Source organism: Perna viridis, chromosome 11, assembly GCF_037379345.1.
Source record: "Perna viridis isolate PV_CMFRI_1.1 ecotype Kerala chromosome 11, ASM3737934v1, whole genome shotgun sequence".
In the NCBI taxonomy this organism is placed as follows: domain Eukaryota; kingdom Metazoa; phylum Mollusca; class Bivalvia; order Mytilida; family Mytilidae; genus Perna; species Perna viridis.
The window spans coordinates 33,995,493-34,067,581 of NC_142455.1; the positions used below are offsets into that span (position 1 = coordinate 33,995,493).

Here is a 72,089-nt window from a genome sequence, read left to right on the forward strand (position 1 = left end):
CAAATTAAGTCATCCCATTGAAATGAATTGTTCACCGACGCCGAAGATGACTGTGCAAAAAGATTATACGACTGTAAATGTTATTAGAGAATTTAGTCATAAGATATTTGTCATTCATCAATTTCATAAGATATAAATAACTCACTTCCTTAGTAACAAGGAATTTGTACAATTTGGGTTGTCTGGCCTTCAATACTTCACAAAATAAAATGAGATGCATAACAAGAGCATGTACAGTACGAATCATAAATTCTCTTTTCCCTTATTATATATTCAAAAGACTGATAGCATGTCTGGACCTATATTATTGAACAGTTGTTTATTTGTCAACATGTAAACACCATTTGCATTAATAATCATATGGCTGATAGCACAGACATACATGTATGTACATGCACAATCTAAATTTGTTGACCTTGAGATGAACATTGTATGCACTACACTAGTGTTTTCCTCAAAATGTGTCCAGCCATCTTTACTCAAGTGTTATGATGTATATGTTTATTTGCCAATTACTTGAAAAAAAGTAAATTTATTCTAAAAAAATAAAATTGGGTTTTGCAACCTGAGGCATATACATTGACTTTAAACATTCAACAAGAAATTCTCCTGTATGCAACAAAGATTATAAATTTTAATTTTTTGAGAGACATCATACATCATGTGTATAACTAAAGGCATTTATATTGACAGGAAGCCTTTTCGACCCACAAAGTAAATGTTACAAGAAGAAGGAAAAATATCAATTTTTCAGTTGTAATATCTTCTGAATATTAATAGTTCAAATGCTCTAGATTATATGTAATAAAGATTAATAATAATGAATTAAATATCAACTTTTGAGGTCCTACCAAAGTAAATCAAACATCACCTTGATGCACTTCCTAGGCTTAAAAGTGCAATGTTGTTCTAAAAAGAAAATTAGTTAAGTGGAAAAGGCCAAGTAGTTCTGGTGCTACATTTAGAAAATGTCATAAACATTGCTCAGTGATGCAGAGGATTTTAAAAGGATTAGAAGTCCTAGCTTAAGTTGGATTGCATCTATACAGGGCCAATATGAAACAGAGGGTCAATATGTCATTATAACTTCCGATCATATGACACTGCCATTATTATTTTGAACTTTGTCACCAGGATTAAAAGCTGCAGAAACTCAAACAAATCTTATATTTTAGACAAAAAAGATATTGAAGACTGATTAATGCAAATAAACCTACATGTTCTTAGTAAAACCCGAAAACAACTGTTCTACATATCATCCAGTAAAGACATGCACATGACATAATATACAGAAGTGGAAAGTGTGATGTCTGAATTTTATTTATATAAATACAAGTGTGGACACAGACAGGTATTCCCCGAAGGGCAAATATGAACGCAGACTCAGGTACTGCCCAAAGAGTAAATTTGATCATATATACATTTTGTCGTGATTGTGTTTGCATTGTCCAGAAAACTCCCCAGTTTATTGATATCAATAATTGAATGATGCATATGTTCATACATTTCTTTTTACACATATGCATGTTACTAAATGAATATAAATAAATGTGGAACAAATTCCACAACGGCTTGTCTTAACTATCTGCTATTCATGGCTTAATAATGCACGAAATGAAGGGTGTACCAGAAAAAGAGCTATCTTTCTCAACTTTATTGTTAAACGTTTAGTCAGATTGATAACTCAATCAGATGAATAAAATTTCATCAAAGTAATTGGGGTACCCCAACAAACTGAAAATATGTATCGCTCAATATTACAGCTTTATTATATATAGCATTAGACACTATCGTGTGAAAAGGTGGGCCAGAACACGCTAAAATGTATACTATAGGCTACAAATAAATTTGATAGTGTACTATGTAACACTTCCATACGATATATACGTAGCACTGCAAGGTATTAAAAACGTCATGCACAAAAATGATTGAAGATGGAAGACGGTTAAACTAGTCCAAATACTGAATTAGTACGACCATATTTTTTAAGTGAAATATACGTCATGACATATTCACGTCACTTGACACTGACGGCACGAGGATGAAGATATGGTTGTGGATTTCATAAAGCTAAAGAAGATGAGATAGACCAAAGACATTATTACCATAGAATACTACCTGACACGTTTAAATAAGTGGAATCTACGAGGCTCATTCCAGCTCAGTAGCAGCAACAAATATAGCGGAATTTACAACCTCTTTTTGGAATTTGCGTACAGTACCCACGCCACAGTACCCGAAGACATATTACTCTACTTGCAGTTAATAGTGTACCGTGGCGTACCGTGGGGTATATACAGTATACTTTGTTAATTGGTAAAGAAGACTAACAGTGTTAATAATTTCCTTCTTTAAGAAGGTAATAAATATTGTATCGGGTGATAATGTGATATGTCATTAACTTGTATACTTTAAGTGAGTTCCGAGTATGGTGTGTTTTATGTAATGCGATGTAGGTCTTGGGTGTAATACAGTGCATGCGATCTAGCGATAAAGGATTAACGATATTTATATATAGTGGAGTCCGAGTTTATCATTTGCTTTTGTTACTTTGTATGTATAATTTTAGTTTATGGCAAGCCAAAGTGGACAAAAATCAGTATTTTGTAATATTAGGAACTAATATTTTAATATTACAAAATCATTTTTTTAATATTAGAAAATATTTTTTAATATTAGAAACTCATTTGTTAATATTAAAAACTCATTTTCTAATATTACAATTCCTGATTTAGTAATTTTACAAACTATCACACATTTAGTAATATTGCAAATTATATATAATATAAAATTACCGTTATAACCTTTGCCCCCTTGATTACTCTTTTAATAATTGACTTTTAACTAGAAGGTACATTTGAAAATCCAAATACTGTTTACCTTTCCTAAATTCATATTCATAGTTTATCAAAGAGTAATCAAGGGAACCAAGGTTATAGCGGTAATCAAAAGAAAGTAATCCAGGAACAAAGACCAGACATGGAAAACAGACATACACAACAAAGAACATAAAGTAACTAAAATCATACATACAAAGTAACAAAAGTAAATGAGCAACTCGGACTCCACTAAAAACTGGGAGCATGGACCAGGTGCACCGGTAGGGTAAGCGTCCTCTGCTTTTCTAGCAACACCCGCCGACTGCTCATAAAAAGTTAAGTCCGGGGTAGACAAACGAGGAAAGGTAAACTATGACCCTTTGAATAAATCAGTTTTCATGGTGCTGATGGATACATCATAACGATTCAGGAGTTCATGATGACGACCATAAAACTTCTGTAGTGATGACTTCAATCTTGTAGCAACATAACTCTGTAGCCTTTTTGTTAGAGTTCTAGCGCGATACAAAAAGTCTGCGTAGTTTCGGCAAGCTCTGGTATAAAGTATGAGTTGTGATATGAACACTCCTTACGCAGGATCCTAAGGGATGTTGCCACAGATGAAAGGAAAGTTGACGATTCTGAATGAAAAGTCATCACGTTTGTCGTATTGTTTGGGCAATATTTTTCCTTTACCATCGATTTCTAAGTGTAGGTCAAGTGATGAGGCTGACTTCACAGGGTCTGTAGTATCCTTTATCTCAAGTTCTTTTGGGTAGATGCGATGTATCAAATCCCCGAAATTAGGATTAATTCTGCTTGTTGTTTGTGTACGGACTTCTAAAGGGTTGTTAAAACTACTTTCTCATGTCTAAATCTGATTCAAGTAAAATCTTCTAAAACTTTACACTCAACACCATTATATGTTATATTTCCAATTAACCAATTAACATTTGTGTAGTTCATGCAATATTTAATTTAACTAGAAATTTATCTGATGTTTCTGTGGTCAGTAACATGAATATAGATAAGAACGTACTTTTGAAGTAAAATGTAAACGAAGGTTTTATTTTGATCAGATTGTGGCATCGAGCATGCTCAAATAGTAAAACTCTGATTGGTAGAAATTCGAAAGCCAGTTTGAAAATGATTGTTATTTAATGGTTGCTTCCACATTTACAGTTGTTTTAGTCTTCCAATTTAATGATTTTGAGATATCTGCAGATTTACTGTATTGCTATCATAATATACCTGTTTTGTACTGTTAGTTGTAGGTATGACCAATACAATTTTGCCTAGAGTTTTTTTCCAGAATTTTCTTCTAACAGGGACATACTGATTAGACTTAGAAAGTCATTCATGTGCTTTTTGTAAAGTTATCCTGTTTATTTAGTCTTAGACTGTCCATTTGTTTGTTTTTCCATATCTTTCGGTGTTACCGTTATTCAGTGTTTCCTTTTATAGTTCAAGTTTTGAATCTTGCTTTATTACTTAGCAACAATGTTCCATGATTGTATTGTTAAAAAAAAAAAAAAGTTTCAACGTGAATTTATGAATGCCTTTTTAAAATTAACATCGTTGGGAATTTTTCAGACCTATATATATATATATAGGTCTGAAAAATTCCCAACGATGTTAGAACTGTCAAATTTGCGCGACCGAGTGGTCTAGGGCGCTGGACTTTGTGAAGGCGGTGTTGCCATAGATGTCACAGCGGTACGAGTTCGAGTCCCGCGGAGGGAACGACCAAAAATTTGCATCGCAAATTTGACAGTTCTAACATCGTTGGAAATTTTTCCGACCTTTCTATACGTTTACATATCTTCCCTGTATCAATTTGATCCGATGGAGCAGTGTAGCGACGTTGTATATAAATATATATATATATGTGATTACATATTTTGTATGATCTGAATCTTATCTTCCTTTCCTCGTATTTAAACAAACTTCAAGGATCTTAGAATCATTTTCTAGATCTGTTTTACTCCATGTGTGGTTCTTGTTAACTTTATTGATTTGGGGTTATAAGCTATTATGCAGGAAATATACATGTATAATCCAGTCCAAAATCAAACTTTACTATTTTAAGTTTATAATTGTGAATTTGAATTACGAAATCGAATATTTCAATTCTAATGAAAAAAATACAGAAATATTCTTATATTCCATTAGTTTCTGTTCACTAGTATGCTTAGTTATTACAACATTACTTGTACATGTTATAACATTATCATTATACTGTGATATTTATTGTACATGTATACCAAACTCTTCATGGGCCCTAGTATATGGATAATTAAGAGAAAAAATGTTTCTTTGTACGTACCATTGTTTACTTGTATATTTCATTTCATGGCACATTAACTTTGATGTCCTCTACTAATAAGTCGCTTTAAAATAAATGTTGGCACGCACCATCTGGATGAATGAATCTTTTTTTTGTTACTGTTAGATTTTATTTTTGCATGGCCCGTTATTGAAATGACAAAATATTATGTGGTATTAAATCCACTATCGCTTACTGTTGTCAAAAATGCATTCTTCCAAACGTATTTGTCATACACTCTGATAATTACTGCACCGTGTATAGAGAACATAATCAAACATAGTCTTATTCCTTGACATCGTTTTACGCACTGTAGAGTTGTCGGCATTCTTTGTAATCTCTCGTTCACTGATGTCATTGGTGTTTCACAATCTCTTTTATTCATTTTTAATAAAGAAATATATTTTTTGACATGTTTTATGTTTTAAGACAATGAAATACTTGTTAATTTTGTATTGGCTTCGCATTTATTTCGCCAATTTGGTTGTTAATGGTTCTAAATCGCTTTCAATGTATGTTCACTGTGAAAGTCGATTTCGGATTTGTGCAACAAAATCTCCGGGCATACCCATTCCGATATTCTGTTTATTCTGACTTACACTGAATTTGGGATGCGACAGCTTCATTATTTGACATTTACTAACAGATTTCCTGTTTATATATGTAACAGATGTCAAAAAACATTTAGAACTTGCGTGAACCGACCCATATTTGTAGACAGTTCAAATCCATATTAATTTTCAACTGCTTTATTCGTGAGTCATAACTTTTAGCAGAATGTAATTGTTTAAATTGATTAATGTTCATTAGTTTTTCATTGACATTTAAAAATCACACAAACCAGTACGAAATAGCAACATTGTTCATTGGTATATAACAAATAATTATTTTGTTTATAGAGTAGGAACTGCTACATTATTTATTTTCTTTACACCCATAAACAATTTATATACTAAAAGATATAAAAAGTTTCAAGTATTTCAACAAGTGATCAACAGCACAGCTTAAGTAAACAGTTAAAATATTCTTTTAACGTAGCTCAAACCACCAGAACAATCACTGTATTTATCCTTTGCATAAGTAAATATATCCGCTAAAACAACAGGATTGATTGTCAGTGAATGACCATCACATTCCGCTGTAAAATTGAAATTTCCGGTATGAACCAACCTGAAAAAATAGAAAAAGATAACTGATTTGGCGAGACACAAAAAATGCACCATCCTATAACCTTTATATAAATAGTCAATACTGAGATCATAAAAAATCTTTCAATAAGTGTTAACCCACCTTCAAGTAATAAAGTTAATAAAATACGTAAACAACATTTTGAAGTAAAAAAGCACGCATTAACTAATCATGTAATAGAAATAGAAAATGCTCTACAAGGTAATTGTATAATGCAAAACTAACGAACAATATTATATTTAAGAGTTATACACAGTGACGTGTAACACACCAATATCTCTCAATGGAAACAGTGACAAAAACCCTCGGTTATATATTTGCTTTCTTTATGTCGTATAATGAATAGTCGTTAATGTTGATATCAGGTAGATATAAAGTGTAAACTAAAATGTTATACGAGGTTATCTGTTATCAACTATATCGTTGAACTAGTGAATAACTTTAACTGTAAAAACATTGTTCAAACAATGCACACACATCATTTCTTCGGTTTAAAAAATCATATTTTTATAAGAAAAAAATCTCGTTGTTTTTGTCAGCCGTGTATTATAAAAAATAATTTTCAATTGGTTTTGACGATTTCTGTAGAAAAAAAAATTATATTTCTATAACTAGAAATCTCGTTGTTTTTGTCAGCCGTGTATTATAAACAATAATTTTCAATTGGTTTTGACGATATCTGTAGAAAAAAATATATAATTTCCAGTGAATTAACAAAATTGGTGTCCGCAATAATCTGCACAAAGTGTGCAGTTAAGAAACCTTTCATTCAAACTCTCGCAAGGTAGATATAAAATAAAGTTACTAAGAAGTTGTTTCAATAACATACCCTACCGATGCACCTGGTCCATGTTTCCAGTTTTTAAGGGAGCCCGAGTTGCTCATTTGCTTTTGTTACTTTGTATGTATGATTTTAGTTACTATATGTTCTTTGTTGTGTGTCTGTTTTCCATGTCTGGTCTTTGTCCCTGGATTACATTCGTTTGATTACCGCTATAACATTGGTTCCCTAGATTACTCTTTCAAGGAGTGAAATATTGATTTCAAGGTCCGTGAAGTGATATAAACACCCTTACCCATTAGAAATGAATATGACATCTGGTTTTAAATTTAATTTTCCATCGGAACAGAATGCTTGCTCCAGTAAACACGTTACTGATTGTATTATCTCTGTCAGCCCATTGCTATCGAATACACTTCTGTCAAGTTCCAACTGTAATCCTTTAAAAAGAAGAATACGCATAGGAACATTTTGCTGCATATAATTATGAAAAACGTTATTTATAAAGAGTGAACATATATGCCAGAAAAAGAGGTATAAAGTAATAATAGTGAGGGTTGTCATCGCACCAAAGTACTTTAACCTTGCTTCATTTCTTGGGCCAATCCAAAGTCAGTAATATCTGGTATCTTTATGTTTTCAATGTCAGTTTACTTTATGTGAATGGAGTATATAGAGGCAACTTTTACGCCGTACCTATGTATAATATTGTTTTTGGGCCAGTTACAGCCTGGTCAGTGGAGTTTCCTCGTTAATTTTTGAAGACATATGGGTGGCCTTGAGCTGAAATTTTTCATCCCCGGTGGGAGTATTGTCTCATTGACATATTCACCATATCCATTCTTCTTATATACCAACATTATCCCATTAAAGAAAAAAACATTAACCGTAACATTCAGTAACAAAGCGTACATTACAAACCAATCATTTAAACTCTGAGATGTAGGGATTGTATACGTAAACCATATTAATTAGAGCATTATTATTCTTAACATGTAGGCAGTAAAAACCCATTCATTTTTCATACAACTGGAACGAACACGTAAAACATATTTATAGAAAATATTAAGGGCTAACATATCAATTCATGCAGAAAATATAGTGAACATTTCTATGCTCATATATTGTCTAATATTACACTTTATTTGATGATGATTATGATTTTATGAATTTATGACATAACACAGTAGAAAAAGTACGGGTATTTTGAAACAGAACAGCAGAAACAACAAAAAAGCACACCATAAAATTAATTCAATAATACATCCTATTCCCTCCATGAATACCTCAACATAAACCATATAGACAATTGAGATATCCGTAGTTTTTAAAGCTTATTGTTGAATAAGTGGTGTGTAAACTAAATTGTTATACGATGTTATCTGTTACCAACTATATCGTTGAACTAGTGAATGACTTTAACTGTAATAAGATTATTCAAACAATGCACAAACATCATTTCTTCGGTTTGAAAAATCATATTTCTATAGGAAAAAAATCTCGTTGTTTTTGTCAGCTGTGTATTATAAAAAATAATTTTCAATTGGTTTTGACGATTTCTGTAGAAAAAAAAATCATATTTCTATAACGAAAAATCTCGTTGTTTTTGTCAGTTAAGAAACCTTTCATTGAAACTGTCGAGAACAGAAGCTTCATTGGGTTCGTCAAATGTTGAACTTGGTTAACAGGAAATTTTTAATCCAAACCCCTTGATGTTAAAATGGTGCATTGTAATATATGCTTTCCATGAAGAGAAAATAATGTAAATGAGAATGTTTGGGATGCGAGAGTTTCATTATTTGACATTTGTTCACAGATTTCCTGTTTATATCTGTAACAGATGTCAAAAAGCATTTAGAACTTGCGTGAACCGACCCATATTTGTAGACAGTTCAAATCCATACTAATTTTCAACTGCTTTATTCGAGAGTCATAACTTTTAGCAGAATGCAATTGTTTACATTGATTAGTGTTCAGTAGTTTTTCATTGACATTTAAAAATCACACAAACCAGTACCAAATAGCAACATTGTTCATTAGTATATAACAAATAATTATTTCTATGCTCATATATTGTCTAATATTACACTTTATTTTATGATAATTATGATTTTATGAATTTTGTAATACTGTTTTAGTTACCTACCTTGAAACAAGGACTTCAACGCGGACCTTCCATTACGCCACATACAACGGTAACCTCCATTGGTATTTTGACAGAAAGATCCACTTGGACATGTACTCCACATACACTCGTCAATATCATGCTCACATTGTCTTCCCACCCAACCACCAGGACAGTGACAGTAAAAGCCATATTGTATATTTACACATGTACCGTTGTGATGACAAGGCGAAGAAGTGCACCAGTCAATCTCCGTACCGCACGTGTCGTCTGTGAAACCGATGTCACAGACGCAGCTGAAGTTATCTGCTTTATTGATACAAGTACCCTTGTTTATGCACGGGGAACTATAACAATAATTAAATGATTCGCACCTCGCACCAGTATAGCTATAGTTACATATACATGTATATTCGGTGTCCCTATTAACGCATGTTCCGTTGTGAAGACAAGGGGTAGTATGACAGTAGTTAAAGTCAGAACAATTCTTTCCAACCCATTCTTCTGTACAATAACAAGAATAATCGTATTTGTTATTTATACACGTTGCATTATTTTGACAAGGCGCGAAGTCACAAAAGTCTTCATACTGACACATGTCTCCTCTCCATCCGGCTTTACATTGACAATTGTAACCCAAATCATGTTCCACACAAGTCCCGGAATTCATACAAGGCGAGCTGTTACATGGATGAAAATGACATTTATAACCATCTTCTTCGTTGCTACAATTTTCCAATGGTTTACAAGGTTGAATGTAACAAAAATCGTGTTTTGTACAATATTCTCCAGTCCAACCTGAAGCGCAGTCACAGTATGGCCCAAAACCCGAATCAATACAATGCCCATTGTTTTTACAGTGTATAGATGAGCAATTGAAACAGTTATAGCCATTGACTCTGTTAACACATTTAAATCCTTTGCTGCATGGGTTGACATTGCACTCGTCAATATCTATTGAGCATACTTTACCTTCCCAGAATTCATTACAGGAACACTCGAACGAACCATTTGTATTTGTACAAGTTCCATTATTTAAGCAAAGGTCGAGTTCGCATTCGTCGATATCCTGTTCACAACTTGTGCCATTAAACCCCGTTTCACAGAGACATTTGTATCCTGGTAAAGTATCATAACAAGTGCCATTGTTATTGCAAGGGTTACTTTCACATGAATCAAGTTTGCTTTCACAATGAAATCCAGCCCAGTCATTTGTACATAAACAGCTGTAACCTCCAAGGTAGTTAATACATGTCCCATGATTTTCACAAGGGTGAAATATACATTCGTCCACATCTTTGTCGCAGTGGTTTCCTTTCCAGTTGGTTGGACACTTGCATTCGTATGAATTATCGTGACTTAGACAGGTGGCATTGTTTTTGCACGGAAAGTTGTCACAAAAATCAATGCGCCTCTCACAAACATCACCTGACCATCCAGATTCACACAAACAGGTAAAATTGCCTAATGTATTATTGCATGCCCCATGTTTACCACAAGGGTTGAACTGGCATTCATCTATATCAATGTCACACAACGAACCTGCCCAACCCTGCTTACAATAACACTTAAATGAACCTGGTATATTTTGACATAGACCTTGACTTTGGCATGGTGCGGATTCACACTCATTTAAATCTTTCTCGCATCTGTTGCCTGTCCAGCCGTCGTGACACGCGCAGACAAAACCCCCATATATGTTAATGCATCGCCCCGCATGCATGCACAAATCTGTTGTACGTGAACCGTTCAATTTCAAACCAACTTTACATTCATCCACATCATTTTCACAAGTTGGACCAGTCCATGCACCTGGGCATGAACAAATTGTCTGTTCATTATTATAGAACACTTTTCCGCCATTTTTACATGGATTCGGTATAACAGACTTAGCTACATCTTGCTGAATTTCACATACGTCACCTATCCATTCCAGGGGACAATAACATATAAACTTATCGTAATTAGCGAAACAACGACCTGCGTTTTTACATGGATTTTCATAACACGGATCATGATATTCACATTCATCTCCTAACCATCCCGCATTGCAAATGCATTTTGGCTTTCCTTCGATACTAGTGCAATGTCCGTTATGATGGCAAGACGCGTCGCAGCTGTTTTTTACGTGTGTTGCATTCGCGTTTATGTATTTTACGGTTTGTTCACATGTTGATCCTGTCCATCTGCCTGCACAGTGGCATATAAAGTTACCGACAGTGTCTTCGCACGTGCCGTTGTTTTTACATGGATTAGATCTGCATTGATTTGTTAATTCGCACAAACTGCCCGACCATTTATCAGTGCAAATACAGGAAAACGAGGTCTGATTATTTGTGCATGTCCCACCATGTTGACAGGGGTTCATAGAACATTTATTTGTCTCGCATCTTGTACCTCTGAATCCTGGCGGACAAGAACATCGATAGTAGGGTGATTCTGTGTTCATTGTACATGTGCCATGAGCACAGGGACTATTTGAGCATTGACTTCTCTCGCATCTGGAACCTCTGTACCCATTCGAACATGAGCACTTGTAGTAAGGAGATGTACTTGACATAGAACAATTACCTGAGTGTTGACATGGTTTTGTAAAACACGGGCTAGTCTGACATGTTGATCCTGTATATCCTTTACTGCACCTGCAGTAGTAACTACTACCATTGTTAACGCATACTCCATCGTTTTTACAAGGCATACTTCGGCAAAGGTCGTTAACGTTACATGGTTTACCTGTCCAACCCGTCGGACATGAGCATACGTATGTACTCAAACTATTTGTACAATTAGCTCCGTGCTGACATGGGTTAGGCGTACAATTATCCTGTCTATCACATCGTACCCCAGTCCATCCAGATTTACAGGTACATTTGTATGAATTACCAATTACAGAACATGTTGCACCATTATGACAGGGTGAACTCGAGCAATAATTCCACTTTTCGCAATGTCTACCAGTGTAAGCAGTAGCACAATAACAAGTGTAATCATTGCTTCCTTTATTTACACATTTACCAAAATGCTGACAAGGAGAACTAGAACATGGTATTTGTGTCTTACATCTACTTCCGGTCCATGGTTTGGTACAGGTACAGCTGTATCCCTGAGCTTTGCTAGTACATCGTCCATGGCTTCCACATGGATTACCGAGACAGTGGTTTTCAATAGTTGTGGTAATTTGAGTTGTAGCTTCAGGGGTAGTTTTGATGCTTTTTATCTCACATCTTTGACCGGAGAATCCATGTTGGCATTGACATCTGATAGAAGTTTGTGATAGTGTTTGACACCTTCCGCCGTTTTGACATGGATGACTCTCACAGGTCTCCATAATATCACATCGGAAACCATATGAACCCAGCGGACAGACACAGCGATAGCTACCCGGAGTATTTACACATTTACCCGAATTACATATTGTCCTCAATGCATTGCATTCGTTCATGTCCGTCGTACAAGATGTACCTGTCCATCCTGAAAATATACCCGAATTTATAAGTAAAACATTAAAATCACACTTCTACAAAATGGAACAAATGGACTTCATATTCATTCAAGACATGGGTACATCTTATTTTCTATACATTTCTTTTCCAGAAGTGCCAGAAGTTTCGTAGAGTTGGAGGCATGTATGTTGTCATACATTTTGACGTAGCGTTCGGTGTTGGTGTCATTTTTTGTATCGTCGAAATTGGCAAATTTAACGTCTTTTAAGTATTGCGACGTACATCGTTCTATAATTGTTACATGTAAAAAAAGTGTTCTTATTTATTTTTTTACATAAAATAACACACACGACATGTTTTATTATTTAATTATCCGATTCGATGTTAATTTTTCGTACGTTTTGGTCAATTGAAATGATCAGATTACATCCTGATATGGTAAATAGTGTGGCATCAACCATTTAAAAATGATTTGAAGGAAATTTCATCCTATGAGAAAAATGTTAGGAATTATGAAAACAAATTTTGGGATGCGCTAATAAAAAGTAAAACACCCTCACTAAAACAGACACAAACAAACCTACAAGCAAAAAAGTCAATAGCACCGCACCCCACCCGTCCCCCCCCCGGAAATCATATTGGGAAAGCGTATAAAGTGAATCTTTCCTATTTGGTTTTATACCTCTAATGTAGACGTATGTTGATATTTCCGAATACATCATTGTACTCGTTTAGGAATTTCATAAGGTATGTTGCTTAACATAAAACATTGCTTAACATTTTGAGAAAACAAAACCTTGGCAAATCCCCCTGTTTAGGAAAATGTGGGAGCAAAAAGCAAAAAAACAAAAAACAAAAAACAAAAAAAACCAAAAAAATTGCGTATAATGTAATGTCGCAGGCGTCGTCCACGTGGTGCCCTGGGGACACTTCGTTTCCGTGCGATAACTTAACTTGACGAATTATTTTATGATTTTAAGAAAATTCCTATTTAATTTGGACTTTGTTGCCCCTGCCACTTTAGAAAAAAGGGGCCAAAAGGATAACAATACATATTTTATTAAAACCCATGTAGATTTGTTACTTTTTCGATTTCAAATATTTTATTTTTAATGTGTTCTTTATTTAATTCGGCTAAACAAATGTACAGCAGATTTTACATAATGTATGTCTTTTGGACCATTTCAAGTTATAGGGTCACGCCTAAAAACATTTTCATAACTTTTTTCTTTTGTTCAATTTCAAAATTTTTTATTTCATTGGATTCTTCATTTGTTTCCTCATTAATAATCCTACCTGGATTTTTCAGATTTTGGATATCTCTTACGGTTCTCTAGTTATAAGGGGTCAAAAAGACCACTCAAGAATACATCATTTTTTTTGGTTTTGGTTTTGGTCCGATTTGAAAAAAAAATTAAAAAAAAATATTTTGCAATATTTGTAAAGCTTGTTATATCTTATAGCTAAAATAATTGTCAAGAGGTATAGTTAGATGATCATGAAATATCTTGATATTACAATATTTCACTAGCGAAAGTGCAAGCGCGTGTCTACACATTTCAAAATGCTTTGATGCAGGCACGCTGATCCCGATTTAACCAGCACAACATTGCATACGAACATACAAGAGTGCGCGCAAATGTGAGTGTATGTTGGGGGGGGGGGGTCTTTTTCCTTTTTTTTCAACATTTCTTTCATTATTTCATCACGATCGCTAAAATTTTAATTTTCTTTTATTCATTACGTCCTAAGTCCTAATAATTTTATCTAGTATCGTAACGTTTTGTATCGCGCTAGAACTCTAACAAATAGGCTTTTGGAACAGGGTTATGTTGCTGCAGGATTGGGGTCGTCGCTGCGGGGGTTTTGTGGTCGTCGTCGTGGGCTCGTGGATTGTTGTGGTGTGTCCATCGGCACCATGAGGGCTGGTTTATTCAACGGGTCATAGTTTTCCTTTCCTCGTTTGTCTACCCCGGACTTGACTTTTTATGAGCAACTCGTCAGGTGTTTCTAGAAAAGCGGAGGGCGCTTGCCCTACCGGTGCACCTGGTCCATGCTCCCAGTTTTTAGTGGAGTCCGAGTTGCTCATTTACTGTTGTTACTTTGTATGTATGATTTTAGTTACTTTATGTTCTTTGTTGTGTGTGTCTGTTTTCCGTGTCTGGTCTTTGTCCCTGGATTGCATTCTTTTGATTACCGCTGTGGCCTTGGTTCCCTTGGTTGCTCTTTCAATACTTTGTTATTGTTTTTAAAGAAAAAATGAAATTATAAAACCAAAGAGGAGGATAAATACATGTTTAAGTATATGAAAAAGTCGACTAAATACCATTTGCCTTTTTGAACAATTCGATCGAATTGCGCATGGTGTACGCGTGAACAAATAAAATATACACATTTTAGATATTGTGACATTTTGATTAGACACAGACAAGATGCTTGCTTAGATACATGTTCAACCAAGTACAATTATTTTTAGAATATACTATCTGCAGCATATATACATGTATAGTTCAAAATTTCATAGTTATTAGTTCACTCAAAGCTAACGAAAAAAGCTTTTGATCAAGACCGGGTAGCACAGCACGCAACGTGTAGAAAATGTCGGGAAAAAGACAACGTGACATCACAACATACACGCGTATTTATTTACTATTAGACAATAAAATCATATTATTTTTTAGAATAAAAATGATATTCTGAACATTTATACAGTCCTTTTAGCGTGACTATACTTTGGTAAAAATATAATTCGTTGTTATATTTTACATCCGTAAGCAAGAAAGTAGACAATGGCCAACGTCGAAAAAATTTAAGACTTGTGACATAATTGAAATACGGACAAAAACTTTAAGGCTTTTAACAAAAAGACTGATTGAACATTTTATATATTTTTTCATTGGGGTTATGTAAAAAATTGTCAATAAAGTTAATTAAAGTCCCGATTAAAAAATCTATTCGCATATTAACTTTAAAACAATGTCTAACAATTTGTCTTCAAATCGATTTCTTTCCATTTTTACAATGTCCACAAAAATGGAGAGACATTTCTGATATTGTAATACGCTTTGATCTTATCATTACGTCATGAAAAAATATGACATCATCTGCTGCACAAACTGCTCTTTCCAAAAAAGTTTGTTTTATCAAAATACGTCAAGTAATAACTTAGATATATTGATGAAGTGAAATGGGAAGAAAACATTTCTCAATGTTACCCGTCCACATATGAAAATGGACGTTCTTGTAATCGAATAATGAATACTTTCCCTCTACAATCAATGGCATCTTTCAAAGATTTATGATTGTAATCCTAACACAACAACCATTTGTGATCATTTTAATTGCTGAAGTGCCTTTAATAACTCCACACTCGAATAGCAATATTTCGTAAACAGCCCCGGTTCAATCGAATGTGACACCAACAACATACGCAGCGTCTAGGTGCACTTTTTTGTAAAGTGCAGGTGCTATAATCAATATTTTTCACAGAAAATTAGTTGGCCGCTTTCTCATTCGGTTATGGCTTTTAAAGTGTATTTTTGATCTTTAAAGCAAAAAGTGATATGGTGGAAAGAGAAAGAGCAATGGGGAACATTCTAATTTGTTAATTCTGCCCCTGAACGTATCATTAATATTATTGCATTCTAGATAAAGAATCTCATATGAAATGTGTGTCATGAGAAAACACGCATCTGATACATATATGAGAAGTATAAACGATTAAACTATATTATATAATATTTATGTTACAGTGTACGACCAAAAATAAAAATATTTCTTGAGATTATTGGCTGATACATGTACATGCTCGTTCCCATTCATCCAAAAATCTTTTATATCATATGTTATATGTTTACATTAAATAAGCCGAAACGAAGGCAAATGCGGTTACACAATGTAATTAAGTGCACAAATTCTTGTCTCGTGTGATTCCCTCCGTTTATGGAATTTGCGTAGAGAATTCGGTACTTTGTAAGGAACAGAAAATGCAGTAATAGGAAATGGATAATTATGGGATAGTATTTGGTGTGAATAAACAGTTTATTGAAGTATTGAAGTGTATTTCACCTTACCTACATGTAACTTTATAGTGACATTTTTTCTTCCATCGTTCAGTACTTTTTACTTTTTAGAATTTTAAGTATTTTGACAGGTAAATATAGATAACATCAAATAAATGTTATACTTTTTTTTTCTACTAAAATGCAGTTATTTAACAATGATGAGTTTAGTATTTAATACTATTTCTTGGTTGAACGTATATGCAGGGCAGCATAAAAGAATGCATGCATTTTTAGTTTTATTTTGTGTTGTATTGTTATGTTCATCGTACATTTTCTTTTAAATTCTTCTGGTGATTTATTTTATATGAGTATACTCTTGTTTGTATCTCGGTGGGTATTTCTGCTCCAACTTTTTAAAGTTTTGGCAAATTGATTAAAGTTAAACAATTACAATCGCAGTTTTTTTTTTCAAAAATAGTGCTTAGAAATGCCATAGTTAAAACATGCCTCGTTTTCTAGTCCGACTTATTCAAAAAATACGGAAGCATAGGTACCAAGCCGTTTGACTTGTTTACTTTCATATGCATGTATGTATGGTAATATGTCTTCTTCTTCTTCAAACTGAAATATCATAAAACAACAGATAAATGCACCGCCGTTTTTAGAAGTACGTTGACAGTAATAATTAATCAATCGCCATCAGTTGACCGTGAAAAACTGTCACCTTCTGTACTGCCATGTACTTTGTTTGTATTTGTCGCTAGCATAATTTAGTACTAATCGAACTGATACTTGTTCAAAAGTAATCAAGGGAACCAAGGTTATAGCGGTAATCAAAAGAATGTAATCCAGGGACAAAGACCAGAATGGAAAGGAGACTCGCACAACAAAGAACATATAGTAACTAAAATCATACATACAAAGTAACAAAAGCAAATGAGCAACTGGGACTCCACTAAAAACTGGGAGCAACGGTAGGTTAAGAGTCCTCTGCTTTTCTAAAAACACCCGCCGAGTTGCTCATAAAAAGTCAAGGAACACTATGACTCGTTGAATAAATCAGTTTTCATGGTGCAGATGGATATACCATAACGATCCACGAGTTCATGATGACGACCATAAAACATCTGTAGTGATGACATCAATCTTGTAGCAACATAACCCTGTTCCAGAAGCCCATTTGTTTGAGTTCTGGCGCGATACAAAAAGTCTGCGTAGTTTCGGCAAGCTCTGGCATAACGTATGAGTTGTGATATGAACACTCCATACGCAGGTGCTGAAGGAATGTTGCCACAGATGAAAGGAAAGTTGACAATTTTGAATGAAAAGTCATCACGTTTGTCGTAAAGTTTAGTCAATAGTTTTCTTTTACCATCGATTTCTAAGTGTAGGTCAAGATATAAGGCTGACTTCACAGTGTCTGTAGTATCCTTTGTCTCAAATTCTTTGGGGTAGATGCGATGTATCAAATCCACGAAATTAGGATTGTTTAAAGATAATCCGTCATTTGTATAGCGGAAACTGAGATTAAAAGATCTAGGTAAACGATATTCTTTCTTTCGGATCAGATCAGCTATACAGTCAGCCTCATAAGAGTGAAGGAAAAGGTTAGCAAGTAAAGGGATACAATTTGTTCCCATTGAAATGCCGACCGTTTGTTGAAAAACACGTCCACCAGACTGGAAAAATATGTTATCGGTTAACAATTCCAGCATTTTGTAAACATCTTCCTCTGTAGATTTTGAAGATGATTTGAAATTATTACTTACAAAGTATGAGCAATCTCTACCAAGAACTATATATTTGTATCTAGGTGTACCATCTTGTTTGGAAAAACAACGATGTATAATGTTTTTAAGTCGGGATTTTAACTGAGTATGTTGAATAGAAGTATACAGTCTTGAAAAATCATAGGTTTTAATGCCATTATATTCAGATAATAGTCTTGAACTGATTGTCTCCAAAAGATCTTTCGAATTTTTCAGGATCCACATTGAATAAATACCACTGCGGGAGTAACACATATTGTGGTAGGACTGTAGACCCTCTTTGACAGTTGTGAGTATAGAAGTTAAAAGTTTTGAATGAGGTTTGGTGGTACATTTTGCAGATCCAGCTATGAAACGTTGTTTGTATGGATTCTCGTGGAGTTTAGGAATCCAGTACATAGACGGTAAATCAAAATCATCGTCCTTGGTAGAGAGACCAAAAGAGGATAGCACAGATTTATGGTTTTCCACAATCTCTTCTTTGCAGAGTGTGGTAGCAGTATAGGTCTTATCACTGCTATTATTTTCCACGTCTACCTCTTATAATAAACATTTGATGTAAAAGGTTTTGCAGACAAAAACAATGTTGTTTGGGGCTTTGTCTGCTGGTATTTGTCATGTATAGTAGACAATGTTTTTGCTACATCAGGGTCTTTGAAAACCGATGTAGCTTTGGCACTCATTGACCTACTTAAAACTTTCATTCGTTTCAAAATTGAAGACCTCACGGCCAATGAATAGGTTTTGTTTCTGTAGAGGTGTATTGTATTGTATTGCATCAGGAAAAGTCCGGAATAATGTATGGAAAAAAGCATTAGTTAAATGTTTATATAGAAGCAAATGGCAAAAAGAATAGCCATGTCTTCGATCCTATTAATGTGTGAACAGATGTGAAGGAAGTGGAAACGAGAACAAACCTGAATAAGTGAGAGTGACAAGTTTTGCCTAGACATTTGGAGATAGGTCTACCTACCTGGTTTACATTGTCTTCTTTTACATTTATGATCAGAAGATTGAAGATGGTTAGAGTCACAAGGTGTACAATCTCTTCCATATGCAGTAGGAGGACAATAAAACTTGTAGTTGAACGTCAAACTGTAATATGTTGTCATGGCATTACGGGTATTAAATGTAAAAGTGAAAAGTTGTGTTGTGACCAAAACAATGTTCACACCTCTATTTAAAGTAGTGGTAAAGTTATTCTAATGTTTTCCTCTGATTAGATATTGAAATTGATATATATATATATATATATATATATATATATATATATATATATATATATATATATAATTGAAATTGTCAGAGCAGTAACTATATTGTACACGTAAGCGTATACAATTTGACACTTTGCGAGAGCTAGTCATTGTACAAGTGTAAACTTCATGAGATATGCTATGATATATTTTAACAAATCAAACTATTTTTAACTGTTACTCGAACCGGAAATCAAACCATGATTTTATTACACTGAAATATAATGATTATATCATAATTCAGAAGCGAATTTGTGCGACCAATATTGTTGATTGACATCTGATCAAGCTATGTCTGACAATAGTCAAGGTTAAATCTCGGGAATTGGAGGAAACATCTGCGTTTGGCACAAATGCACCAGTCAATAATAATATAAAAAAACTGTTGGTCAGTTAAATTGAACATCCAAGGCCTTTTACGTAATAAATTAAAATGTTACACTTTACCTACTTTAGAAAATAAAAACTTATAGTATAATATATTTTAACAAATCAAACTTATATAAATATAGGTACAATATTTTATTTTTTTTAACTTTTCATGTAGATAAAATAAATAAATACATAATGTATATTATACGATAATTGAATAAATACTAGTGAGTATTGTCCCGTGCAAATATTACATTGTAAGACCTGACGAATGCAATATTATAGTATTATACTCTGAAATATTCACCTCCATAAATGCAATAACCTTATTAAGTAACGATACTCTTGTGTTTTTATTGAGACTATGCATTTAGTTAAAATATTTATTTAATATTAAGCAATTTCTAATGTCGATCACTCTTTTTGAACTAGTTTAATATATATTTCACTTTCAAATGATTTTTTTTTTATTCAAAAATTAATGTTAATCGACATTATTCTTATTAATTTAATATCTATGTGGCATTTGTTAATAATATATAAAATGCATTTTGGAATTACTGGCCTTCGCTATTTTGTTTTGATAATTGACAACAATACAATATAATCGGATTCATTGTCGGAATATTACAGTTCTTTCCCGAAATTGATGAATTACAAAGATATATTGCACGTTCGTTTAATCAGGCTTTTCACTAAACGATAATAAAAAACTCTTATGTAATTGTAAAAATACAATGTATTTCTTACGAATTCATTTCATATTGAACTTGATCTTACCTCGTCCAACATGCATATTTCCACTACTATATATACATCTTATTCTTATATGATTATCAGTCAGCAATAACTTAGTTATTAAATTACTTTTTTATCGACATTAACCTCGTATATTTAACAACAATCTAGCTATTTCAACAACAAATGAAATTCATTTTGGAACGATCACCTGCCGGGCGTACCTACAATGTACGTATAGCTCCGTGCCCGTAAGCTTTTTGCACGTATCATATTTATATTGCAGCACATCAAGAACATATTGATATGATATTGGTACCTTTAGAAATATAATGCAATTGGATGTGGCATGTTCACACATATTGCATAAGTGGAAAATTGGGGATTATTTAAAATTAGTTTAAACATATTTTCTTTGCTCTAAAACAAAATAGTTTGTAGTCCATGGGCTGGGAGGGTCCACCGTTCACCCCCACTCATCAACTTCATGGTTATTTTAGGTACCTTTATACCTCCCATTACCAAATCAATTTATCGCCAAAGAATATTCACGGATTCTTTTTCAGTATAAGCCTATATTTGTAATAAACCCAAGATTTTTGCGACACAATTGTTTGAGAGTCTTGTCCTTCCTGAGATAGCATGTGTAAATAAACTTAAGATATACATGTATCATCGTATAGCCCAATTCCTAAGGTTTACCATATTAACAAGAAAATTGCGGTAACACTTAGGTTTTTGCGGTAAAATGCAAAACAATGTACCCCTACCCCGCCGAAAGATCGCTTAAATAGACATATTTTTCAATGTCAAAACCCCTAGAGTATTAATGCTTCAGTAAAAAATGGCTTATATGGTATTTTCTGTTTACTTTAGTTTTATTACAATTTATAAATTTTGACGATTTTCATAGTTGGCATTTATCAAAATATGCGAAAAATGGGATTTTTGATTTTTCGGTAAAAAGTCATATAAATTCGACTCTACAAGTTATTACTCTACTAAAACCTTTCAAATCATATGGTATAATTTGATAGATAATTTAATTTTCTACATAAATAAACTACGAAAATATAATTTTCAAGAAGGATTTTCAAAAAATGTTCAAAATATCACCCCCACCCCTAGAAAACTGGTCTCAGTATCAAACAAATTCTCATTCAGAGCATACTGACATTGTAGAACTCATATTTTAGTCATTCATAATTAAGATAATGATATACCTAACATATCTGATCAATTCAAGAGCTTGGATTTTCCTTTTGTGGTGACATTACTATAAGATCGGAAAATGGGAAGTTTCAAACTTTTAAGAATTTTCTACTATATCACCCGATATATTGATTTTTTTTCAAAATACCGTAGTTTAAATAAGCTTTTGTGTGATGCGGCTCATTAATATAATGTCTTAGCTTCAAAATGAGCTCACGCAATAAATATTTGAACTTTTCCAAGTCAAGTTAGATGGAAAATTGCCCCCCTACCCATGATAAAAAATGCTTCATTATGAACTAAAATGTTAATGATAAATATATAGACGGTGTACAATAGACATGTTGGATAATATTGTTTTAATTATCGATATATTCAACATACCTGCTTACTTCAGGGGCGTATTCTTCAGTTTCAATGTAATAATATATGTGTGTTCATAAAAAGGGGAATTTTCAGAATTTGCTATTTTCTTCAGTTTCACCTATAATTGGCAATTTCTTTCAAATACCGTATTTCAAACAAGCTTTTGTATATTTAAATATAATTATATAGTGTCTTAGATTTCTAATGAACCCAAGTAATAAATATTTGAACTTTTTCAAGTCCAAATAGGTGGAAAATTGCCATCCCTACCCATGATAAAAATGCCTCAATATGAACTAAAATGTTAATGTTTGGCATATAAACGGTGTACAATAGATACATTCTGTTCTAATATTTTATTTACCGGTGTATTCAACAGACCTGCTCATTTCAGGCGCGTATATTTTCAGTTTCAATATGACAATAATGAGTTTTTCATAAAAGGGGTATTTTCGGATTTTCATAATTATTTTCTTCCATGTCAAAGGTAATTGACATTTTTTTTCTCAAATACACTACTTCTAACAATTTTTTGAATATACAAACACATATATGTAGCATCTAAGCTATCTAATGAGCCAAGGCATCGCATACTTTAACGTATTCCAAGACATAAAGGCAAAAGAATGGTACCCCAAACACACTAAAATGTCTGTGAAAACCCCAGAATTCGTATGTGGTAGATTTGCATTGTCTAAATGGTGTTGGATATATGTATGCCGATAATTCATCGTAGTTACTTCTTTGAAATCTTATATGTATAAAAATAATGATAGCAAACAAAATCAAATCATGTAAAAACCTATGACGTTTCTTTTTTATAATATTTTGTCGTCTACAGGACAATAAAAGCATAATTTTGCTTGAAAATGTGATTGATACAAGAAAATCTCCATAATAAATGCAAGACAGACATTCCGCACAGTTCATGTATGTTATAAACGATTATTTTCTTTCACATTGGGGCAGAATTTAGTGGGTAAGGGTGCCATTCTTTCGCCCAAATGGCCTGGAATACGTTTAATTGTACATAGCCTTGGATCATTAGAAAGGTAAGATGCTACTTAAATGTGTTTGAATATACAGCTTGTTTGAAGTAGGGATCTTTAAAAACATTGGCCATTACAGGCGAAATAAAAGAAAATATTAAAATCCGAAAATATCCAATTTTATGAAAAACTCATTATTTTCAGCTTAAAATTGAAAATAACTCACCTCAAATGATAAAAAATGTTGAATACATCGATAATTAAAACAATAGTACCCAACATGTTTTTTTTTACATCGATTATGTTCTAAAATTATATTTTGGTTGATATTTAGGTATTCTTTTGATGCACAACAAAGAACATATAGTAACTTTAATCATACATACAAAGTAAAAAAAGCAAATAAGCAACTCGGACTCTACTAAAATCTGGCAGCATGGACCAGGTGCACCGGTAGGGTAAGCGTCCTCTGCTTTTCTAGAAACACCCGCCGAGTTGCTTATAAAAGTCAAGTCCGGGTACACAAACGAGTTAAGGAAAACAATGACTCGTCGAATAAATCAGTTTTCATGGCGCAGTTGGATACACCATAACGATCTACGAGTTCATGATGACGACCATAAAACTTCTGTAGTGATGACATCAATCTTGTAGCAACTAAACCATGCTACAGAAGCCTATTTGGTAGAGTTCTAGCTCGATACAAAAAGTATGCATAGTTTCGGCAAGCTCTGGCATAACGTATGAGTTGGGATATGAACACTCCATACGCAGGTGCTGAAGGGATGTTGCCACAGATGAAAGGAAAGTTGATAATTTTGAATGAAAACTCATCACGTTTGTCGTAAAGTTTAGTCAATAGTTTTCTTTTACCATCGATTTCTAAATGTAGGTCAAGATATGAGGCTGACCTTACCGTGTCTGCTGTAGTATCCTTTATCTCAAGTTCTTTGGGGTAGATGCGATGTTTCAAATCCCTGAAATTAGGATTGTTTAAAGATAATACGTCATCTATATAGCGGAAACTGAGAATAACGGATCTAGGAAAACGATATTTTTTCTTTCGGATCAAATCAACTATAAAATCAGCTTCATAAGAGTGAAGGAAAAGGACAGCAAGTAAAGGAGCACAATTAGTTCTCATAGGAATGCCGGCCGTTTATTGAAAAACACGTCCACAACACTGGACAAATATGTTGTCGATTAAAAATTCCAGCATTTTGTAAACATCTTCCTCTGTATAAGTACAGAAAAAAATGCCAATTATAGATGAAATGGAAGTAAATATGAAATTCTCAAAAATTCCCCTCTTATGAAAAACTCATTATTGTCAAATTGAAACTGAAAACTACGCCCCTGAAATGAGAATATATGTTGAATACATCGATAACTAAACAATAGTACTCAGCATGTCTTTTGTACACCTTTTATATATTAATTATTGACATTTTGGTTCATGTTGAGGCATTTTTATTCATGGGCAGGGTAGCAATTGTTCACCTAACGACTTAGAAAAGTTCAAATATTAATTACGTAAGCTCATGAAACTCATAATTGAAGCTAGACATTATATCAATGAACGGTCTCACACAAAAGCTTGATCGAACTACGGATTTCTGAAAGAGTAATTAAGGGAACCAAAATTATAGCGGTAATCAAAACAATGCAATCCAGGGACAAAGACCAGACATGGAAAAGAGACTCGCACAACAAAGAACATAGAATAACTAGAATCATACATACAAAGTAACAAAAGCAAATGAACAACTCGGACTCCACTAAAAACTGACAGCATGGACCAGGTGTACCAGTAGAGTAAGCGGCCTCTGATTTTTCTGGAAATACCCACCTAGTTGCTCATAAAAAGTCAAGTCCGGGGTAGACGAAAGACGAAAGGAAAACTACGACACGTTGAATAAATGTCTCCAAAAGATCTTTCGAATTTTTCAGGAACCACTACGGGGGTAACAAGTTTTGTGGTAGGACTGCAGACCCTCTTAAAAAGTCTTGAAAGAGATTTGGTGGTACATTTTGCAGATCCGGCTATGTAACGTTGTTTGTATGGATCCTTGTGGAGTTTAGGAGTCCAGTACATAGACACACTCATCGTCCTTGGTAGAGAAACCAAAAGATAATAGCACAGATTCATGGTTTTCCCAAATCTCTTCTTTAAAGATTGTGGCAGCAGTATAGGTCTTATCACTGCTATTATTATCTACGCCTACCTCTAATAATAAACATTTGATGGAGAAGTTTTGCAGACGAAAACAATGTTGTTTTGGGCTTTGTCTGCTGGTGCGACACATATTTGTCATGTATAGTAGACAATGTTTTTGCTACATCGGGGTCTTTAAAAGCTGATGTAGCTTTGGCATTCATAGACCTACTTAAAACTTTCATTCGTTTCAAAATTAAAGACCTCACGGTCTTTAACAACTGTGACTGAGAATCAATGTCTTCTTGTTCTCATTTTATCCATTTTCTAGCATAGTCCTCGACGGCATCCATAAGAACTTAAAAGTTATAATTCCAATTTATGGAGCGTGGTTCATGGTACTTGGGACCTTTAGAAAGGATATTACTTAGAGATTCGTTTTCAATGAAATATGAAATATGGGTGTATAATGATGAGGTGGGGTCAGAAACAGGACTTGTTTTGTAAAGGGAATGTAGTAGAGTGAGAGGTATAGAATAAAGTTTGATTCTAATGTGATGAAGTCCAAGAGGTTTGTGTATGAAAGTCAGGAGACCATCTATGGAGACACCATGTAACATAGGTGACGTATAGTGGCGATGGCCATGACTCCTTTCTAGTCTTTGATTTTTGTCAATAAATTCATCACATTTATGCTATTGTTATAATGAATGAAAGGTTTCCTATACTTTTGATCTTGTCATTGCATCTGTAAGGTATTGCAATACCTAATCTGCGTATCCTGTACTTCTCTCTTTCCCTACGATAGTTTTTACTTAGATCGGGACTGTTCGTAGGATGGTATTTTTTTTTCTAAAAAACAAACTTTCATAGAGAGGATTGAATGATCTTGTTGATTAAAGTGTTGATAAACTGTCGGCAATTTGGTGGTGTTCATTCCCGAACGATGACCGCACATTCCTTTGTTGAATCGTTCTTGTGTTTCACCGACGTATACTAAACCACATAAGTTGCATTCTAATCCATATATTAAGTCATTGTGACTTCTTGTATGGAAGGTTTTGTTTGTAAGGGAACTGGAGAGTTATAAGAATGTTCATGTTTTGGTAGTTTTAATTCCACATTTTGATATGGTGCAATGCGGTTCGTCATTGTTGTAGTAAAATATTTCATTTAAAGTGATGGAACATGGTTTGATAATTTTGAAATAGTCAGAATTTCTGTACTGGAATATATGGTCTGCAGACTGAATGTGTGATTTGGTACTTTCAGTTGAAATGGTCGGGGCATTTTCTATACCAGATGTGAGTGTGCTAAGATTCCCATCTGGGGACACCACATTCTTTCAAGACAACAGAGCTATATATTTTGAAAATGATTTGGAATTATTCCTCGCAAAGTATGAGGAATCTCTACCAAAAACTATATATTTGTATCTAGGTGTACCATCTGTTTTGGAAAAACAACGACGTATATTTAGCGATTTTTCGGCGGGGTAGAGGTACATTATTCTCATTTGACCCTCAGTGTTACCGCAACTTTCTTATAACTGTTGTAAAGCTGATGATACATACATTAGTTTACTACGTTCTGTAGAAAAAAGAAGTTCGTATAATCAAGAAAAACTTTAACATAGATTTTTGCGTCAACGAGGAATAAAAAGTAGTCAAAAAATACCAAAATGTTTCAGTTTATTTGGTATAAAGGTACCTGAAAATCATATTTTGTTTGATGAGTGGGGGCGGGGGGTGCACGGAGGATTATCTCAGCCCACGTACTATTGGACAAAAGTAAAAAAAAAACAATTTTATTTACGAATTATACAACAAGAAATCGTTTTGACACTTTTATGTACTGAAAAACCTGCTGAAAAATACAAATATTGTCTTCATATATTAATCCAGGGCTTTCAGATAGTAAAATGTTTGCATTAAGTGGATAAGTATTAAAGAGCCAGCTTAAATTATTTGACTATTTTTGTCCTTGGACTATATATTAAGGACAATGTAAGAGGTAGTGGTCAACATCTTCCATGTTAATGCCACATTTACATAGCAGATATGTGATGATATTTTCTCGGTGCATATTATTATTCAGAAAAGATGCAGACTATCTTAGTAGGGTTATCAGTATATTTAACTTTCTAGTCCCGTATGAAAAATATTTCGATACAATGGATCAGTCCTTATTCCTAGTTAAAACCGAATCAATCTTGTTGTTGTTACGTCGAGATTTTTCCATTCCTTAATAGTAGCTGGAAGGAAGGATTTCCGTGTAACAGACAATCTACAATACGCCAATAAAATGTCTTTTCCGTTTTGCAATGGATCGTCGGAAATAGATTGTACCTTAGGTGGTACAAGATTACACAAATATTTCGGAGCAAGCTTTTGTTCGATATTATAGATTATTTCTAATTTTCTGCGTTTTCGACGTGCTTCTAGTGTCTCCCATTTTACTTCTTAATATATATTTTCATTCTTTGTTAACACAGGTAACCCAGTTACAATTCTTGCCGCCTCCATTTGGATTTGCTCTAATTTTTCAGTGAAACATTACAGTTATTCCATACTTTAGGGGCATATTCTAATAATGTTCGAAAATAAGATATAGTTTATTATTTTAGAATGTTACAGTTCAGTTGAAATTTTAATTTTCGTAATACATTAAGATGCTATTATATTTTCAATATGCAATCACTATTAAATGAAATACCTACATGTAACTGTTTATGATGATTTTTTATTGGAATATCAACTCCGTTTAAAGAAAAACTAATCATCGGTTTTTTTGATATGTGAGAACTCAGATATTATAATCTCAGTTTTCCCGCATTAAAAGTCATGAGCCAATTTTTTACCCATTTATCCAACTCATTTAAATCACGACTAATGACAGTTTTTGTTTGTTCACTATCGCGATCAGAGTAGTTAAATGGTGCGCCATCTGCAAAAAGTCTGCATAAAGAGGTAAGATTTTCAGCTATATCGTTAATGAAATGCACAAATAAGAGAGGTCCAAGTACCGAACCTTGACGCACACATGATGTGAAATTGTTTTAAATTTCAGGTGTGACTTTGAAAATTGTTTATTTAAAATAAAAAATAATGAAGATTCAGTTCATTTTCAAGAGCACTAGTCCAAGAAAATGACCTCTAGACGACGTTCCTTCTCCACAGCAAAAATGAGTCAAAAACCTTTGTCAACACTAATGTTTGAATGCATAGTAAAACAGACAGGATATAGAGTCCCTGGCCAACATTATTGATCTGATATGTGTTTTAACCCTTGTCATAACGCTGAAATTTCTTTGAGCTGTTGCCGTGGTCATCGATATTCGCTAAATCTGCAGACAATCGTACATATTCGGATGAAGCTCGCTGTTGGTAATCGACATAGTTTCCGCGAGTGTAGACGCTTTAAGTTCATTGCCATCTACAATCCATCTGTGAACTTCTTCGAAAAATAGCCCGACTTTGCCAAGAAGATCAATTTTGTAGGCATCAAAGATAGTGTTGATTACTTGCTGAGTAATACTTTTCAGCTTTGATGAAGTAAGATAATTATACTGGACATGTTCTTCGTCAGACACATATGAGTAACAGTAAGAACATTGGTTGTATCCAGTTCTTAGTGTTTAAACATTGACTCTATATCAGGTTCTCTGGGCATAGTAGGATTCTCTTTAAGAGAATCTTTGATACCTCGCCAAGGGCTTTTTTTTTGCAGTGCTGCTATTGCAATCATTTGAGCCTCCTTGTTTTTGAATTCTCTAGGGTATAAAATCTTAACTTTAAGTGCGATTAGGAATGTAATCATGTGAACGACTAGCCCAACGAGTTGCATAAACGAGGTTGTATTTATTTATCTATTTTTATTTATTTATTTTTATTTATTTATTTTTGTTTTGCTTTTCCGTTTCCTCATTTTATTCTATGTTATATTTGAATAGGAGGATTGGTATCACAGAGTAAACAAATTCAAACCAATAGCCAGTACGGTGGTCATAATATTTCTTATCAACAATTATTTCCGAATTCAAGTTATTGGCTCTGCAGTGTACATATTGGGCTCCTTGAAATAGGTGGATGGTGAAACCCAAAACGCTCCCAGAAAAAACACCTAAGTCTTTTAACTATTTTTGTCAGCTATGTTATTAGTAATTTCCAAAATGGTAAATTTTTATGATATACGGTGACGAAGTGTCCTTACTCTCCCGCGAAAGGTCATGGTCTGAAATATTTATGGGCCGAAATGTCCGGCTTTGGTAAGGAACAGTGAATTGTCTTTGAAAATGTCTTTGTGTAGAATTGTTTGGTATCGTTTGGTATAAGCTGGTTACGTCATTTTCGGGTGCCATGTTTTGACCATAACTATATTGAAAAAAAAACCCTAAGATTCGATTTGTATTTAGACATCGATTCGGAAGCTTGTACGGGGCGCCGAATGGGACTCTTCTGGTTTTGTATTCAAAATTAAATTTTGTACAGAAAAAAGTGAATTTTGTTCAACAAAAATGAATTCAGAGTAAAGAAATTCATAATATACTGCAAATTTTCAATTTTGTGTCACAAAATTCATTTTTTTATGCAAATTAGTTTACAGAATCATATGGACATGCAAATGAATTCTCTCATCACGATTTTGTAAGATGGTTTCTCATTGAATATAGTAACTGCGGGTCTCACAGACGCAGGTTTCGGATTACTTCGAGCAACGCAGGACGGTTTTGTAAGGGCGTTTTAAGTGAAAAAATATCTTTTAAGTTGCATTCTACTGTAAAACTTTTAAAATGACTTAAATTGCTATCATACGTTTTAAATGTGATTTGTTTGATAAAACAGGTTTTAAAATACACGATTTTTCTTTTTTCGATTTATTGGGATTTTTCTCTGGTGAATCACGTGATCATTTCCTTACGTTTTCAACTCAACTATAAAATGATTTTGCCCGACCTGTTAATCGCAACTAAATGTGTTAAAATTTGACGAGATAATTTGTATTAATGTATTTGTCCCAACTTTTCTGGGAAAAGAAATGAATCGTCAGATTAGCCAAGAAATTCATATTAAAAATATGTTGTTCGGTGTAATTTGATACATGTAATCTGTCAAAGTCCACGAAAGCTTATTTCGTTCTACAATCCCTGACGATTTTTTGCCAGATAGAGATAGATTCCTTATTTCATTCCGATTCTATTGATGTATGACACAAGGTATTCGGTTGAGTGGAACAGGTCGGGCGAGATGAAAACCTACATAGTAAGTGTCCTACTTTCGTTTCCCTTTTGTTTACAAATGTTCAAATGATCTACCTTTAAATTCAAAATTAAGTGGTACAGCGGGTTGTACGATAACTATATCCAATATTTCTTTCACTCCTGTGCTTTATTATAACCGTGCACATTCCTACCTTATCCACTGCATTGCAGTGAATGCTTTAAGTTTGTAACACACGTGTATATGATGCTGCACATTTCATTTGCATATCCAAAGAAATCTGTAAACTAATTTGCATACAAAATTGACTTTTCGACACAAAATTGATTTTGATTACCCAAAGATCAAGTCCCATTCGGCGCCCCTTAGCTAGCTTATGTTGGTTCTCAATTTCATTCACCATGATTGTATACCATGATGCTGTTTTTAAACTCCCCATGCACAAACAGGATGATGTTACCTTTTCACCATAAATACAATGAAGCCAGTTGATAATACAACCATTTACGCTCCCTTCTCCAGCATATTAGCGACCCCTATCTGTTTACACTGGATACTAGCTGACAATAAAAGAAGGATGACCATAACAACTACTAAGATTTTGCTCAAAATGTACCATTACGTTAAACTGTGTGAACAATTGCAAATGCATGGGATGAAGACACCGATAAATTTTGACATCAGGTAATAGTGAAATGGTGGAACTAAGAACTCGTTATGACATAAATTTACGCTCCACTACTGTGTGCACTAACCCCGGTCCTGGATGTACATGTTAAGAATTTCGCTTTCACTGTGGACTGACCCTTTAACTTGTTTCCTCTTAAAAAGCTTATTAAATAAAGCATTAAATCATTTCTGCAAATGAACACAAGAAGCGTAGACCAAAGACAATTTTCTACAAGTTGAATACACAGTAATCTTGACAGGTGTACCGTATATTCATATTAATATGTATATTAAAGTAGAAAACAGCAAAACGACCCCGTATAAGACCAAATGTGTATCAATTTCCCGGAGGTATTTCCACTCCTGTTTGGCTAACACTGGAAGAAGACTTATTTTTAATTACATAAATTTCCTACATTTCTTTTGACACCGAGCGGAATAGTATACTGGTCCGAATGAACTATTCGGGAATTTTTTAAACGTCCGCGGCCGGTCGTAATTTACCGGTACATCGCACGAAAATGAATGGGTGTGAACTTAAGCTCAACGTTGTATATAACTGTTTATAAAAGAGTTAGAACGGGATAATGCATAATCGTTTCATTCATTTGCTGATAAATAACTTTCTGCAATCCAATCTTTCTGATAAGAAGTAATTGAGTCTAGATCACAAAAACCCTTCGAAAATCAACAGTTAAATTGGAGACTCGCCTCACCATGCGTGTTTCCTTTCATGCGTTCAATTATTCTTTCAAAAGCGGCTCTTTCTTGTTGACAATATCGCAAATTCTACTGGCAAATACTGAATTTAAAAATAGTAAGTGATGGCTATCTTTCGGAAAGTGCATCTTTCGTACTGCATAGTAAGTTTTGAGGCGAGATGCACAAGTTGTATATTATGTAATAGAGATACAATGAAATGCCGTTGATTCGTAAAAAAAAAAGAAACTACGAGCCCGAAGGGCGAGTAATTCATTTTTACGAATCAACGGTGTTTCTGTTACTTAAACTATTGTTTTGACGTCCCCATATTAATCTATTTTGACATCCAATTAGGTCTTTTGTGTAACTCAAATGAGTTATATTCGCTTCGGTGTATATAAGGTATTTTCAACATTACTGTATTCATTCGTTTAAAGACGTTTCGAGTGGAACCATGACCTACAGCAACTTTGATTCATAGCAAGAGGTCGATATGCGAACAGTTGATGATACGGAGTTCCGATGAAATGGCCTGACTTAAAAGCCTGATGGTCAATTCGATTTTTTTCCCAGTCTCCGGTCGGAATTTTTATCATAATATTGTTTTCCGATGAAAAAGCTAAATGGGTCGTCTCCATTTCTTTTCTTATTTTGAAAAAAAAACAAAAAACAAATCATTTATACATATGTGGTCTTTAAAAGTAGCTATCATATTATACAAAATAAAGTGCATGTACTCTTTTTGAAGTGTAGTTTCTATTTACAAATGTGACACACTACAAAGGGTTTGTATAGTAGCAGGGCATGTGAAAACAGGCGAGTGCTTGCCATTTCTCATGCAATACTTTGGCAAAATGTTCATCTAAATAATTTTTGGTAAATTATGTTACATCATAGATGTATGGTTATATGTTATTATCAGTCTCTGTATAGGGATCAGTGTGTGTGTGTGTGTGTGTGTGAAACATGTTATGCAAGAATTCATCATGTAGACACTAATGTGATAATTTGTACCATTTGAATCAAAAAGAAAGACGCCATTTTTTATTTTATCTTGATAAAATGAATTGAAATGTCATTAAAATGCACTACAAATGAATATTTCAAGGTCACGAAAAGCTCTCAAAAACCTCAATTTTCTAATGTTCTATTGAAAAAAGTACTAATTACGTAGTTACTGTAATGCAGCGATCAAAATGTTCCTTTCAAATAGATAAGAATTCTTTGATGAAACTTTATTGATAGATCCTCGAGTTTTTGAATTTCTTGTTTCAAAACGTCTCCCATTTTGCCCGACTTTCTCAAAGACTTATTCCTCATCCTATGTTTATTTCAAATTATTATTTTCCTTGTGTATTTATTTGCGGAAGAGTGTATTATTCCCAAAATATGAAAGTATTATAGTATTACGGTATAAGTGTGGTCGGCCAGTTGTTCGTCCGTTAACAGGGATTGAGAGGTTTTATGGAAATAGTATACACAAAGTCTTAAAGTTGTCTTGATAAAAGGAAACTTTCCCCCTTTTTTGCGTTAGCATTTGGGTTTTAAAAACCGAAAACGGATGACAGATAGCTGATGCATTTATGATTTTCATAGCAGTTTTGTATTTCGTAATTAAAAAAAAACTATTGTCCCCTCGAAAAAGTCATTAATTTAAGTTCACCCTTTTTTATGATTGAACCAAAAAATGATAAATTGTATTCGGTTATTATTTTTTTTGAAATTCAGTCCAGCACGTTGGTCGGTAGAAAATGCCTGAGGCACATGCAATAGACGTTAAAAAAATCACATCTAAACGGTTTCTTTCCGACCAGCAGATGCAACGCACATACATGTACCATGTACGGTTTAATGAACTATTGATCTTGAAATCGCAAGTAATAACTACGAAGCGAAGTGTACAGTTAAACACCGGTTTGTGATAAACTGGCGAAAGGACTGTCGGAAACCCGACTTAGATTCGCGGATACACATTCAGAAGTCAATGATAATAAAATGAAAAAAAACTTTTCGTGAGTTATTTTTGGACTAATGGTAATTAGTGGCGTACTGATAAATCGAACAGTAACTTACACTTTCTAAAAACTACTAACTGAGTTGTTTTTTGGAAAGTTTTGTCTATTGTTTGTCCACCGTTGATTCCTAAATAAAGAATCCATTGTTAAAGCAATAGGTTGACGTCACAACAATGGTTTAAGTTGCATGTAACGTCCGTGCCCTCCTCTTTATCTTAGAAAAAAATTTTAAAAAAATCCGTAATCCGTAAACTTGTCTAAAAAATAGTCCGTTACAATTCCCCACTATGTATGAATTATGTAGACAATATCGACCATCGCATGACAAATCATATTTCACGGCAAAGTCAAAACTTATACAGGTAATAAGCGAACTAATTGCAAAAATAAAAAAAATAATTACCTATCAGAGGAAGAATTAACATTCTGAATGAGCAAAAACGAATATGCAACGAGTAAAGCGCATTCAGAAAAAGTTTTAATAAACCAAGAATGAACATGCAAGTAAAAACGGAACGGATATCAATTTACTATACATGTATTTTATGATCTACATTTATGTCTAGCATACAAATTACGATTACATAATGGTTTAGAAGTAGAATCCATTTAAAAAGATGGTACAATTCATGTACATTATTTGAAAAAATTAAAAATAAAAATAAAAGGGAAAATTCGAAACGGTAGTTTCTCATGAAAATATGGCGTAAAAAGTGGATGATTTTTTTTTTCTCTTTTTGTGTGCCATACGTAGCTTTCTCTTTGCGAACAATATTTTAGCCCCCCCCCCTCCCCCCCCCTCACAAAAAAAATCATCACAATTTGGTATTAAAAAATACAATGGAAAATTTAATGTAATTTTGTATACAGGTTATTTGGTAGCAGAACAGGAAAAAAAAACATTTTGAAAAGCTCGTGTCTCTGTAAATCGTAACAGATAATGTAAACCAGAAAATAGTTTATGTGTACATGTGTCTTTAAAATGACTTCTTGTTTACCTTTTTTGTACATTTGTAGCTATGGTACATTTAGCTTGCTGATGAAAATGTGGTTACAGGATCACATACAAGAACAGTTATGTCTTAAAATAAGTAATAAATATTGTTTATAGAATGTGGATACCTGTACTATCATCTGATATGAATACACGAAATTATATTATTAGAGTTCACCACCTTCTTTCGGAAATTCAGGAACCGCTACTGAGACAGCATTACCTCAAATATAATTGAATGGTTTTACTTTAATTCTTTTCTTAATTTACCGGTAAAACGTAAAACTCACTGTTACATTATACAAGTAAGAATATACTTTAAATATAGTGATATGACTGTTCCAGACTGTATGCGTATTTTCTAGAAATAACTAACAGGTCGGATTATACATGAACGGTCCGACCGGTTTTTCAAAGTACACTGTTTTAAACATGCTTCCATATTTTATAATGTCCAATATTTGTGAATACTATTGGTCTCCAATTAAATCAACTTAGTAGTCTGAAATAGATGAATACGAGTGAGAAATTCGAAGTACAAAATATTGGAGAAGTCAATTAATACAGCTAAACTGGCAAGTTTTTCACTTGCATCTAAAAGATGCAAGTGTAAGAAAGCATGCATAAACAAAACATGTAAATGTAGAAAGTTAAATGCCACATGCAGCAGCAAAGAGAGCTTCTCTTGTATAATCTGTGAAAAGAGGACAAAGCCTTCAGAACGACGGAGTTTGTCTGAGAAGGAACAACAAGAATTCTCTAGAAAGCATATTGGCAAGTATTTTATGGTTGATATGCAGGAACATGGTGTTATATGAGAAAATTGTCGTACACACATAGTAAGTATTACGCACATTCCAATCAAGGGCCAAAAATTAATTCAAAATAACCAGAGAATTCTGTCTATATCACAATTACCCGGACCACAACCAGCCACGTCACCAATAACTATCACACTACCACTTTAGTCAAACTTTAGTCAAAAGGAGGTAGCCATTATACATGTACATGACTAGTTTGTAAATAGTATAATCAAAAATGATAAATGTTTCGTTAAATGTTATGCACTTCTGTTTTGTTTTACACAATTTGATTATATCAGCAATATGTTATCCAGTTCACCTTGCTGATGATGCATTTACTTCTGAAACTGTAGACCTGATCAAAATTAGTCAGAAATGACCTAAAGAATTTACTTTCAAAGGTCAAAGAAACCCTACTGAAAAACGGTGCTAAGCGTTTTATTTATGATACAACTTAAAGTGATGCTGACCTAAAGAACTTAATTGGGATTAACAACATTAATGACGTTTTATCACACCTTACATAAGTACTTGACACACAGGTATTAATATTGACCTTGGTCTGTATCTCATCCAACTTATAACTGGACTTCACATTAAAGTACTATCTACGCCCTTTAATTTGTCAAATGATTCAGTCAGACATAATGTCAAACCTGGCCGAAGCTTCTAGTACATACATTTATACCGCTGAAAATAGGATTTCAACATAGTTCAAGAGAAAACGTCATTACCAATCATACCCGTCATTTGTCTCAGACAATTTTGTCAAGGCTTGTTTCCTGCAACTTTAGTCATCGATGGTACCTACATGTATACACAAAATTCATCATAGTTCCGTGTCCAAAGACGTTCTTTCAGTATGTTTGAAAAAGAATGTCATTTACCGCTATTCTACATTATCTAATAAAGTTTAATGGACCTAACAATACTTTTAAGACGTCCTGACAAGTTTCTCCTTAATCTTAAACGCATGCATTTGGACATCTTTTCTTAAATACTGCTATCGTTCTCTGTATCCAATCATATACTTTTCGTCTAAGTTCACAGGGGATATGACAACACTTGTAAATCTATCGCATCAACAAAATCATTCAGACTCAGTGTGACATAATGTAAATGGGATATCATTCATATTAACTATAAATAATACAAAGTCCAAGTAAAATAACTCTTGATGAACCCGAGTTGTAACATCATTCTACTTTTATATGATTCAATATTTATGTAAGTTAAACACTCTGCAATCTTGTTGAAAGTCGAGTATAGAACTCACGTAATGGGTTATTTTCTCACCTTAATAAATTTAGTTGATACAATGCTATAGTCAAAAACATGAAATACAATGTACGTTATCAAGTCATTTCTTAGACCTGTGTTTTTTTTTGTCAAATTATATAAAACATTTGTCAAGTTTTAATGAAAGTTGAGTGAAATGAATGATTTTTTTTTTTTTTTTTTTTGTAAAATTATATAAAACATTTGTCAAATTTTAATGAAAGGTGAGTGAAATGAATGATTTTCTCTTAATCAAGTAGTTCTTGAACTTGAACAGATAGATTTTGAAAACGCATGCAAATGGGCGCGTATTTTTTTAACTTATATTTCAGAATAGAAAGGGAGAGATATTAATGTCTTTGGAATGTTTTTAAATGGAGCTCAATGGAAGAGTAATATATAAAACAATATAGACTTATGTTGGATTATAAGTATAAGAAAATTTTAAACGATAACACCATCTATTTTCAGAAATACCTTATTTTTGTAAAACATGCACATGTAATGGATAAATAGTGGAATAATACAGTGAAAATTGATTGTATCTTGGTCTAGCAATGCATATTATAACAAGCATCGTATTCAATATAGTAGTAATAAAGTAGTTCATTTTGTTTTATAAAATGAAATGATCATTCACGAAAATAAGAGGAATGACACAGCAAATGGTGGTAACTTTATCAAAGACACATATGAAGCTGAATGAGTAGGAAATGAGTACGAGGGTATTTTTGTCAAAAATCTGGAAAGGAATTAAATGTAGGAAACACGTGTGAACAAATATTACAGTAGAACAGTTTACCAAGGTATAGCCTGTGCTTTAGCAGCTTTAGACTGGAACCCAGTATTATTTCTTTTCGTTTTTACAATCCATCTGGAGAAACTGTTAATATTTTTTTTCATCCAAATTTCTCGGGACGCTATTTATTTTTTTTAAGAAGTGCTGCTGTTTTGATTTACGATCGTTATAACACGGTTGTAGAGATTCTTCAAGGTATGTCTGATGAAAACTTAGGGGGTCTGGTTTACATTTGTTGTCACAGCATGACCATGATTGATTGATTATTCCTCCATTAACGTGAAGAGCATATTACTGTTACATCAGTAAATACAACTCAAACTAATTTAAGGAAGCAAACAGATAAAACATATTTACACATGAAAACACATAAATTGAATCCAAAGTAAAGTCATATCATCATAAAATATTCAATACATCTAAGTGAGGTCGAATATAAGACAGTAGAGGGGGGTATTCGAATTCGCCATGAAGCTTATACATATAGTCAGCTGTGTGACATATCAATTCAGTCCATAAGTTGGCAGATAACGCTTTAATACTGTCCGTCATTCCACCCAAAAACGAAATCATAATTTCGTCATCATCTTGCTCGAAATAACTGATGGAGTTACTGATCGGGAAAATGTCGACTATTCCATGAAACATTTCATTTCTTAAGAACAGTTCGCTGATCCATTTAATGACCGAAGTCCCAGATTTCTAGCCCAGGAATAGAAGGGGCTTCTTTTATAAAATCTGCGTATGAATCTTGTGAAGTATCTCTGTGTTGTTTCAAGAATATTGATATCTCGGTTTTTAAGTGGTCTCCACGTTCCACACGCAAAAAGTCCAATAGGAAGGATTACACGTTTCCATATAATACTACTTATATGTTAATTCATACCGCGTGGATTTAAACCAACAGAATATGGTGAGCGAAGTTTTTGTTTGAGTTTGTTGGCTATGTTTTCAGTACTTTGAAGTTCTTTTTGCACTCCTGTAGTGCATGCTACAAAATATTTTACAATTCCCCGTGGCGACAATTATTTACGACAGATGCATATATTTGCAACATTTGCCTTTGTACTTAGGTAATTAAAACTTAGATAAATATGCCCGTACTTACAAAGTACGCATAAATATATATAATAAAGTTACTTAAAACAATTAATTGTAGCCATGTACTACAATTTGGCTGATAATAAGTTTCTGTTTATGAAGATGACGGAATGCTCTTATAATTATCGATTAATTTTCTAGCTTACATGCAAAATATGAAACACTTCACAATTCCATACTGTTTTGATAGAGTAAGTTGTTAATCATCCCTATTTACATTCATGTAGTGTTTTTTCCAAGTATTGAACGCGAGGTAGAGATTACAGTTGAAACTTTAGAGTTGTATATACTATCCCGAAAGTACATATTTATAAACCATTCCAATCCTTAGAGGGAAATTAATACACTTTTCTGTGTGTAAATATTTGTAAAACGAGCTCGTAGCAGTCGTCGGATGTTTTTTACCAGCCAATATATAAGGAACATAAACTTTTATTTGTATAAGTTGAAATACATTCAATTTAATGCTTGACAGCTAGAAATATTATGAATATAGAATGTATCCCCTTTATGACAAAATACTGAATTACTCATAATTGTACGGTTTTTTATATTAGTGAATACTTCAAACGACATTGGTGAAAAGAAAATCGCGAAAAACAGTACCCGCAAATTTGAATTTAAACATGATATAATGCTATTTTTTTAATCGCGAAAATTGATACCCGCAAATATGTCCACTTGACAAAATCCGCGAAAACTATCTACCGCGAAAATTAACACGTTTACTGTAATTACTATTTTTAGTTGATAAGGTTAAACGACAAGTCACTTAAGCCCAAATTTTCACTTCAAAATTAAAGGAAAGTGCCAGACTGAAAAACAAAATAAAAGGAAAAAACGGCTTTTAATACTTTTGTGAGGAACTACAGAAATTAAATCACCCAGTACCACCAAACTGTTAATAGTGGTTTATAAAAGACGGCCATGGTGATTTTTCGATTTCTGAATGAAAATACCACGCAAATTATTTGTATTTGAGTTTTAGTTTATTAAGAATAATCAAAAGAAACAAGATTATGGCGGTAATCAAAATAATGTAATTCAGGGACAAAGACCAAACATGGAAAACAGACATACGTTGAAAAAAAATATTAAAAAAACTTTAAAAAAAGAAGAAATAAAAAACATTTCCGCTGCCGGTAAATAAAAACTATTATTTTCCCTTGATAACAATCCAATGTTTATGGGGAACATTTCAAAATGTTCCTGTTTTGTTTCGAAGATGACAATTCATCCTCCGTGCAAATTAAAATATAAATTGTTCCGTCGTTTTTTCAAGCTGTTTAATTGATAATTTAAGTAGGAATTCACGGCATATGAAAAATACAAACCGGTATGTTAAGCGGAAGATCACATAACTTAAAGGTTCTTGTGGACATAGTCATTAAAAGGTAGATACTCATTTTTTTTTCACTTTTTTTATCTGAAATGTGAATTATTAGATCATCAACTGAAGAAATTGTCAATTACATTTATCAAATTTATATTTATTTCACCGAATAATTTTATTTTAAAAAGAGTTATGACCCTATGGAAGGGGGAAACGCTTTGGTAAATACATTATATTCAACAGTTCACTGTTTATTAAATAAACTTTACCTGAAATGCAAAGGATTCAGTGAATTCACTTGTGCTCTTCCCCAAGATGCTGTTTCATACGTCTGTGAACTAGTCCCGGAACTGCTCATTCCAACTGATTTGTCATATATGAGATTCATTTTATTTCTGTACAAGTCATATGCATAAACATATCCACTGCAGAATCCCTATAAATGTTACAGATATTACAATGTTCGAAAATATAAAACGTCTGAAACTGTGGAAATACATAGTAATTATATTTACAGTATTTAAGCTTAAAACACAGATAGTATTTTATTATGTATCAGAGACGGAATACTAACTTATGAAATCAAATGTATGTCTTAATCATTTGCGGCAGAACTAAAATAATTATATGCAGTCAAAATTGGTTAAGACAAAATTAGGAATCTATGTTATTTACACGCCTACAATGTACGTTAGATAACCGTAACAGAAAGGTTGCCTGATATCCAAAGGAAGAAAAAAACTTATATCTCACACTCACACCGAATTAATAATACTTAGTTGTTAAGAGTTCAATGTTAAGGCGATAATACATATAAAACACAACAATCTATAGACTTGTTTAGTATCATGTTTACTGGAACAGGGTTATGTTGCTACAAGATTGAAGTCATCACATCCGAATTTGTGTGGTCGTAATCATGAATTCGTTGATCGTTACAGTGTATCCATCTGCACCATGAACACTAATTTGTCCTACGTGTCATAGTTTTCCTTTCCTTTTCGTCTACCCTGGAATTGATTTTTTATGAGCAACTCGGCGAGTGTTTCTGAAAAAGCAGAGGACGCTTACCCTACCGGTGCACCTTTTCATGCTTGCAGTTTTAGTGGGGTACGATTTTTGCATTTGATACTTTTTTTGTTTTATTTTGGTATTTTATGTTCTTTGTTGTAAGTGTCTGTTTTCCATGTAGAGTATTTATCCCTGGATTACATTCCTGTAATTTCCGCTAAACATTGGTTCCTTTGATAACTCTTTACTATAACCCCTTGTTTCATATAACATAGGTTTTGCATTTGGTATGGACGAAACATACGTTATATGTACATTGTCTGTTATACTAATCAAAACTCGCTAATTGAATACAAGATGTAATTAAGTAGGTTTCGTAATTATTGTGTTAAATACATACACTGTGTTTTGTGACACTGATCTGTAATGGGTTTGTTGTGTTTCCAAGATGTTGCCCAAAGGCAATTTTTCTACTTAGACTTTGCTGTAGAGTGAAAGTCGATGATCCAAATGAACACACATGTCCAAAATTCCTGAATTAAATCAGAAAAAAAACATGATAGCAACTGTAAATACCTCCGATTCATAAGCTGGATGAACTCCGAATTCGGTAATATAAATGCCATCATTAATTGAAAAAAGAGTTTCTCTGATCCCCCAAGAACATGCGCTGTATTTTCCCTAATTGATGCCTGTTTTTCCTATTATGATATTCTGACGTCTGAATTTTGGCTTAACCGTATGATCTAAAATACATAAAATTAAGGATACTGTCGCAAAATACAGCATGTATAGTAAGAGGCTGAGAAATTATAAAATTTTGTTGGACATTTTTCTCGTCTTATTCACAGAAAACATTCAGAGTGTGTTTTGTTGAGAAAAACCCTATCTTTTAAATAATTTAAATTTTAGATAAAGGACGATTTTCTTTTCTTTTCAGCACCTTAACTTTGTTGGCGTAGGATAACCAATCAAATTGACATTTAGGATGCTGCTCCACTACTTCGAAGTTCAATAATATGATGTGTAAACAAAATAAAATTGTTTAAAAATTTTGAAACACTAATTCTGTCACAACAACAAACTGGTACATCTGATACGTGTCTATGTCATAACCATGAGTAAAAATGTCTGTCGGATGATAATTGGTGTGGTTTATAAAATTTCATCACGGGTAATTTCAATGTACAAAAAAGGTGAAATTAAGATCTTGTATTGATTTAAGTAGACAATGGTTTCAGCATAACATTTGTCAATGAAATTTTAATGTGGGAAATCCAACAATGCAAGTGTAAGATAAATTGAAAGAAATGGAAGCGACACAAATTCATCATTTGGTTGACTATGAGATGCTGAAGGCAAGAATTTGTGAACTTTTATACGCCGATGTTAAGTCCGTGTTAAGGTAGTGTAGTCCGAGTTGCTCATTTGCTTTTGTTACATTGTATGTAAGTTTTTAGTCACGTTATGTTCTTTGTTGTGTTTGTCTATTTTCCATGTCTGGTCTTTGTCCCTGCATTATATTCTTTTGATTACCACTATAACCTTGGTTCCCTTGATTACTCTTATAGCAATCGCACTGTCTTGCTGGTTTGAATTTTCCACTGAAATCGCCAGCCCTTTTAACTTTATCAAATGCTTAACTAAAGTCTATGTGATTTTTTTCTTAATTAAACTGCTATTAACTTATAAACGTATTAGCATAACATACATTTACTATCATCTTAAAGAACGTGACTTGAAACCTGTTGACGGAAGTACCTACCCATAGCATATTTTTATTACAATATTACAAGGTGTAGAACATACACCACGTTTAGCAGTAGCACCTTGACAGCATTGGCCATTCTTCAACTTGTTATTTGTGGTAAGATGATCCAAATGAATATCGAGGATGGTATATCCCCATATTGTCTTCTAAAAAACGTATGAAATTATATTGTCATGAGAATGAATATAATTAAATAAATCATGTCGAACCTTTTAAGACATGTAAGCTTGCGAAGCCACAATTTAACCAAAAGGAAAACATAACAAATCACAAACAAAACACCACAAAAACTAACACACATACATAATCAAACACACACGTACACAATTAATTTATAGCTAAATTTTACCATATCCGTGCCATGCCTTTATGAGTTTTTTTTCAAGAAAGTTTAGCTCACCTGTTCTCTTTTGTTATTCTTAGACAGCTATAATATTTCCTAAGCAAAACATGCTTTTGTGGCAGATCGTGTTAAACCAAAAATCTATGAATTAGTACACATTTTGTTCCAAAATCTTTGCTTAATTTCAGAAGAACCATTAGATTTTGTGTCGTAGCTTTATTTTTTATTCTTACGCCTTATGTACATTGTACCAATCCAATATGGATTGCAAAGTCAGAATATCTTCATGCGACTCTCTTTTCTACTGAATAACGACGGAAGTTTTCATTTTCCAGAATATTACTGAATATGGAACAACACATGAATCTGTTACTATTTGGAATTAGCATATTTATATTCACAGGGTCATAACGTTTTTTGGCATGACATGGGTGGTGTCCTTATTGTATGACTTATATTGTATCGTGGTTCTTAACCCTATATGGATAGAATGCATTTTTGTAGGTTTAAACTGGCCTGGAGCTGTCATGTTAGCTAACTGCTAGTAGTCCTTAGTTTGTACATTTATTCACGGGTTTTTTATTTTCATGTAAAAAGGTAATCAGACCTTTTTGAACTAATGTTGAGGGGTGTTTAATTGTATGATTTATTTTTTACAATGGCCAGCATAAAAGCGGGGGGATGTGATCAATCTGAGGAATTTCATTTATTTTTTGAAATGACCTTGAGATTGATGGTATGTGTAAATTGACACTTTTTTCAATACTTAAAAAAATGTGTTCGATCATAAATAGATAAAATATGAGAGATAAAGATAAACCTTGGTTCAATAGTAAAATAAGGAAAACAGCAAAAGAAAAAGTTTATTGGAAAATTATGAAGATGCTTTCAAAATCCGAAAAGGTTCTTAAAATAGCCCCCTCCCCTCCGCTAACAAATGTTTTAGATATTCAGTCACTGTCGAAAACGGTGAACGAGGACGATAAAAAGTGCATCATTTTAAATGAATACTTTCGTTCTATATCAAACATTAAGGCGGCAAATAATTCGTTACCAAAATGGATCAAAAATCAAATAATGAAATATTTACCATAAATATAGAACGTTCCGAAATAAAAGATGTTATCAAAATTCTAAACAGGAATAAAGCATCCGGTCCTGATATAATAAGCCATAAGATGCTAAAAATCAGCCCTAAAAAATCTCAATCCCTATAAAAATATGTAATAATTACTTACAGTATTGAAAGTTTCGCTCAAGCCGACAGACCGCAAAAGTGACTCCGGTTTTTTGAAAAAGGGGGATACTGCTTTACCGTCGAAATACAGATATATTTCTTTGATTACCTTTGTGGGCAAAGTGATGGACAGAATAATGCATAAACATGTCTACAATAACGTTTTTGAGAATGACATTTTGTACTAATATCAAACTGGGTTCCTCCTTGGATATTCAACTGTGCACATATTTATAGAGCTTTATAACTCTGATCTAGCGTGATTAGATAAAAAAACAATCAAGCTCTTTGTGACTTCTCTTATGTGTTTGATTGAGTGTGGCATAAAGGTTTACTGCATACATCGAAATCATACGGCATAACTGGTGATCTTTTAAACTAGTTTACAAATTATCTTGAAAAAGGGAACAAAGAGTTTTAATAAAATTACAATGCCCCACCTCATCCCCCGCACTGTACTAGATCCTCTGTTATTTATCACTTCTTTTATCGATATATCTGAAAAGCCAGTTTTATTGACAAAACTGGAGTTTCTAGAATCGATCTTGTACGTGTTGAATCCATCAGAGATCATGCTCTTGGCGAACTAGACGACTGGTCTAAAATGTGGTGGAAACAAGACGTTTAATCCGGATAAGACGGAAGTCGTAATGATTTCAAACATGACTTAACCTACTAGTAACATCAACTTCAAGAACCAAGCAATTCCATTTGTTGCCTCTCATAAACACATAGGTCTAACATCTAGTCTAACTGGCATATGGAATACTCACGCGTACCCTACCAGTGCAAATGGCCCATACTGCCAGTTTTGAGTAGAGTCTGAGTTCACGTGCGGCAAATCTTAGAATATGTATGTGAAATGCGGGAAAATTGTGGTGTCAATTTTATTCGAATAAGTAAGAAACTTGAAGCAGCTTGTAACTGGATTATCTATTTTTACCAAGATGGATCTAATTCTAATCTGCCGCGAAACTGGATGGGAAACATTAAAATCTTGACGGGAGAGACGAAAACACCTAATAAGTGTTTGCACTTAACAACGAAATTGCACTTCCGTTTCTGTGTAATCTGCTTTCTCAAATAATTCAAAGTACTACTGACTATCCCCTGCGAAAAGGTTCAGATATGATATTACCCTTCTGTAGACTTTCGAAAACAGCAGAATCATTTAATCCCTCTACGAGAGGACATTGAAATAACCTAGATCAATCAACAAGAGTTTTTGGATTCGTTATCAAAATTCAAAGGTGAACTAAAACGTAAAGTAAAAATCAATATCCTCAAACTCTATTTTGGACCCAAACGACTTAATATTATTCTAACACAAATGATATATGAAGCGTCATTTCATAACAATTTCCTTCATAAACTAAACATTGTAGGTAATCCAACCTGTAGATATTGATTCAAAGTAGAAACTTAATTCACTCTTTTTTTCAAATGTAATTTATACAGTCTTTTAAGGTAGAAAATAATTGATGATCTTGCGTGGTAACCAGGAAATTTGCAAATTTATCTAGAACTATTTTTTCATGGACACGAGGATCTATCCAACGAACGAAACGTATTATCATTGAAATCTGTTTTGAATATATATGAAACTCAAAACGAATACTTGCTGCTAAAGTTTTTATTACTTCCGTTCACCTCAACATGACACAAAAACATACATGTCTCATTATAGTTATCTGTTCTCTTCCATATTAAACCTTCCTGAGTCGAATGATATTTTGTTTGGGACACCTGCAATCTACCCGGTAGTATGAGCGTTTTTATAATAATAATAATAATAATATTAAATATCTTTTTTACACAATATGTGAAGTTGAAGTGCATATCAAGTGAGTGAACCGTTTGCTGTCAATGATATACTTGTGGACTTGTAAGAATAAAAGTTTGTTTTGGTCATCTGAAAGATCAGCAGAGCCGAATAATAGAGTGTGTTCGTCGAAAGTAAACGTGTCGAGTCTAAGCTGGGTATAACGATTGCATCTGAGTAAATAATGGGAAGTGGGTTCAATATTTTCACATGCGCTATTAGGTGAATAGACCAGGTTGCGAACGAATAGGTGTTCACTGAGCGAGGAGCAATTCATACGTAGACGAGCATGTAGAACCTGTCCTTTGCGGCCACCGACGTAAAAATATGTCGGACTTTTCTTCATGTTCCTAATAACATGTTTTTTAAACACATAAGGAGACTCGATGTTACGGATGTCAGAAGGAAGATTATTCTACGATTTGTTAGTAGAGGGTAAAAAATCATCGGCGAAGAACTGAGTTCTTACTCGAGGTTCGGATATGAGATGAGCCTGGCGAGTATTATGATTGTGACGGTTGCCTACAAGATTTGGAACCATATTTTGTAAATATAATGGTGCGATACCATTAACCATTTTCTGGAATAGAACTAATTTATTCCCTTCACGTCTAGTGGCTAAGCGTTCCCAACCAGTCTCTTTGTAGAGCTTCTGCAGAGACGTTAGTTTTGTGCCACTCGTCACGATTCTAGCTGCCTCCAGTTGAACCGATTCGATTTTATTTATACGTCCTACGTTGCTATCATCCCACACGACATCTCCGTATTCGAGTATCGGTCGTATGTAGGACATATAGATGGTTTATAGTGAGAACCTGTCAAGCAAAAATCTGTATTTTCTAAGGATGTTTAATAGGCGATATGCCTTGTCGACGATCATGTATGTGATCATGCCACGACCCGTTATTTGATATAGTAATGTATAGTACTGGATGGATAGGTTGGTTTACTTTACGAGAAATCGTCATAGCCTCGTATTTTGGGATTGAACGTAACTAACCAGTTATGGTCCCAATTATGGACAGCATCTAGATCAGAGTTTAGCCTTTCGATCGACAATACTGGATTATCATCAGTAAGAAAAATACTAGTGTCATCCGCAAAAAGCCTCACTTCGGCTTGAATTTCCTCGACGAAGTCATTTATAAATAAAATAAAGAGCAAGGGTCCTAAAATAGAACCTTGTGGAACTCCCGCGTTTATATCCACCCAGTCTAAATTAGACCCGTTTAATACAACACGTTGGCATGTGCCAGACAAGTAATTCTCTGTCCATTTTAAAACGTCCCCCGGGAAGCCATATATTTGAAATTTGAAAAAGAAGTCCTTTGTGCCAAACACGATCAAAAGCTTTACTGATATCACCGAAAACAACCCTGAACTCCTTTATGCAGTCAAGTGTCCTCTCAATTTCATTTGAAATATATAACAATCGATTAACCGCCGAGTCGCCACGAGTGAAGCCAGACTGGTACGGTGTAATGACAGCATTGTCTAGTAAAAAGTTTTGTATGTATTTATATACACAACGTTCCATGGATTTTGACATGACACATAACAAAGAAACAGGTCTATAGTTCTTTACATCACTTAATGCTCTTTGCTTAAAGACTGGAATCACGTTTGCTCTATTTCAAGAAGATGAAAAAGTTCCTAAAGTCAAAGATAGGTTAGATAGTTTACATAAAGGGTAGGTAAGTTCGCGAGCAGCTTCCTTTAACAGACGCGGATTTATCCGTCCGGAAGCTTTTGATGCGTTTAATATAGATAGTAAAATATTAACGTCGCGCTCTGTTATTATGATGTTGTCAAGCTTTTGTGGTCCGCTAAGAGGTAATTCTGGTAAAGTGGCATTAGTATCGTCTAATGTAAACTGTGAAGCAAAATATTCGATTTTTCGAGTTCGTCGAAAATAAGATTTTTATCTCTCACTAGTAGAGGAATAACCGAGTGGGAATATTCCATGCCCGTTATAAGATTGCATGTCTTCCACCAAGAACAAGACGAGGATTTGGCCTCAGATAAATTATTAATCAATTTATTTTGATAATCGTTCCGAGATTTACAAATAAGATCTGTTACTTCATTACGAATTGTACGAAACTTTTCCCAATCGCCAGGATTGTTTGTACGTCATGCTTTTTTATGGATCCTATTTTTCTGTCGCATGCGTCGGCGAATAATACCAGCAAGCCATCGCTGTTCGCCCTTACGAACATTTACGATCTGGCTAGGTGTTGTTGCCTGAGCCGCTTCTAGTATACAATCAGTTATATCAATCGTTGTCTTGTTGATGTCATTATTGTTCAAAAATACATCCCAGTCAACAAGAGATAATTTCCTGCGGTATTCTGAATAATCACCTTGATTATATAATCAAACTTTCCGCTTAGATGTTTTATGGATACTCTTCCCACAATTTAGAAATCCGACAACAGGACAATGATATCTGACTTGGTCCAATAATGGTGAACATACAGCTGTGTAAGGAACAAAATTCACGTTGTTAGTCAAAATAAGATCGATACTCGAAGAAGAGTATTCAGAAAAGTTAGTTGACTCGTCAATTAATTGACTAAGATTATAGCGTGATAAAACATCATTCATTGAGCTTCGATTTATTTGGGTTTCATTTATACTTACGCATATGCATAAACATAAGATGATCAAAACAGTTTTATAAACTCCAGTCATTGTTACACATATTCCAATAAAGTTAATATTTTATCGTATCACTATTTGTTTGATTTATACAATTTAATATACTGGGGTATCTGATATCTAAGTTAATGTGGTATAAAGGTTAATGCGATACTATCACATATGATTATTTTCTATTTTATCAAATTACTCTTAGATATTTTTTCAATATCTAAAGTACATGTTCCGAAATAGAAATTTACCTAATGGTCATTTGTGATCTTGATGTTGCCAATCTACATTTAGTACTATTAATTAACAAAGACTTAAAAGTCGAATTACATGATTTCAATCAGTACAAGTTACAAAAACACACAAAAAAAAAAAAAACAAACAAAAAACAAAAAATAAAAACAATACATTAAAAAAACAAAACAAAAAACAAAAAAACAAAAAATACACACACAAAAAAAAAAAAAAAAAAAAAAAAAAAAAAAAAAAAAAAAAAAAAAAAAAAAAAATAGGTGGAGCTTTTGTAACCGATCGGCAATTGTAGTACTTGTGATTTGTTAGTGCAAAACGGTAAGTTGTATTTAAAACACGATAACTGTTATAAGTTCATGTCACGAGGAAAAACATAATATTAAACTGAAATTAAACTAATTTTAAATTTTGCGACTTGTTGTCAATGCATCTGATTTGTTACCATGAAATAAAAAGAATGTAATCCAAGGACAAAGACTTGGAAAACAGACACACACAACAAAGAAAATAAAATAACCAAAATATTACATTTAAAGTAGCAAAAGTAATTGAGCAACTCGGACTCCATTAAAAACTGGGATTACGGATCAAGTGCACCGAGAGGGTAATTGTCCTCTGCTTTTGTAGAAACACCCGCCGTGTTGCTCATAAAAATTCCAGTCCAGGGTAGACGAAAGAGGGAAGGAAAACTATGAAACATTGAGCAGATCAGTTGTCATTGTACAGATTGATACACCGTAACGGTCCACAAGTTCGTGGAATGACGACATAAATTTAGTGTTGACTTTAATCTTGTAGCTACTTAAACTTTTCGAAAAGCCTAATTGTAAGTAGTCCAGCGAGATACAAAAAGTCTGAGTGGTTACAGAAGGCTCTGGCATAACATATGAGTTGTGGTATGAAAACTCCACACGCAGGTGCTGAAGGAATATTGCCGAAGATGAAAGGAAAGTTGACAATACGAAATGACAATTCATCGCGTTTATTGGGTCATCACGTTTGTCGTAAAGTTTGGTCAATAGTTTTCCTTTACCATCCATTTCTAAGTGTAGGTCAAGATATGAGGCTGACTTCACTGTGTCTGTCGTATCCTTTATCTCAGGTTCTTTGGGGTAGATGCGATGCATCAAATCCCAGAAATTTGGATTGTTTAAAGATAATACGTCATCTATATAGCGGAAACTGAGATAAACGAATCTAGCCAAACGATATTCTTTCTTTCGGATCAGATCAGCTATAATGTCAGCCTCATAAGAGTGAAGGAATAGGTCAGCAAGTAAAGAAGCACAATCTGTTCCCATTGGAATGCCGACCGTTTGTTGAAAAACACGTCCACCACATTGGACAAATATGTTGTCGGTTAAAAATTCCAGCATTTTGTAAAATCTTCCTTTGTATATTTGGGAGATTATTTGGAATTATTTCTTACAACGTATGAGGAATTTCTACCAAGAACTATATACTTGTATCTATACTCGGCGTCACATACAACACATTTTCGAATTGAAGCTCTACTTTTTAAACCGTCGGGACTTACCGTTAGAGTTGTCTCTCTTTTATTTAATCTGAAGATAGTTCGCATATATGCATGATGTGTTAGTTCCAACGAGTCGTACTAATATCTGCTATGTTGGTTTCTACGGGACGATTTGTTTACAAACGAAGTTCGTAAGTTCCCGTCAAACTCCGGTGACAATCGTCTGCTTGATTCACTTCTCGGTATTGTACGTTGTTTGCTTAAAATAAATCCGAGATGTCCGAAGTAACGCCAAAATGCATTCTGGGTTCTTCAGTTTTTGGACAAACCATTTAAACGTAAACAACATCTCCTAGCAACCCGATCACTGTAAACATGGCCGACTTTTTACAATGTAAATATTGGCACCGAGAATTAAAATCTGATCGGAATTTAACGATTCAATGTTTAGGTAGAAGCCGTTTGGCTAAACGAATGAACAAGTCATTTAAGACACAATTTAAACGACGGTAGGTGTCGTAGAAAATATTTTTATTCAAATTTTAACAGTATCTTATTTATATGACGCCGAGTATAGGTGTACCATCTTTTTTGGAAAAAAACAGCGACGTATAATGTTTTTAAGTCTGGATTGTAACTGAGTATGGGGAATAGAAGTATACAGTGTTGAAAAATCAAAGGTTTTAATGCCATTATATTCAGATAATAGATAGTCTTGAACTGATTGTCTCCAAAAGATCTTTCAAATTTTTCAGGATCCACATTGAATTAATACCACTACGGGAGTAACAAGTGTTGTGGTAGGACTGCAGACCCTCTTTGACGGTTGTGAGTATAGAAGTTGAAAGTTTTGAAAGAGGTTTGGTGGTACATTTTGCAGATCCATCTATGAAACGTTGTTTGTATGGATTCTTGTGGAGTTTAGGAATCCAGTACATAGACGGTAAATCACAATCATCGTTCTTGGTAGAGAGACAATGATTTTAGAACAATCATTGAGAAAATCTAATGAAAAATTCTGATGAATAATGAATTTTGTTTAATAGGGAATAATAACCTTTGTTCCCTTGATTACTCTTTGAAATAAGAAAACCAAATATTTAGTTATATGTTTAAGTCCTTTCGAGCTTTTTAGGACAAAAACACAAACAAGACATAACAAATCTGGTATGTATCCTGAATAAGATTATTATTTCTCAAATGGAAACCAACCGCATTTAAATATCAAAATGAAAATTAAAAACACAGCAGTCAGGGATAAAATTCATGATAAAAAGTATATAAAATTAAATTTCAAATTACAAAAGTTTGAAAAGTTAATGCAGATGTTGGAATATTTCATCCTGTATTTCACATCTGACCTGTGGGTAAGATGTTGTTGTCACTACTTGATTATTATAAAACTTCTTATATTATTGTATCAGACAAATACAACACGGAAAGAGACATTTAAAGAAGAGGATGTGTAAAGCAGACATGGTGCTTCGCCTGGCAGCTTCATTTAACTTTTCAATATTGGTAGTGATATTTTTGAAAAATCATTTGAATTATTCATATTCTAATGTATATGGCTATGAAGTAAACTAATGATATACCACTTCCTTCGTGGAAAAGAAACTCAAACTTTAAGGTTAACCTGAGTGTTGATGAATGGACCGACAGACAGATACAAACACCATAACCCCCTACGTTTGTTAACGGGGCATACATGTGGAATTGGCACTTTATCAAAGAAAGTTGAAAGAGTCAGAAATTTAACGAGAAAGAAAGAATGTCCGTATACAGATGTTTCTTAGAAACATCTTTATTTATTTATTGAGAGTTTGTAACCAATAGTTCATACGATAAGGACATAACTTTTATACTCGACGTCACATACAACACATTTTCGATTTGAAGCTCTACTTTTTAAACCGTCGGGACTCGGGACTTTACGCTAGAGTTGTCTCTCTTTTATTTGATATGAAGATAGTTTGCATATATGCATGACGTGTTAGTTCCAACGAGTCGCTTATTAGCTTAAATCATGCGTAACAAATCCTTACGGGACAATCCCATACTAATATCTGCCATGTTGGTTTCTACGGGACGAATTGTTTACAAACGAAGTTCGTAAGTTCCCGTCGAACTCCGGTGACAATCTGCTTGATCAATTTCTCGGTATTGTACGTTGTTCGTGTAAAATATATTCTCATTGGCACATGTGATACATCCCCATTCTTTCAACAGTTGAGCACGTGTGAGGACGTGGCTGGGACAACTCTATACATTTTAAGGTAGAATGTTTTATTTGCCTTGGTGGTCTTTTTAATTGTTTAATAATTGTTAATATTTTATTTTATAGCCTTTATGGCTTGTTAATTGGCCTAGGTGGCCTGTTTTAATGGTCTAGGTGACCTTTGTATAGTCTAGGTGGCTTGTTAAATATGGCCTAGGTGGCCTGTTTTATGGTCTAGGTGACCTGTTTAATATAGCCTTGGCTTGTATTGAATTGAAAGAGATTTGTAACACGTGATGGGAGTATATATTTTATTAAATTACACCTTGTCAGAAACCAGTAAGTTAACGGTCAGGTTGATTTTAGAAAGTATTTGAATTAAATTGTAATGGTGACTATTTGGTACATTTATTGTTAAAATGACTATATAATACAGTTTTGAGTCGAGTACACCCTTTTTAAAGTTTCAATAAAGCGGGGCGATAGAGGGTAATATGGTACTTTAAATGAGACCTCGTTATTAAATTTGTTACATTTTAATGAATTATAATAATTATCAATAACTTGTTATGACTTGATAAGGAGATAATTGCGATATTGCTAATAATGAATAAGTTTTGATTGGAAACCGGAATACGCATATATGTGAATGGTTTCCGATACATAATTATATTTTTGGATTGAATCAGCAGAAAATCTTTCATTTCTGATTTATCCATGCAATTATCTCACGTTTCTGATATACGGATGACTCGAATATTTCATCTGTTTATAACTAATGGTCCTGAAAAGCCAAATGCTTATAATTTGTAATTTTATTTCTGTAGATGGTGTTGCCTACAGTATTGAAAAAGAAGCATTCATTGAAAGGAATGAAATTATTGCCAGTGATAAAGAGAATAAGGGGTGGCCAACCCGAGTCATTAAAAGCTTTGGCGAGGGTGCAGAAAGAGGTAAAGACAGAAGATCTTCAGCTGGAGGAAATGGAAGGACATGTTAAACCCATAGCAGGGGAGGAGCTTGAGGAAGTGCTCCAGCTTGCTGGCAGAGAAAACAACATTGCTGAAGCTAGATGGGCCCTTCATTGCCTCATACTCTATGCCAATGAGTTTGGTCGGGGTGGCCAGAATCTGTCAGATCAAGATCTTGTGAGTAACATTTTTTGTAACCCTTTTTTCATAGAATGAACCTTCTCATGTGATGTTTGACTACCTGATTATGAAAGAGTTTGATTGATGATTATATGATTACTAGATGTATTTCTAATATTTTAGTGTCAGAATTTCGATAACCATATTTACGTAGGCATATTTTTAGCATTCAATTCACGCACAAGTCTTGAATATAAGTGGTATTCCAAGAGCGTCTGTAAAATTGGTTTAAAATTACCAATAAAATAAACAAGTAATTTGAGTGTCAGGGTTCTTTATTTCATCATATGTGGATATGTTTTACAAACGAAAAAGGCCCTGAAATAATAATTACAATAATTAAGTAACAAGCTACACGATTAAAATTGCGTTACATACATATTATGCATAGGAAAGACATATTATTTCCTATCTTCACCATTAAAATTACGAAACTATATCTTTACTATATCTAGTTATCAAAATGAGTTTAATGCATTCTGATCAATATAAGCACATCAATACTATATTTTAGTATGCACATCTTTGAGAATGCATCTTTATAATACTCTGCACATATATATTTATATATATATATATAACAGCAAAACGGCGGAATCGCTGTACGATTTACTTGAAAAATATGAAACATAAAATAAATCGAAATAATTAAGCAAGACATTTAGCTTTTTTAGACACGACAATACAAAGACAATACAATGACATTACATTTGATACAAAATGTGAATAATACACATAAACATACCTCGCATGAGGTGCAAGAGGCCTCGTGTTCGAGGGACAGTGCAATTATTACATAAGCTGTTTATTCCACCTGAAGGAACAATATTAAAATAATAACTAATGTGTTAAAAATATGAAAACGTAGTTATTTCCCTTGATTTAGAATATATAATAAACAATTTATCTTTTAAGTATTTTTAAGTTTATAAATTGTTATACTGTTGTCTGTAACACCTCAATTTTACTTATAAGTTTAAGTACACAAGTTTGGATTTTAACCATTTTATTATTTTATTTACAAAAATATAATATTATTATTACCTCAATATTACTGTTATCGAATATGTGTTATTCACACTTTATCTATATCTGTTTATAAGGTTTTAGCATTCATTTACAGGATCACACATATTTTACACACCAATCAATCAATCGAATATTGTAAATTAATAAACAATATTATTTCCACAAAACAGATGATTAAAATAACTATTAAGGTAACTGTTATTGTAAGGAAAGAAACTGACCTTCATTGCACTATCAAATCTTCCACAGACTTTAGATTTAGTCAAATTATGTTGAAGTTCAAAGAAAATAAATTATGGCTTCCTTCTTCAATAGTTTTCAATAGAGTGTCCAGAGCAAAAGAAATATTCCCGCTCAAAACCAATGACCCATAAACTGACCTATAGATATAGACTAATCCTTATATAGTGTTATATAGAAAGTACTAGAGACAGAGACTAAGTAAACATTGATTGTTTTAATGATTTTTATTAGAGAAAACAGTTAAATAATTAATAAAGATATAAAACAGTTATGAGTATATAAAACACAATAAACTATCAACATTTCACTCTGCCACACACTCCCCCCGACTGTAAAATGACGTCCCGTCATTTCTCTACTTCTGGCAGACGATGTCGAGGATGGTTCTTGCAGCGTCGTTTTCCATGCCGGTAAATAAATGAGTCTGTGCCAAAGATGAAATACACTCAACCTTCTGAAGCCAATCTGGTGTTATAACTGTTGGTGGAATTGGTTTACAGACAGCAGACATACTGGTGTCATATTGGTTAGATGAAAGCCAAGCAGGTGGTCTCCGCTCTCTGGTTGACCTTCTGACAGGAACCGGTGACCTTACATAGGCAGGTTGCTCTTGTACAGGTGATTCTGCCTGTTGGAGATATGCCATGTCATCATCGGAAACGCTTCCTGTTGTTTCTGTTTCCAGTTCTACAGCTTGAGTTTCCTCAAAGTGGGCGTCCCCATTCAGAATTGGATCCTCATGTGTTGGTTGAACTGGTTCATCAGCGGGTTTAGCTCCACTATCAGTCGTCAACACATATCCAACTATAGATTCGTCTTCTGTTTCATCCGAGGATTCATCAGTTGACTCATCAACAGTTGACCGGTCCTTCTGTTCAGTCTGTTGTCTGGTTCGTGGTCTTGGTACTGGTCTTGGCTTTGGAGTTGGTGGTGCAGCATCTCTAACAAAACCAATTGGAAGTAACACGTTTCTGTGTAGAGTCCGTGTTCTACCTATACCATCTTCCCGAATAACAGTGAAAACTGGGATGTCTGGGTTATGCTGTTCTGTAACCACATATGGTGTTTCTTCTCAGATGTCTGCCAACTTGTGCTTTCCCTCGTGAGCAACTACCTTCACTAGCACACGATCACCTTTCCTGACGTCAGCTCCTCGGGCATTGGAGTCATAGGTGTCTTTCTGTCTGGCCTGTGCCTGTTGGGAAGCTTCAGCTGCTAACTGGTAAGCATGGCTCAGTCTGTCGCGTAGATCCTGTATATACTTGCCAGTAGGCTTCTTCCTATTCCTATGCAGACCAAAAGCGACATCTATCGGTAGTCTGGGATTTCTGCCAAACATCAGTAAAAACGGAGATACTCCTGTAGCTTCATGCCTGGTGCAGTTGTAGGCGTGGACCAGTGGTGTTACATATGACTTCCAGTTGGATTTCTTGTGTGACCATTGTTCCAAGCATCCCATGTAGAATGCGGTTGAACCTTTCGGTCATTCCGTTTCCCATAGGATGGTATCTGGTAGTGCGGGACTTCTTCATTCCGGTAAGGGCGCACAATTCTTTGATGACATTGCTCTCAAAATTGGCTCCTTGGTCAGAATGAATTCGCTGTGGTATACCGTAGTAGACGATGTAGTTGTCGAAGAGAGGCTGAGCAGTGGTTTTCGCTGTCTGGTTTCGAGTTGGAACTGCTTGCGCGTACCTAGTGAAGTGGTCGGTGATCACTAAGATGTGTTGATATCTTCCTCTAGATAGCTCAAGAGACAGGAAGTCCAGGCAGACAGGTTCCAATGGAAACTGCGTCATGATGCTGACCAAGGGCGCTCTCTGTTTGTCCGGTGTCTTTCTACGGATACATCTTCCGCACTGCTTAATCCACTCCTCCACCTGTCTGTCAATGCCGGGCCAGTAGAATCTTTCACGGACAAGTGCCAGAGTTCTATCCTTTCCAGGGTGACCCATATCATCATGAAGTGCTTTCATTACGATAGCAACATGTGCCGAGGGTAATACAAGTTGTTTGGTGATGGTATTGTCATCGTTCTGTACAATCCTGTAAAATATGTTGTTGTCAAAATGAAGGCGATCGAACTGTCTAAGTAGTGGTGTTGGTCCAACTTCAGTTACAGTGGGTTTTCTTCCTTCCTTCACAAACTGTACAAATTGTCCTATAGTGGGATCAGCTGCCTGTGCTCTTGTCCAGTCTATGATGTTATCTGGTATATCATCATCCTCATCTGCTGGTACTGATGACGGGTCTATGGCTAAACTCTCTATATATGCTGGTTGGACGGACAAGTTGCAAATTGCCTGGACGGACTCTTCAGAGATGGTTTCTGTGTCTGTCTTGTCGAAAGGCAGGCGACTTAAGGCATTAGCATCTACATTCTGCTTTCCAGGACGATAGATGATGTCGAAATCGAATGCTGCCAATCCAGCCAACCACCTGTGTCCTGTTGCATCAAGTTTAGCCGAGGTAAGCACGTATGTCATGGGATTGTTGTCGGTCAGCACAGTGAACTTGGTTCCAAACAGGTAGTCCTGGAACTTCTCACAAACTGCCCACTTCAAGGCCAGGAACTCCCTCTTGTGTGGTGGGTATCTCTGTTTTGACTTCAACAATCCTCTGCTGGCGTAGCTGATGACCTTCCCGTCTGTTTGTTCCTGATAAAGCACGGCTCCTAGTGCTGTACCCGAGGCATCGGTGTGGAGCTCAAGTGGAAGTCTACTGTTGGCATACCCAAGGATTGGTGCTGTTACTAACAGTTCCTTCAGTCTGGTGAAAGCTTCCTCCTGCTCAACTCCCCAGGTCCAGGGCTTTTGTTGATGTTTCTTGGATCTCTTGGATGTTGGGATGGGCATCAGGTCAGTCAATGGTTTGCTGATGGTACTGAAATTCCTGATGAACCGCCTGTAGTATCCAACAAATCCTAAAAAACGTCTGACATCTTCTGGGCCCGATAGTTTAGGCCAGTTGACAACTTTCTCTGTCTTCTCAGGATCAATTTCGACTCCTTCTTCTGAGACGATGTGGCCGACGTATTCAACTTTCCTCTTGAAAAATGAACATTTGTCCGGCGCTAATTTCATATTGTGCTGTCGGATTCTGTCGAAGACAAGTCGAAGGTTTCCTAGGTGTTCTTCATAGTTCCTACCAAAGATGATGACGTCGTCGATAAAGATGCAGCATATTCGGAGATGAAGATCCGAAAGACACTGTTCCATCATTCGTTGATAGGTTGCTGGCGAGTTGGTCAATCCGAAGGGCATTCTATTATATTCGTAAAATCCGAGTGGTCCAGCAGTGAAGGCCGTTCGTTCCTTATGATTTTCCAATATTTCCACCTGATGATATCCACTTTTCATGTCGACCGTTGAAAAGAAGGTATTGCCGGCTAGGCAGTCTAATAGTTTCTCAATTCGGGGTAAGGCATAGCTGTCTTTCTTCGTCTTCTGGTTAAGTTCTCTGTAGTCGACGCACATCCTTAACGTCCCATTCTTCTTGCGTACTAAGACTACATTGGACGTCCAGGGTCTATGTGATGATCTGATGGTACTATTTGACAGCAACTGCTGTAGATGAGCCTTTATTTCGTCATACATGGCTGGTGGTATTCGCCTTTACCGCTGCTTAAAAGGTCTTTCATCAAGCAGGTCGATTCGATGTTTTACTTCTGTATTTCCAATGTCGGTGTCATTTTTAGCAAAGATGTCGTAGAAACTCTCAGTTCTTTTCCCTTATGTAATTGGTCTTCGGTCAAGTCACTTCTGGTAATTTCAATCAAATCAAGTACAGATGTTGAAGATGGTGTTGATTGAGCCTCTTGTTGTTGGATGGTAACTGGCTGAAGTTCGCATAATACAGCATGTGGTGGTATAACAATGGTTCTTGTTGATACATTGGCTATCTGAACGTTGACATTCTCATTGGTCTTATATTGGTACTGTACAAGTCCTGGCTCTACTTCAAGGTCTGGGTGGTTTGGTTGTAGCTTAGATGGGTGTAGCATGGCTGGCGTTGTAACATAAGGCATTTCCTTGTCTACAAAACCGATGATCTGGCAAGATGTGTTAGGTTTAATGGTAATCGCCTTCTTATCAGCATTCTTAATAACAGCTAGGACATGGTAATTTCTCTGAAGTTCTTTTTCTCGCAGGATGATAGCTCTGAAGACTAAATACCAAGGTGTTGTAAGGTGGCATGTCTGTAGAAAACTGGTTCAATGCTGTTCCTTCAATGACTCAATCAGTGGTGTAAGGATGTTGGTACCTAAGAGTACTGGGACATGTGTGTTGTATGGAGTATCTGGTACCACAAGTAGTAAATAGGCATGGTCTGTGCTATCCAAGTCCATCTTCATTTGGGCCTCAAGGTAGCCATCATATGGAAGTTGTTGTCCCCCAGCACACTCAATGTCTAATAGCTCCTTAATGGAATGTAATTGTAAACTAGCTGCTAGATGTTGATGATAGTAAGTTCTACTGACAGTGGAGACTGTGGAGCCTGAATCCAATAGAGCCTTAACAGATGTTCCTTCCAGCAATACATCACTCTCTGTTGGTTTCCCAAACAATCCAGGTGGTACTTTCGGTTTATCGTCTGTTGTCTCTGTAGGACCTAGTCTGTCACATAAGCCTATTGATGGTCCTTCCTCAATGGCTTGTTGGAGTTTAAATCACTGCTCAATCTGACTCTGCAGCCATTCTTGATATGCCCAATCTGCCCACATCTATAACATCTACTTTCTTTACTTTGGTTGATGGTCTTGGTTGAATATTGACTTCTTTAGTTCCTCTGCCAGTTTTGTCTATCTTGGTAGTTGTTCTTTCTATACCCTCTTCCTCTATTTCCAAAGTTTCCATGATGGGTCTTCTCGAAGGAATCCATTCTAGTAGTAAGCTGTAATACAAGACCAGTAAGTTCATCTAGCTTATCCTTCTCCGGTTCATCTGGTTCTTTTGTTGCGGACTTTGCAATCTGTGGTTTCTTTGCTGATGGTATGCTCTCTTCATGATCTCTCTCAATATGTCTCAATGCTACTCTCAGCTCGTCGAATGTCCTTAGACTATCATATTTATGGCCGGATACGTCTTTTAGAGATGTCTTTAACCCAGTCCAAAGCATCGATCTCAACATATCATCTTTCTCAGAGTGGTGAACCAATCATTTTGTAACTGCTTTACCTAAGATGTCTTCAAGTCGACAGCTCCATGTTGTTACACTTTCGTCATCTTTCTGTTTCGCTCTGTAAAAGTCGGCTAATAATTCTTCTTTACTTTCCACTGCGCCATATATACTTTCCAACTTGTAGAGTATTTCAGTCAAAGAGGCATGTGATCCAAGGTGCATGGCAACTCTACCTGCTTCTCCTTTGAGTGATCTTCTGACTGAATAGTTGATACTTTCATGGTCATACATCTGGTCTTCCATCAAAGATGTTACTTCATACTTCCAAAGATCATAAGTTGTTTCATTCTTGTGGTTTGCGCCAGAAAAACAGGATATTTTGGGTGGTTCTCGCTTAAGTGATGGTATATACCTTGTGCCTCTATCAGATGGGTGAACTTCCTCAGGCTCACTCTTCATACCTTGGAGTAGTTGTCTAACCCACTTCTCTTCATATTCGGGTGTCTTAGGTTTACCTTTCATCTCCTTTTTAATAAGTTCCAATAATTTCAAGTCATTTTCTGATGGTCCTTTTTCTGCCATGGTAATGTAGTAATATCAAGTAATAATTGAAGTCAAAAAAATGTAAAGTAGAAACAAAATCTCAGTAAAAGAGAAATCTAATAAAGACAAAGATGTCTTAAGTAAATGTGCTGACTATGAAATCTCAAGAAATAACTAAGTTAAGCTATAAGTCACAACTGTAAGTCTGATAAAGTCAATCAACTTTTACAGATCTGAAAGTAGAACAATATGTACAATAATATACACAATGACTTACCTTTCAGGATACAAAAGCTAAACTTGGATATGGGTTGAAAAGCTTTTACGTTTACAAACCAATTTCAAAAGAACACGATGTAAACAAAATAAACCGTAATACGCACAAATTTATATCACGTATAAAAGGTAGGTACAATAACGCAAGATTAGTACATGCAGGTAAGGTATGTACATGCAGGTAAGTTAAATATAGTCAGGTATGCACATGCGGGTAAGGTAGGTATATGCAGGTAAAGTATGTCTTGGGGTATCGTTATTAATGAATATTTAACTGGGGAACTACTATCTCACACTGTAATTGTTTTATCAGTTTAATTCAATTTAGGTCTTATTAACTGATTTTAAATTTTAATTAAATTCAATTTAACCTATTTATTTTTTAAAGTTTAAATCAAACTAATGCTTTAAAATACCAAGGTAGCGTTTGTTTGTTTCTTTTTTTATATATATATCAAGCTGTTTAACCTTTTAACCTATCTTCATATTTCAATATGCACTACAAGTAATACAAGTAATACAATGCACATGTACAATTTACAAACAACACAATTGGACAAAATAAAGGCAGTTACATACAAACACAACACAATGAATGAACTAAGTTGTACTAAAGTACCAAGCATAAGCTTCACCTATACGTGTAAAGATGCAGCCAGTTATGGATAAACAATGTTACCTAATACGAAATAGGGATATGCTAGATAATATATGTTGCTGAAGTTTCATAAAAAATCCACTAAGTCTAGCTAAGGCCACAAATGTATTAAATATTTTTTTTATAAATATAACTAAAGTGAATGCATAATTAACCTTTCATAAAGTTTTAATATGTAAATTGGAAAAAAAATGTGAAAGTAGGTTGTTGCTATGTAAACAAAGGTACCAGGCAACTTCTGGTTCACTTACATGTACTTCCGGCTGACCTTTGGCCTTGGCGAAAAGGGGGGTAAGACAATGTAAAGAGGGGATATTAGCTTCAAATATGTTTCAATCTAAATTTCACCTAAAGTATAAGTTCCAAACACAAAACAATTCGTATGATGAAAAAATTCGCAAAGTTTTTTCTAACGTTTAACTTTTCCGTAAATTACAAACACAGTACACAATTAAATGACAAAACATTAGACATTTACAAACATATACAAACAAAAACATTTACATTGATTACTGACCTTAATATGCACTGTATCTGTATCCACTGTAAAGCACGTTGTTCTGTTTCGATCTTCCGGAAGTACAGGTACAAAGTCACTGTGACGAAACTTCTAAGCTAGCTATGACGTATAAAAATGTCTGACATGTCATATCCGTGACGTAACAAGTTCGAACTATCGATGACGTATACAGGTGATCGTCCAAATATTCACGTGATCACTACGTACAATAATTGTAAGGTCCAGCTGGCGATACACATCCAGATGAAAACTACGTGGGCGCCAGTGTAAAATTGGTCCAAAATTACCAATAAAATAAACAAGTAATCTGAGTGTCAGGGTTCTTTATTTCATCATATGTGGATATGTTTTACAAACGAAAAAGGCCCTGAAATAATAATTACAATAATTAAATAACAAGCTACACGATTAAAATTGCGTTACATACATATTATGCATAGGAAAAACATATTATTTCCTATCTACACCATTAAAATTACGAAACTATATCTTTACTATATCTAGTTATCAAAATGAGTTTAATGCATTCTGATCAATATAAGCACATCAATACTATATTTTAGTATGCACATCTTTGAGAATGCATCTTTATAATACTCTGCACATATATATATATAAACATAAAATAAATCGAAATAATTAAGCAAGACATTTAGCTTTTTTAGACACGACAATACAAAGACAATACAATGACATTACATTTGATACAAAATGTGAACAATACACATAAACACACCTTGCATGAGGTGCAAGAGGCCTCGTTTTCCAGGGACAGTACAATTATTACATAAGCTGTTCATTCCACCTGAAGGAACAATATTAACATAATAACTAATGTGTTAAAAATATGAAAACGTAGTTATTTCCCTTGATTTAGAATATTTAATAAACAATTTATCTTTTAAGGATTTTTAAGTTTATAAATTGTTATACTGTTGTCTGTAACACCTCAATTTTACTTGTAAGTTTAAGTACACAAGTTTGGATTTTAACCATTTTATTATTTTATTCACAAAACTATAATATTATTATTACCTCAATATTACTGTTATCGATTATTTGTTATTCACACTTTATCTATATCTGTTTATAAGGTTTTAGCATTCATTCACAGGATCACACATATTTTACACACCAATTAATCAATCAAATATTGTAAATTAATAAACAATATTATCTCCACAAAACAGATGATTAAAATAACTATTAAGGTAACTGTTATTGTAAGGAAAGAAACTGACCTTCATTGCACTATTAAATCTTCCACAGACTTTAGATTTATTCAAATTATGTTGAAGTTCAAAGAAAATAAATTATGGCTTCCTTCTTAAATAGTTTTCAATAGAGTGTCCAGAACAAAAGAAACATTCCCGCTCAAAACCAATGACCCATAAACTGACCTATAGATATAGACTAATCCTTATATAGTGTTATATAGAAAGTACTAGAGACAGAGACTAAGTAAACATTGATTGTTTTAATGATTTTTATTAGAGAAAACAGTTAAATAATTAATAAAGATATAAAACAGTTATGAGTATATAAAATACAATAAACTATCAACATTTCACTCTGCCACACGTCTTAGCTATAACCGCGTGTATCCATGAAACAGATGGATAATGATACTAAAAGAAATGATTGGCAATACACTGTCAATAGGATTTCATAGTTTTCATATTAAATGACTGGATACTGACTACAAAACATGTATGTAAAGTAAGTCGGGAGGGTAGAGCATGCACAAAAGTAATTACCTACATCTATATATAGATCGTCCCTAGATTATGTAGGTATTCGTAGTTTACCCTACTCATGTTTAGTTTTTTTCCTTTCAACCGAGATAACTACCGAGTATTTTACTTCATTCTTTTAGCTGAAAACAATGAATTTGTCGAAAACATATTTAAATAATGTGAAATTTAAGATAGCTGCTTTGGAATACTTGTATGGTAACCTACTCAAAATTTATATGAAAAATGTTATTAGTTCTAAAATATTGTACGAAATCTCATTACTCTGAATACGCCTCTTGTGTGTTATTGGTGGACTGACCGCTGTCAATTTTGAATCATTCATCTGATTGGATAACTGTTTATATTGATTGACATTAAATACATTCCAAAAACAGATATGTACACCCAGTAAACAAACCTGTTTGGATGGTCACGTGGAAAATGAATAGTTTCAATGTTCAATATTCGTACTTTATAGTTATATATGCAAATCAATGGCTATAAATATTACTAACAATTCCATTGTGTACATATTTTAATCCCCAATTCCTATTTTTGTTTGTATTCATTTTGGTATTTACTGGTGTAAGCAAATTAGCTTAGTTATAAGATGTTCAGTTTGATTATTTTGGTTTTTGGAGTTTTAACGGAAAATGAATGTTTTACAACCGTTTACGGGCAAGTCAATACAAGTTAAATAATTGCTATGTGTGATGAACTTGTATAAATGACATTTATGTTAGACCGGATGCATTTGGTTTTGTCCGATTTTCATGATAGATCTTTTTAGATCACTTTTATATACCTCACAGAATTTAGTCAAGGTCTATATTTATAATTACGCCTACGTATGAATGATGATTTGACTTCATTTACTTAGCATGTATTGATAATATTTGAAACTGTCAACCACTAATACAGAATTACAATGCCTTTTATTTTGAGGTCAACTCGATTGTTTGGTATCAAGTTATCCCGTTTTGAATACATATAATATATACGAACATGTCTACAAGCATGACAGACAGTAATATTGTTTTAAAATTTAAGAAGTATATCCGAATTATTTTTATCATTAAACGAAATTTTGAGCTACTCTATGAAAAGGGTCGTTTCAATTGCCCCATCTATCAATATATTTATAAGGATTATGTTTCTTGTGTATTGACTCCATATCCCATCATATTTTTATCAGTGAGTACCAGTTGAAATTGGTAAACTAATTTGTGTATTATTCATTTATGTACAGCTTTATCAAATAAGACATGACAACTTTTCGTTTGAAACGATAGTACTCCCTTAAAATATTCAAACATTTATCGTTTGTTTTTTAGAATACTCCCTCTACATCATCAAATGCTTCTGATGAGACAAATGGTAAGGCTACTGGCGGGAAACGTAAAAGAGACCAAGATTCGGATTTGGAGGACAGAATAGCTTCACTTGAGAAAACTGCAAAAGTTGAAGCCGTAAAAGAATTCAAAGAAAAGGTGTGGACCCTTTGTCTTCAGGATGAGCCAAGCAACCCTTTGATTCTTTTAACGTTAGAAGAATTAGCGAAAATATCCAGAAACGTCGGTCGTGAGGAAGCTGATATGTTTGTGGAGCTTGCTCGACAGGCAAATCGCCATCAGGGGAAAATTGACGTAGCTGCTTTGTGTCTGTCTTAGGAGAAAGCGGCTGATGCTATCTCCAAGGCCATTGCAAAATGTCTAAAGGAAAAACAGCCCGATACGAAAAGTGAATCCAAAAATAATCATAGTGTCAATAGTTTGGGACCGCACCCAGAAAATTCACCGCTACATAATGTTTACCCTCAACTTCAAACTTCATCAATGTATGGAATGCCACATTTTCCATTTTGTCCACCACCGCATCCTGCATCTACTTTCCAGCAAAACTTTAGAGGTAGACCACGATACTATCGACCAAGGGGTGCATGCTTATTTTGCGAAAGCACAACACATCAAGTGAAGGACTGTATTAAAATGAAGGCCGCCAAGAGCAAATAAAACTTTAACTTTCATGTAATATATATTAAAGTCTCTCAATGGTTATACATGTATTTGAATATATCATTTAAGTAATAAAGGTTCACAGATAATAAATATAGTTTAAAGATGCCGAAACTTTAATAAATGTGGATTTTTTGTACATGGGATTACCACACATCTAATACTTGTAGTTAAAGTTGTTAATTTGAAATTCCTTCGTCCGCAATTTAAGGGACACTGATGCCCTAGTGGGATTACTCACGCGAATTTTAGGCGAGGGGATTTCCCCTTTGGTGATTCCATGCTGGTTTTATAGGACTTCTTATTAATTCGTTGTTTGTTTTTATATAGAACATTGGGGAAGATGATTACACTGTGAAATCCACTTTTATTTATGTTCACGACTGGGAAAGAAACAGTGGTTTTGATCCAACACGAGTAAAGATAAGGGAAAAACCAGCATGGACAACACTTGGAGGGAATATCCCTTCGTCTACGACTCGTGTACCATTAGCGGAACATGTACTGAGTGACAATGTTGATTATGATATTAATTTGCTACCTCTGCGTGACCCAGAACTTTTTGTGAGCGGTCAGGTACATGAATGCTTACCAGCCTGGCAATCTATTATAGGAGACAATTCAAATCAAAATGATATTTTGAAATGGTTAAAGGAAGGAATTAATGTTGAAGATTTTTTCAAACACTTTAAGGGTACATTTAAGGGGAAGGATTATGACTCTGATTTCCCTCCCAAACAATACTTCGCAAATTCCAATAGTTGTGAACAGTTTGCAGAATTTGTAGCAAATGAATTGTGTGAACGGATTGCTATGGGTTCGGTAAAACTTCTAGGCAAAGTTGGCACTTGCAAACCCCCAAAATTATAATGCCCTTAACAGTTGAATCTAACAAACCACGCTTGTGCCACAATGAGAGATATTTAAATGTGTGGGTGAAGGACTGCCCTTTTCATTTGGAAACGTTGCCAGATATACCTAGGTTAGTTCAAAAGAATGCTCTGATTATAACATGTGACGACAAGTCAGGTTATGATCATGTGTTTCTAAGTAAAGAGTCTCAGACGTATTTCGGAATACAATTTGGGGGTTACTTAATGACATGCACAACGCTACCTTTTGGATGGAAAGCGTCACCTTTTGTATATCAAACATTGGTGCTACATTCTACTTGAGAACCCTTGACATTATGAATACATTATATATTGATGATCAATTTGCAGTTTCCCAAGGGGGAGACATAAGTTCGAGTCTTGACATTGTAGAGGAGGCAAACAAATTACCGTACGTCATGCTTGAGCTACTGACCCGATTGTGTTACACTCTGCCTTTTAAAAAGTCTTCCCTTATTCCAGAACCTTGTAAAAAATATCTTGGATTTTATGTTGACTCACAAAAGCAAGCTTTCATTCTTCCAGTTTTTGTGGCAAATGCATTTCGATGTCATTAGCTGTGCAAGGTTGTAAGTTTTTCTGCAGAGAGGTGAATGCAGCAATTTCTCATGCAACCAAGAGCAGTCGTTTGGTTAATGTGACTGGTAATTTAAGGGAAGAATTGGAGTATTGGAGATTTCTCGACAATTGGTCAGGTTTTTCGGCATGGAGGTCAAAGTTCCACAAGACAATTAAAATGTCTACGGACTCTTCTGGATTTAAGTATGGGGCTATATTACATGAAGGTGAAGAGAGGGTTGTCTTAAGTGATTATTGGGGTGAAGGCGATGATAGACATATCCATATAAAGGAAGCTGATGCTATCGTTCAATCTTTGAAAGCTCTACAGGGTACATTGTTGAATTCACGCACAGATCTTTTATGTGATCATATTGCTGTTGTTGCAGCTTGGAATAATCAGGGATGTAAATGTCAAACGTTGAATCAGGTATTGCAATCAATTTTCCATTACGTAGTTGATCAGAATATTGATTTGCACATTAGTTATGTACCCTCTAGTCAAAATGCAGCAGATGGACCCTCACGACAGATGAATGCGTCAGATACTATGTTAAGTCAAAGTTCTTGGTCAGAGATAGAATCCCTTTTTGGCCCGCATTCGACTGATCTTATGGCACTAGATTTTAATGTGATGTTGTCTAAAGACGGGAGTCCTCTACGCCATTTTACTCCTTGGCCCACTCCAAATTTGGCAGGAGTAAATGTGTTTTCTCAGAATTTAGCAAAGTAAACAACTTTATATGTTTTCCCTCCATTTTTGTTAATTTTCCCCGTACTTTGTTTGTTAAAGGAACAGAAAGTTACTTGTACCTTAGTGGTTCCAAAGCTTTACCCACTACCTGTTTGGTGGACCAGGTTACAAAATGCTTCAACACACTCCTTTTGTCTTGGAAAGAAAGGTCAAACTGGAATTGTTAGAATTCCTTCAAAACAAGGGTTTATTACGGACGAAATAGGTTTGCGTTGGCCATTATATGTGTTTAGAGTATCATTTTGTTATTAAATTTGCTTTGTTTTTAGGATCTGGAAATAAATTTGCAGTATATTGAGACCAGGCTTGGTGAATTTGATGAGAGGCAAGCGTCGTCTTCTGCTCTTAAAAAGAAGAATAGTTTCTTGCAGACATTTTTTTTGCTTTTATTCGTGGATCTGGCTGCCCAACTTTAGCCACTTGCACACCAAACAAAATTCGTCAGTTCTTAGTGTGGAAAGATACTTTTGGTAAAACAATTGTACATAATATCCAATATAAATATCTAGGTCAAAATGGACAAACCCCTTGTGCTTGCCCAAAAAGGTTATCAGCCGCAACTGTTGAGGGGATAATCCAGCAACTGATAAATGTTTTTTGAGGAAAATGGAAATGGAAGAGATTGGGATGTGGTATCTAATACTGGAAATCCTGCTGCGTCCCCTATAATTAAACAATATTTAAAATTAATTAAGGAAGAACAGGCCAGGTCGCATGTTCTTCAAAAGCAAGCAAAACCGATATTTTTGACGAAGGTGAAACAAATGTGTTCTTTCATTAGCAGGGAGATTAAAAAACTGGCCTCTCTGCTCGACATCAGTTTGTTTTGCATAGGGATCAAGCGTGGCTTAAGCTTCAGTTTTTTGCTGGTGATAGGGCCAGTGACCTCTCGATGGTTGTAGCACAAGAAGTTAAGGTTTTAAATGATGCCTCAGGACTGGTGTTCAAGCATACTTTTGGTAAAACACTCAGGGGAGATAAAAGGAAAAGTAATTCCTTTGTAATAAAAAATGTGATGATTCCGGTAAAAGGTCTACTTGATTATGTGGAATTTTGTAGACGCCGAGGGGTTGATTTATCAACTGGGTATTTATTTCGTTTTGTGTCAGAAAATGGCAGAGTCCTTGACCAGTCTGTAACTTATTCAACAATATACGAAAGGTTAAAATATTACTTGTCTACTTTTAGAATTTATGATGGTGAGACTCCGCACAGTTTTAGATCTGGATGTGTAATCACAATGGCATTATCTGTTGATAATGTTGATCAAGTCAAGAGTCATGTGGGTTGGTTTAGCAAGGAAAGTGTAGAATATTATACAAGAATGCATTCATTAGTTGATGCTGGCATTGTAGCATCTAAGCTAGCAAAGTCTGTAAACGCAGCTGAAAAGACCGAATCGTTGTTCAAAGAACATGCAGACTATTAGGGGCTTGTCATATTACATAATATGAATTAATATATTGTTGTTCTCTTGTTTGAAATGAATGTAATAAAAAAATTAAATAAAAGTATTTTGAGTTTTGGGAAAACAGGTTGTCTGGGCAGTAATACTTAATGTAGATGGATCCTTGTTTGGTTTGTGGTAATCTGTAGTAGAGTTTTGCTGCCCATACCTTAACTTGGACTGAATGCATGAGATATCAGACACTGAGGATATGGGTATATTCTCATTGGCTGATGACGTATGCGGAAATACATGTGATACATCCCCATTCTTTCAACAGTTATGCAGTGTTATGGATTTATAGATGTGATAGGATATACACATTAATATTTTCTACCAGATAAGTATTTTCTATTTTATTGTGCACCCCCCTTTTCTCCCGGCCCTTTTTATGCCTTTGATTACCAAAATGTGGACAGTTATTGGACTTTCGAGATAAATCTTCTATGTGTGGCGACAATTTTACGAAGAATTTGAAGAGTTTTGCTGCCCATACCTTAACTTGGACTGAATGCATGAGATATCAGACACTGAGGATATGGGTAAATCTCAGATATCCAAAATAACGCCGAAATGCATTCTGGGTTCTTCGGTTTTTGGACAAACCATTGAAACATAAACAACATCTCCTAGCAACCCGATCACTGTAAACATGGCCGACTTTTTACAATGTAAATATTGGCACCGAGAATTGAAATCTGATCGGAATTTAACTATTCAATATTATGGGAGAAGCCGTTTGGCTAAACGAATGAGCAAGTCATTTAAGACAATTTAAACGACGGTAAGTGTCAATAAAGTCGTAGAAAATATTTTTATTCAAATTTTAACAGTATCTTAATTATGTGACGCCGAGTATAATAGGTTTAAACTTGTCTGGAGCTGGCGTGTCAGTTAACTTGGAGCAATTCTCTGTGTGTGCATACGTGTAACGTATAATTATAATTAGTTGCTTTTTCTGTTTTAACAAGAAACTCATACCTTTCTCAACTGATTTTTTGGTATATCAAATTTTATAATATTTTGTTTTTCCAAAGTGGCCAGATTTAAAAGACGGAACGTTGTGAAATACGTTAACCTCGGCACAATTTTACGCCTGCCCCAAGTCAAGAATTTCTTGCCTTTGTATGTACTATTTTGTTTTCACTTTCAGTTTACTTTAATGTTATTTGGGTATATAGGGGTAACTAATGCTCTGTACCTATTCATAATGTTGTTTAGGGCCAACTGAAGCCTGACCTGTGGGAGAGAGTTTCTTCGTCGTTTGAATGTCGAAGTATACAAATCTTAAAAAAAAATTGTAAAATTTCACTTCCTAAAAATTTGCCAATTTCTTTGATGTTTGCCTTGCAATTTCAAATAAATACTTAAAATATATGTTTATCTTTTATTTTGACTATTCTTTAAATCTTATATCGTTCAAAACTAAATAGGAAAATATTTTCTTCATTTATATATCTTTATTTTCTGGTTTTATTTATATCAGACTTTTTTTAAAAAATCCTTTATGAAGTTATATATGTCCAGACACGACATGTTGCTGGTTAATGACATTTACTCAAGCCTTGTCAAAAGTGTGTATGAACTCAAATGTCAGGGTTTGGGGGTGTATAATAGATGTTTTGAGTAATAAATAACTGCAAAATTGTAGCTGTTTGGTTCTGTGAAAAAAATTCTTTTTGTGGAACAAATGAAAGCTCAAAGGCTACAGCTACTGAGATAGGGCAAAATTAGTGTGGGTCAGCTTAACTATCTCAACCCCCTTTCAGACAAAATTTTTAGTTATTTAATTGATTATCCTGCAGATTTGAGTCAGTTTTTCTCCGGAGACATGGGGGAGGTCAGACATTTTGGGGGCAATAAAATTGTGAATTACTGCTTTAGGTACATCTGTCAAGTAAAAAAT

The 72,089-nt window shown here is 34.3% G+C and overlaps 1 protein-coding gene and 4 pseudogenes across 2 annotated transcripts; 2 read left to right on the forward strand and 3 right to left on the reverse strand.

The window, feature by feature from the left end:
- Window positions 1–220, reverse strand: part of LOC148603826 (uncharacterized) — a 5,635-nt pseudogene extending 5,415 nt beyond the window's left edge.
- A 5,032-nt stretch (window positions 221–5,252) lies between these two features.
- Window positions 5,253–49,438, reverse strand: LOC148603827 (uncharacterized). Of its 2 annotated transcripts, XM_088551370.1 has the most exons (9): window positions 49,284–49,438; window positions 43,233–43,384; window positions 41,868–42,000; window positions 40,726–40,892; window positions 24,300–24,365; window positions 19,429–19,550; window positions 9,261–12,710; window positions 7,410–7,554; window positions 5,253–6,315 (listed from the first exon to the last, which is right to left on the reverse strand). In XM_088551370.1, exons 1-9 carry the CDS (start codon window positions 49,332–49,334, stop codon window positions 6,162–6,164), a joined length of 4,440 nt encoding a protein of 1,479 aa, XP_088407496.1. In that variant the 5' UTR covers window positions 49,335–49,438; the 3' UTR covers window positions 5,253–6,161. The 2 variants fall into 2 exon arrangements, with proteins under 2 accessions (XP_088407496.1, XP_088407498.1); XM_088551372.1 differs by lacking the exon at window positions 24,300–24,365.
- A 4,628-nt stretch (window positions 49,439–54,066) lies between these two features.
- Window positions 54,067–66,604, forward strand: LOC148603828 (uncharacterized; annotated as a pseudogene).
- On the reverse strand, window positions 59,876–61,365 carry LOC148603829 (uncharacterized; annotated as a pseudogene).
- A 2,762-nt stretch (window positions 66,605–69,366) lies between the features above and the next one.
- Window positions 69,367–70,165, forward strand: LOC148603830 (uncharacterized; annotated as a pseudogene).
- Window positions 70,166–72,089: the final 1,924 nt, after the last annotated feature.

What these genes read in the sequence shown, in the direction of transcription:
- LOC148603827 (XM_088551370.1), bottom strand. Translation starts at nt 49,334, where the DNA reads ATGACTGGAGTTTATAAAACTGTTTTGATCATCTTATGTTTATGCATA. An exon ending in AAGAAGACAATGTAAACCAG is followed by an intron (nt 12,711 to 19,428) that starts GTAGGTAGACCT and finishes GTATATTTTCAG; the next exon opens with GATGGACAGGTACATCTTGT. An exon ending in GTTGAAGTCCTTGTTTCAAG is followed by an intron (nt 7,555 to 9,260) that starts GTAGGTAACTAA and finishes TTCTTTTTAAAG; the next exon opens with GATTACAGTTGGAACTTGAC.